The sequence below is a fragment of the Lampris incognitus genome, chromosome 18 (genome assembly GCF_029633865.1).
Source record: "Lampris incognitus isolate fLamInc1 chromosome 18, fLamInc1.hap2, whole genome shotgun sequence".
Classification (NCBI taxonomy): domain Eukaryota; kingdom Metazoa; phylum Chordata; class Actinopteri; order Lampriformes; family Lampridae; genus Lampris; species Lampris incognitus.
The window spans coordinates 29,150,749-29,207,183 of NC_079228.1; the positions used below are offsets into that span (position 1 = coordinate 29,150,749).

At 45.1% G+C, this 56,435-nt stretch overlaps 3 protein-coding genes across 7 annotated transcripts; 2 read left to right on the forward strand and 1 right to left on the reverse strand.

Moving 5' to 3' along the window:
- Positions 1-20,459: 20,459 nt before the first annotated feature.
- cks1b (CDC28 protein kinase regulatory subunit 1B) lies at positions 20,460-23,811 on the reverse strand. The gene is made up of 4 exons (XM_056298712.1): positions 23,722-23,811; positions 23,447-23,517; positions 23,129-23,256; positions 20,460-21,552 (listed from the first exon to the last, which is right to left on the reverse strand). Exons 2-4 carry the CDS (start codon positions 23,506-23,508, stop codon positions 21,506-21,508), a joined length of 237 nt encoding a protein of 78 aa, XP_056154687.1. The 5' UTR covers positions 23,509-23,517; positions 23,722-23,811; the 3' UTR covers positions 20,460-21,505.
- Positions 23,812-24,890: 1,079 nt separating this feature from the next.
- Positions 24,891-49,301, forward strand: pbxip1a (pre-B-cell leukemia homeobox interacting protein 1a). Of its 4 annotated transcripts, none has more exons than XM_056298118.1 (11): positions 24,891-24,989; positions 25,805-25,894; positions 27,641-27,725; positions 30,044-30,111; positions 30,271-30,898; positions 32,731-32,979; positions 35,345-35,388; positions 35,601-35,672; positions 35,848-36,028; positions 36,257-37,309; positions 49,206-49,301. In XM_056298118.1, exons 2-10 carry the CDS (start codon positions 25,823-25,825, stop codon positions 37,303-37,305), a joined length of 2,448 nt encoding a protein of 815 aa, XP_056154093.1. In that variant the 5' UTR covers positions 24,891-24,989; positions 25,805-25,822; the 3' UTR covers positions 37,306-37,309; positions 49,206-49,301. The 4 variants fall into 4 exon arrangements, with proteins under 4 accessions (XP_056154093.1, XP_056154091.1, XP_056154090.1 ...); XM_056298116.1 differs by lacking the exon at positions 49,206-49,301 and adding an exon at positions 40,368-40,657; XM_056298115.1 differs by lacking the exon at positions 49,206-49,301 and having other exon boundaries at positions 36,257-40,152.
- Positions 49,281-50,666, forward strand: s100a11 (S100 calcium binding protein A11). Of its 2 annotated transcripts, none has more exons than XM_056298119.1 (3): positions 49,281-49,392; positions 49,507-49,660; positions 50,342-50,666. In XM_056298119.1, exons 2-3 carry the CDS (start codon positions 49,532-49,534, stop codon positions 50,474-50,476), a joined length of 264 nt encoding a protein of 87 aa, XP_056154094.1. In that variant the 5' UTR covers positions 49,281-49,392; positions 49,507-49,531; the 3' UTR covers positions 50,477-50,666. The 2 variants fall into 2 exon arrangements, with proteins under 2 accessions (XP_056154094.1, XP_056154095.1); XM_056298120.1 differs by having other exon boundaries at positions 49,288-49,392; positions 49,511-49,660.
- Positions 50,667-56,435: the final 5,769 nt, after the last annotated feature.

The window sequence follows — 56,435 nt, forward strand, 5'->3', positions numbered from 1 at the left end:
ACTATCTATTAATCACTGCTAGAGAGAAGTCATTTATATAACACTGTCGGGTTTGTTACTTTTCCATTATGTCCCCAGTTTCTCCAGCTGTATCTATTTACTTTTGAAAACGTGAATAACTCACCTTTCGTGCATCTGCCTGTATGCCCAAGGTAACTAAACAAAGTCCAATGGTTTTATAATTGTTGTGCCCAGTGACGGCTGGTGGGCTAACAAATGCAGTAGTACCCATCAATAGCTCACGCTGCAGCAACAGCAACTTCACATCCGAGATACGAAGTTACAGCGTCGACACTCTATGCCTTGTTATGTCAAGTGCTCTACAACAACACTATAGAGAAGTACCCACAAGAATGGCCTGATGCCAAAAAACTCTCTGTATCTGTCTTTCTCCCTCACACACACACACACACACACACACGTTTCCCAATTTTGTTAGATAAATGTTTCAAATGCACTGTTGGGTCCAAGCCGTGTCTCCTCCAAAAAGCAAGCATAGGAAAGAGAAAAGTGAATTCTTAGCTACACTTGCCATTAGCCAGTCCTTTCATTGAAATCAAGTAACACAAAACTTATGATTTTGTCGTTTTTCCTTTTATGTTATTTGAACAACGTTTGGACGATGTGTCCCTCCCCAGTCTCTTGACTTCAAATTTTTTCTCCAAACACATCGTAGAAAATTGATGATAAAGTAAATAATCCATCTCACTCATGCTAACGCCCAGTCTCGCACAAGTAGCGCCTCACTGTACATACTGTTACTCTGTACGCCCGCTGTCATCTCATCTCATCTTATCATCAGCCGCTTCTCTGGGGTTGGATCACGGTGGCAGCAAGCTAAGTAGGGCACTCCTCTCCCCAGCAATACCCTCCAGCTCCTCCTGGGGGATCCCAAGGTGTTCCCAGGCCAGATTGGACATGTAGTCCCTCCAGCAAGTTCTGCGTCTACCCCGGGGTCTCCTCCCAGCTGGACGTGCCCCGAAAACCTCCAAAGGAAGACGCCCTGGAGGCATCCTAATCAGATGCCCGAACCACCTCAACTGGCTCCTTCCGACACAAAGGAGCAGCGGCTCTACTCCAAGCTCCCTCTGGATGTCAGAGCTCCTCACCCTATCTCTAAGGCTGAGCCCAGACACCCTACGGAGGAAACTAATTTCAGCCACTTGTATCCGCGATCTCACCCTTTCGGTCACTACCCAAAGCTCATGACCATAGGTGAGGGTTGGAATGAAGATGGACTGGTAAATTGAGAGCTTTGCCTTCCAGCTCAGCTCCCTCTTCACCACAATGGTCTGGTACCACGTCTGCAGTACTGCTGATGCTGCACCAAGCCGCCTGTCAATCTGCAGCTCCATCCTACCCTCACTCATAAACAAGACCCTGAGATACTTGAACTCCTTCACTTGAGGCAACAACTCATCCCCAACCCACAGGGAGCAATCCACCATTTTCCGGTAGAGAACCATGACCTCAGACTTGGAGGTGCTGACTCTCATCCCGGCCATTTCACACTCTGCTGCAAACCACTCCAGTGCATGCTGGAGGTCGTGTTCTGATGAAGCCAGCAAACCCACATCATCTGTGAAGAGCAGAGATGCAATTCTGTGGTTCCCAAAATGGACACACTCTTCACCTTGGCTGCAACTTGAGATCGTGTCCATGAATATCACAAACAGAATCAGAGACAAGGGACAACCTTGGCGGAGTCCAACACTCACCAAAAACGTGTTTGAATTTGTTCCGAGAATGCGGACACAGCTCTCACTTTGGTTATACAAGGACCGGAAGCCTTGTAGCAACTGCCCTGGTGCCCCATACTCTTGCAGTACCCCCCACAGAGTGCCCCAGGGTGCACGGTCGTAAGCCTTCTCCAAGTCCACAAAACACATGTAGACTGGCTGATCAAACTCCCATACCTCCCTCAGCACTTCCGCAAGGGTAAATAGTTGGCCCATTGTTCCACAACCAGGATGGAATCTGCATTGTTCCTCCTGGATCCGAGGTTCGACAATCGGTCAGAGCCTCCTTTCCAACACCTGAGAGTAGAATTTCCCATGGAGGCTGAGCAATGTGATGCCCCAACAATTGGAGCACACCCTCCAGTCCGTTGTCATTGTCAAAACACAGTGACCTGAGGACTGAATGAATTTAGCCCAAATGATCGGCAAATCAAGGGGGCGTGTCACAACACCTGTCACTCACTCACTACGAAGATGAACAGAAGCTGATGCTACTGTGTTTGGGCTGTAAAAAAAAAAATCACCCTGTTTAGATATAGCCTGTGTTTTTCTTGTGACTATTTGGTGCTGTTGCTGCTCTAGGTTCCACCAAAATTGAAAAGAAATCTGATGTTTTAACAAGGATTTTCTCATCTTTATTGTAAAACACAGGGAGGGCTTAGCCCTGTTAGCACATTTATACCAGCCGTCCCTGGTTGTGCCTGATGAAATGGTGGAAATACCTCCTTCTGGAGAAATTAAACATCACTGTCGTAAAGAGTTTGCCTGAAGTTTGTGCCAAAAACGTTTGGCTTGGGCTCAGTGTATACCTGAATAACAGCAAATGAAAAACATTTAATGACCCAAAATTTTTTTTTTAAATCAGTAAATGGGGATAATCCATATTTATTTGCAATGCAACTTCAGTAAGACATTTAAAAGGCAGACTAAATAAAGTGCCACTTATTTTTAACATGGTTGCTGGATGATCATTGCTGAGATCACAGACAATTACTGGTAAATCTAATATAAACAGTAAAGTTTTAACTTAAAAGTAACATTTTATCAATTTGCCTGTTGCAAACCAAATTTAATTTGCCTCTTGTATGCTTCATTTTCATGCATGAAAAGAACATATCTGCAAATTTGAGCACCCTTTATACCAATCTTTGACAATGAAAACCACAACTCTTACATGAGCTGTGTTTTAGCCTCATCTACTGACCGAACTGTTTGTTCTCTGAATTTAATGTTAAAGCTGAGAGCCATGATTTTCCCCCATAGATAAGTCATTATTTTATCCATTTGAAACCCGATGATCATGTGACAATTCTGTTATTATTACAGTGGAACAATGTCCCGATGTAGCCCAATGTAGGAGGCAGAGAGAAATAGACCTGTTACAACTGATTTTCCCAGACTACAAAGAAGGCATAGCAGCTAACATTGCTCGTGCGCTGTCAGCTCAGCAGCAAACAGTTTCCATACTTGTAAAAATGGCATCCTTGGACCTACTGGAGCTAACAATGGCAGTCTAATTACAAACTTCATCTAAATAGATGGCAATACTGATCGTCTGTCCATCTGAAGCATCTCCACATCACGTTTCAATCATCTTTTCCTGCTGGAACTGTTACCAATACATAAGACTTTGCCGCTGCAGCAGAGTTCGTCCTACCTGTTCAAGATATCCCAACAGCAGTGTACTGATACTGGAGAGTGTCACCAACCATGATAAATACAAGCCAGTTAATGTTATGCAACCGAAATCCATGGTCAAGACAGAAGGAATAACAACTAAAGAGAGATGCTGAGTACTTGCTGTGTACTAGTTTCCGGCTTCGTGAGTTTCGACTTCATGAGATCGATAACTGCTGTTGATTCTCTTACTCTCCCTCTTCTCTTCTATATTCTGCTCTAACCTGTTCAGTTGTCCTACAAGCTTTATTGCATGTCAGGACCAATAACGCTAGGATGAAGCAATCAGAGATCACAAAAGCCAGCCTAGTCAGGACACTTGAGTTGACCAGAAAGATGTGTCGACACCAATTAATTGTCTCTGGTCCCTTACCTGTGAGGGGTAATGATGAGATGTACAGTAGGCTCACCTCAATGAACTGCTGGCTGGCTCATTGCTGTAATGAGCAGGGATTCGGCTTTGTTGATAACCGGCTTCTTTCTGGGGCCACCCTTACCTGCTGAAAGTAGACAGCATTCACCCTACTGGGGACAGCACCGCTGTTTTGTCTAGCATTATAGATAGCTGTCTACATTTAGTTTGACACTAGGGGCTAATCATTCAGCAAGCTGGGGGTGTTGCCTTAATATATGTCTATTTTCAATTTAACTTCTAAACTTGAATCTAAACTCCAATCTTTTGAGGCTTTTGTTCTTGGTCCCCCTCCCTCAGCCATGAATAGACTCGGCTCAGTCCAGACTGTGATACTCTATCGACCTCCTGGCTCTTACTCACTATTTCTTGAAGAATTTGGAGAATTTGTCTCAGGTCTTGTTATTCATTCTAATGAGATTATAATTCTTGGTGATTTCAATATTCACCTGAATAAGGCTGTTGATCCTTTAAGTAAAGCCTTTCTTGCACTTGTTGATGCTTTTGGGTTCGCTCAGTTTGTTCAAGAGTCGACTCATTGCAGTGGTAACACCCTTGATTTGGTTTTATCTAAAGGGATAGCTGTTTCTGATCTGAATGTCTTGCCAACCACATCTGCTATGTCAGATCATTTTCTCGTTAAATTTGAAGCATCATGGGCCTGTCCTGTTAATGTCGGCACAGATGTACTTGCCACTCGCCACATTGGTACATCCACTGTAGCTGTTTGGCCAGCAGGTCGGTTTCTGTCTCAATGAATTTACCGAGCACTGTTCTGCCGAAGAGATCATCGAGTATAGATTATTGCAACTGTTCTCTTCTTTCTCAAATGTCTTTACTCTCTCTCTCTGAATGTCTTCTTTTTTCTCTTCCCCTGTGTGTGTGAATGGTGTGACGTGAATCTCCCCCATGTGCATGTGCAGTCTGTCCTCCGCCCAGATCTCCATAGTGACGGTGGTCACCACCTGGACACTGTTTGCATCATCCCCATCACATTCTTTATCTAATAAATCCAAATAATTTTGCCGCTCTGATGGCCGAGCGGAATAAACTGCCGTTCTTGCAATCCGCTCATCATGTGGCTGGGAGGTTCGTATCTCAGACTCGCCGTAACCGGTCATGGCCAGAGCGTCCACGGGGTAAGGCATTCATTAGGCCACCCTTACCCGAGGGATAGTGGGTGTAGATCGGTGTAGTGTTCGGGGGACTCGTCTTTCTCCAGCGACCCCTCTGGCCCATCCGGGCGCCTGCAGCCAAGCAACCGAAAGCATTCTCCCTACGTCTCCTTCTCCTGGAGGTAATGCAATCCATGCGAGGCTTCAGCGTGTAAAATAGCGAGAGCAGCCGACACGCGTTTGAAGGACGCTGGTGTTACGACTATCTCCTTCCTGTGGAAACGTGAGCCAGGGGAGTTATTCGACAAGAGATCCGGCCACATGCCATTGGGTTAATCGGGTGGGATAAGGGGAAAAACTAGAAATAAATTTAAAATAAAATAAATCCAAATAACTTTGTTATCCTGTTTCAATGTTGTATCCTTCTCTCTCGCCGATGTGTGATTAATATATTTTCTTGCCTCTCCTCCCATGTATGTGAATGGTGTGATGTGAGTCTCCCCTGTGTGCATGTGTAGTCTGTCCTCCTGTCAGGTCTACATGGTGACGCGTGGCTCAGGTCCTGGGCTGTACCGGTGGCATCTGGACACTGCTTGGCATCCTCCTCATCATATTCTTCATATAACTTATAATTCCATTATAATTCTGTCATCCTCTTTCAATGTTGTGTTCTGTAAATTGTGTTTTATTCTGTAAACACAACATCCATTGCACGCCTATCCGTCTTGGGAGAGAGATCCCGCCTCTGTTGCACTCCCTGAGGTTCCTTCCTATTTATTCTCCCTGTTAAAGGTTTTTGTTTTTGTTTTTTGTTTTTTAGGGAGTTGAGCCAATGTGAGGCTGTAAGGACAGGATGTTGTATTGCTGTAAAGCCCCCTGAGGCAAATTGGTAGTTTGCGATAATGGGCTATACAAATAAAACTGACTTGACTTGAGACCTGACAACTAATTAACAAAGAGAAATTGCGGATTTCAGCTTTAACCGTTTCAACCCAGACACTCTTGACGTTTTCTCCCCAGTTTGACAACCCCTTGAAACAAGGGATGAGACCCCACCATCCAAAACTGTTGCATTTTAGCTTTGCCTGAAGACAGCATCCTGATGCCTCCGTCTGCTTTCATACCTGCAGAGTCTTCTATGTAAATCCTCTTTTTCTATTGTCTTTATAATTGCATCTGTCATTGTTTCGGGAACGGTGGAGGAAACTAAAGTGATGTGAGTCATCACGAAGCAGGCATTCTTACTCTGCCCTTGAGCTCACAGTACAGTATACTGGCAATTCGAGTGAAAACCATCACATTTTTGTCTGACACTTTCCAGTGTTGTGCTACAATAGATGCTCACTGTATTGGTGACAGCTGTACAATCGTATACAACACTATCTGATGTCTGTCTAATTCTGTGCTGTATGACTTTTTTCTCATTTCAACAGCAGTGCCGCTGTGCAGCCTGACAATAATCAACAGAGTGATAGCCAGACATAATAATCACAACCATTGCAACATATTGTGATGCATTATTCATTTTTTTTTTTCCAGTGTGATTACCTGGCACCATTTGACAACCATCACACTCCAATGTGTTTGAATTACAGGCAGTCAGGAGTGAAAAGGGGAAAATGGCTCATGTAGTTGCCCATCAATCATGTAAAGAGGGGTTTTTTGTGGTGGAAAGTAAAGAGTGGTAAACAGATTCACTCACCCAGTGTTGGGCCAGTTCGTCAATTGTGAGCTTTAGCTCGACACAGAGTCTGTCCTGGGGGAGGAAAAGTAGCCACGCAAGACGTCGATACGACAGACAGTGCACCTTAATGCACAAAGATAAATACAGAGTGCCGAGGCAATTCATATTGTTTGAGTTGTGTGGAGGTCATTTACCCATTTTCATTGATTACTGTCATTTTGGAAGTGTGTTGCCGTCAAGGATTCTGAATGGAGAGGCTACTTAAGACTCCCCATCTGATCAATAGAGCAGTCTCCAAGCCCAGACTGTATCTTGCACATCAAGGCCATGTAGAAGTCCTTCTGAGCCCCACTCCACAAGGATCAATAGTCCACAAATACACGCACGCACACACACACACTCACTCACATTAACTCGATTAACACATCCTTCTCTATCAACAGGTGCAGTTTTACATGCCTGAATTATACATGTGCATTGGGTGCGTCTTGTTCTGCATAAAGAGAGCAGTCAGATTCTTCGACTGCCACCCGCCAGCGCGAGAAATACACTAATGTTTGAAAGACCCCTAAAGGACCTGCCAAGGTCGAAAATCAAGATGAAGTGCTTCGATCCTAAAATTGATTCATGAGCTACCCCTCACGAAGAGCCTGTTGAAAATACATGAGAAAGTGCCCTGCTATTTAAGGGTGATTTCATTTCGAGGTGTATGCCTTTTGAGTAGTGTCTCAGGACATGATAAAAAATTTGGTCAGATGATGGTTTTGTCAGACTCAAAGCTAGCTCAGGGGAATGAAGGACAGAGAACTAAGAGACAGAATCACTGCCTGGTGTACCAATAGGTACAGTCAAAAAAAGTTGAATCGCACGTCCAGGTAGCATAGCAGTCTATTCCATTGCCTACCAACACGGGGATCGGCGGTTTGAATCACCAAGTTACCTCCGGCTTGGTCGGGCGTCCCTACAGACACAATTGGCTGTGTCTGCAGGTGGGAAGCCAGATGAGGGTATGTATCCTGATCACACTAGCTGCACTAGCACCTCCTCTGTTCGGTCAAGGCACCTGTTCGGGGGGGGGGGGCTGGGAGGAATAGCGTGATCCTCCCACGCGCTACATCCCCCTGGTGAAACTCGTCTTTGTCGTGTGAAAAGAAGCAGCTGGCGACTCCATATGTATCGGAGGAGGCATGTGGTAGTCTGCAGCCCTCCCCGGATCGGCAGAGGTGGTGGAGCAGCGACCAGCACAGCTCAGAAGAGGGGTAATTAGCCAAGTACAATTAGGGAGAAAAACCCAACAACAAAAAAAAGAAGGAGGTGAATCAGTTCATCTGGATACAACGTTTATTGACAGAACTGATGAACTGATTCAACCTTCTTTGATTTTCTTACCTGGATTGTTGAGCATGCATCAAGACATATATGGTACAGTGTAATGTGGATGGGCAGCTTGACCCCTACTACTCAAATCGACAGACATCACTTATTTCTCCACTGGAGGACACTACGGGATGCTACTATTCCCTATGGGCCAACTCAGGCAAGAACCCTCACCTCCAATCTCTATGGCCTGCTCAATAAGCCAACTGATAGAACAGCACCAATACAAACACAACATGAAGTTCAATATGGAGAGACTACGGGTGAAATCAATATGGCTAATCTGTGAGCTGCAGTGGTGTAAACATCTCAGGTCAGCAGGATTGCAGTTGCTTGAGCCACTCTTCACTCCAGATCAATGCCTAGCTGGGTGTCTCCCTTAGAGGACCTTTACATCAAGCGGAGTGAATGGTGAAGAACTGGAATTGGTCTTGACTAAAGGCTATAATCTCCCAAGGTGCATTTGAATCAGGCATAAATGTGTAAAATGATTTGCTGGACTTGAGATTTTGTAACGACATCACTTGCATCGAAGCAGTCGAAGATCAGCACTGGGAAAAGCAAGACTTAGAAGCATTTGTAGAACTATTCAGAGATGTTGAACTATGCACAAGAAGAAATCGGGACTGGGTCACATAATATTTGCATGTAATTTTTCAAGTGTGGTTTAAAATAATTGGATTGCTAATGGATTATATTAGTGGTGAATACCACCAGATGGGTGGTGTAGAGTTTGGACAGTTCAGATAGCATCAGGTGGGTTTAAGTAGCTAATCAAAAAGGAGTATTCCAGAATGACCTGCAAATAAGTAATTTTCAAATAACTTTTGATTTTCTAATACCTTTCTATTCTGATTGTACTGCTTTGCATAACCCGATCCCTGACAATACAAGGTTAAACCAAACCATTTAAAGTATCTGCAAATACTCCTGCTGGGTGGTTCTGTCTGGCCCTGCATAACTGAAATAAATGGTAAATGGACTGCATTTATATAACGATTTTTCCAAAGTGCTTTATAATGAATGCATCACATATTTATCCATGTACTCACATGCTTACAATGCTGTCAAAAAGTGTTGGCCCCCTTCCTGATTTCTTCTATTTTTGCATATTTGTCACACTGAATGGTTTCGGATCATCATACAAAATATAAGACAAGGAGAACCCGAGTAAAGACAAACTACAGTATTGAAATGATCATTTCATTTATTGAAGGAAAAAGGTTATCCAACACCTATATCACCCATGTGACAAAGTAATTGCCCCCCTGTGCTTAATAACTGGTTGAGCCACCTTTAGCAGCAACAACTGTAACCAAATGCTTCTTATAATTGGAGACCAGTCTTTCACATCGCTGTGGAGGAATTTTAGCCCACTCTTCTTTGCAGAATTGCTGTAATTCGGCGACATTGGAGAGTTTTCGAGCACAAACTACTCGTTTAAGGTCCTGCCACAGCATCTCGATGGGGTTCAAGTTAGGACTTTGACTAGGCCACTCCAAAACCTTCATTTTGTTTGTTTTGGGCCTTCCTGAGGTGGACTTACTCTTGTGTTTTGGATCATTGTCCTGCTACATAACCCAGTTACACTTCAGCTTCAGATCACAGACATTCTCCTTCTAGATGTTCTGGTAGAGAGCAGAATTCATGGTTCTTTCAGTCTTCCAGGTCCTGAGGCAGCAAAGCACCCCCACACCATCATACTACCTCCACCATGTTTCACTGTTGGTATGATGTTCTTATTGTGAAATGTTGTGTTGCTTCACGTCAGACATAACAGGACCCGTGTCTTCTAAAAGGTTCCACTTTCGACTTGTCCGTCCACAGATCATTTTCCCAAAAAGCTTGGGGGTCATCAATGTGCTTTTTTCCAAATGTGAAATGAGCACTAATGTTTCTCTTAGTTGGCAGTGGTTTATGCCTTGCAACTTTCCCATGAATTCCATTTTTGCCCAGTCTCTTTCTTATTGTCAAATCATGAACGATGACCGTAGTTGAGACTAGGGAGGTCTGCAGTTCTTTAGATGTCCTTGTTTTTTTTGTGACTTCCTGGATGAGTCGTCGCTGCACCCTTGGAGGAATTTCGGTAGGCCGGCCACTCCTGGGAAGATTCGCCACTGTTCCAAGTTTTCTCCATTAAGAAACAATGGCTCTCACTGTGGTTCGCTGGAGTCCCAGAGCCTTAGAAATGACTTTGTAACCCTTTCCAAACTGATATATTGCCGCAACTTTTTTTCTCATCTCTTTTGGAATGTCTGATAGTGTTCTGCTTGTTGAGCCCCTTCAGCCTACTTCACACTGATGGTAAGGTTCTATATGAATCATGCTTAGATTCAACAAGGCTGGCAGTAATCAGGCCTAGGTGTGGCTGCTCTAATTGAATCCAATGATCAATGGAATTTGGTTAATTGGTGGATTGAGTAACTAAGAAGGTTAGTTAATTATTCACATGGTTGGTGTTAGATACATTTTTTCCTTAAATAAATAAACTCATTTAAAAACTGAATTTTGTGTTTACTCGGGTTCTCTTTGTCTTATATTCTGTATGAAGATCTGAAACAATTAAATGTGACAAATATACAAAAATAGAGGAAATCAGAAAGGTGGCAAATACTTTTTCACGTCACCGTACACCAATGGTAGTGTCAACCATGCAAGTAACAACCAGCTCATTTGAGATCAGTTAAGGGTTAGGTGTCTTGCTCAAGCACACCTCGACATTTATGCCAGGAGGACCCGAGGATCGAACCGGCAAGCCCCTCGCCATTACCAAATGACCTGCTCTACCTCCTGAGCCACTGCCACCACTTGAATCGAAATACTTAAATCCATACTAGTCTAAATTTACAGCTATTTTTGAACTAAGTTTCATCTTGAAAGCTTTCCTCAAAGGGTTTGACAAGATTTTGGTGAACCTTACTTGATACATCGAAGATGGATTAGAAAATCGTCTGTTGGGGGGCGTCCGGGTGGCGTGGCGGTCTATTCCGTTGCCTACCAACACGGGGATAGGCGGTTCGAATCCCCGTGTTACCTCCGGCTTGGTCGGGCGTCCCTACAGACACAATTGGCCGTGTCTGTGGGTGGGAAGCCAGATGTGGGTCCGTGTCCTGGTCGCTGCACTAGCGCCTCCTCTGGTCGGTCGGGGCACCTGTTCGGGGGGGAGGGGGAACTGAGGGGAATAGCGTTACCCTTCCACACGCTACGTCCCCCTGGCGAAACTCCTTACTGTCAGGTGAAAAGAAGTGGCTAGCGACTCCACATGTATCGGAGGAGGCATGTGGTAGTGTGCAGCCCTCCCCAGATCAGCAGAGGGGATGGAGCAGCGACCAGGACGGCTCAGAAGAGTGGGGTAATTGGCCAAGTACAATTGGGGAGAAAAAGGGGCAAAAAATCCCCGCCTCCCCCAAAAAAAGAAAGTCATCTGTTAATGTATGAATTAATAAAAGCTCCACACACTTACAACTTGTCGCTAATTGTCGTTAAATATATACTGGAAACTTTAATGATGCAATTTATGATTTAGACTGGGTATTCACATAGGACGTAGTGACCTATTATGACCTTCTTGGCTACATGTATTCTACATTTTAAGACCTTAAGCCCTTCTTCCAGAAACTTAAGTAAATTGTGAATAAGTTTGCAGGATGGGCCTCTAAACTTTACACCTGGTTAGTATGAAGTTGGATTTTTGATTTTTGTTGGATTTTTTTACTTTTCTCTCCTGCAAAATTAGTCTTCAAATAATTTTGCACTGGTGTGTGAACATCAAGCAAGTCTTTCCATTTTTGTGATGACCTGAGCTGTGTACTCTTAGAGAGAGCTCATCCATCCATCCATTATCTGTGCCGCTTATCCTGCTCTTAGGGTTGCGGGGATGCTGGAGTCTATCCAGCAGAGCTCTAATTCAATGTACAATTTTTACACAATTTCTCTCTCCTGGCCCCAAGGGCGTCATGCTGAGAAGAAACTGATGTGTCTTTGGGTGCCGGTGCTCATTTCACACTTTCATTTCCACTGGCGGAAACGCCTTCTTAGGCAAATCAGCAAATCATGCTAACTAAATTATACATTTTATGAAATGTATTATTCAAAGACCGATTTATCACAGGCAGTTTGTTGTTTCTCCGAATATTAACCTTAGAACGAGGCGCCGTTTCTGTGTGCTTTGACGGATTATTCTTATGAATTATTTCGTGCTCTTCAAAATTTCGTTTTTTGGAACAGAAATCTCTGGACAGTCTTTTGGAGCAGCGTTCAGTCTCTTCTCTTCCATCAGTCAACTTTCCAACAGCAGCTCTCTCTGTCCATATCAAACTTGGCTTCCTTTTAGAAGGCACCCCGCTGTGCCAACGACACCCAGACATATATACCCCTTCACACTACAGCACCTCTCATCTCTCTGTCCTGCGCTCCCTCGCTCTCTCCTGCCCTCTCTCTCTCTCGCCTGCCCCTATCCCTTGCATACCCACTCTCTCCTGCCCTCGCTATCTCCCCTGCCCCCCCCTCTCTCGCTCACTCCTGCCCTCTCTCTCGCTCTCCTGCTCTCTCTCTCTCTCTAAGTATCCTTTTTGTAATTCTTCCCCATTCAGGTTGTCCTCACCTCCATAGACTTATCTTTTGCCCACTTGAAAATGTCTCTTTGTGTCTCACCTCCTGTGCGTTCTTTCTTCTCCATCCTTAACAGCGAATATCTTCACACCCTGTGTTCATCCATGACACTTTCCATGTGCTACTTTTTTCATTTGGGTTTAAATTATTCATATGCCGCCGAATCCTTTAACACCTTGTTGCTCTTTTTGAGGTTGGAAACAAAGTATGGGTGTAGGCTACAAAGCCAGATCCCAAGACTGAAAAAGACCAGTGTCAGAGAAAGAGATTATCATTGTGCCATGCTGTATATATTTTATAATGGTGATTCTCAATCTTACAAGCAAACAACCCTTAAGATGAATGGGATGTCTTATGTAGCTTCCCGAATTGGACTGACACTCACAAACTGGTGGAATGTGAAAACCAAACATAGAATATGACGCTCTTCGTTTTTTTTCTCCTCTTTTCAGGCCGTTTTACTTGATGAAGTAATGGTGAGAGCCCAGTGGCATAAAATTTTTATTAATCATTTCGTGAGGAGCTGCATTTATCACAATTATTGTAAATATGATAATGTATGTACATACTAGATAGTGTATTTTTTCCTCATTCTTCATATCTACGCACAACCTCCTTGATGGCTCCACCCCAAGGTGGAGGACTGCTGGTGCAAAGCGACATCAATGGCACGCCTAGTCTCACAGACAAAATGTTGGTGTACAACTTATTTGCACTTCCCAAAATACACTGATTGCCTACGTTGTCGATGAATGATGATGTAGTTAAAAGACATCCGCTGGGACTTAATTCTAACCCTGATTCACACTCAGCGTGGATTATCACATTTAACTGGTGTCACACCAACATCTGTGATCCTTGAGATTATGAGAGCACACTTCTAAAACAGGATATGGTAGTTAGATACCATTAAGTTTAGGGATAAAGTTAGATATGGCGGGTGTCTGGGTAGTGTAGCGGTCTATTCCGCTGCCTACCAACACAGGGATTGCTGGTTCAAATCCCCGTGTTACCTCCAGCTTCGCCGGGCGTCTCTATAGAAACAATTAGCCGTGTCTGCGGGTGGGTAGCCGGATATGGGTACGTATCCTGGTCGCTGCACTAGCACGTTCTCTGGTCGGTCGGGATGCCTGTACGGGGGGTAGGGGGAACTGGGGGGAATAGTGTGACCCTCCCACTTGCTACATTCCCCTGGCGAACCTTTTCACTATCAGGTGAAAGGAAGTGGCTGGTGACTCCACATGTATTGGAGGAGGCATGTAGTAGTCTGCAGCCCTCCCTGGATCGGCAGAGGGGGTGGAGCAGCGACCAGGACGGCTCGAAAGAGTGGGGTAAGAAATGGCTCAATGTAGGTATTAGAGGTTGTAGATGGTTAAATTTAGACTTGGGTTGGGTGAGGTTGAGATTAGCATCTGGGGGGTGGCCGAAAAAGGCAGGGTCATATAAACTTATTTAACACCAGCTTCTCACATCCTTAACCTGACCTAACTACAACCAGCCCAAAGCTAAACTTAACCATCTCTAATCTAATACCTTAACATAACCATTTACTTATAATCTGATACTAAACTTAACTATCTCAAAAGCAATACTTAAACATACATATGTGTAACTTTTTACTTAAATTTAACCATCTCCAAACTAATAGTCCTAAAGAGGATGATCTGAGCGGATGTCCTCAACATCCTCATTGAGGAGTTGTCTCGTGAGGCTTAACATAAATATATACATCCATGCATTCTTGGGAAATAAGTGCAAACAAATTGCAGAAATTGCATGTCTGTGAGACTGGATTGGGCAAGCACCTTTCCCATTTCTCAAATGTGCGCACTTTTAACTTTGGGTTATCGCTCTCTTTTAAGCTTTGGACAGAAACCTATTCCAGGATGATTCAGAGATACCCCCTGAGCGGACACACAACTTTTCTCTCTCTGTGTCTACCTTAGGGAGTCAAAGCATCTCATTCTGCCTATCAACACATCTCTAGATTTCAGCAGGGGACTGAAATTGCTGACCATCTCAACCCGGTGATTACCACCGCAACATTTTCCAGCAACTGTCGGAAATCTCCCTGTGATTCCCGAAATATTTTATTTCCTTCCCATTATCCATATCTTACAAAGTCACATAGTTACTACCCACGGCGTCTAACTGTTGTCACAGCAAACTTCCAGGTGGGAGGCTCAGTGCCTGTGGGACAGTATTTGCTTGCGTTAGCTTGAAGGAAGAAAAAAAAATTAAACTAGGCAAACACTGAGATGGTTTTAGATGTGTATAAATAAATAGAAGAGGTGGAGCCTCTTTAGGCGCAATGTCAGCCTTAGGGAATACAAATTTTTATGTTTTACTTTTGTATTCTGAGCAGCTTGAATCCAACAGGATCCTGAGCAGAGCTAGAAGATGGAAGTGTTGGTCTGTCCTCACCAGCGCCGTGTGGTCCTCACTATGTTATGCTGCCCTCCACAGTCCAAAGCATAAAACATACATAAAGTAGTTGGGTTTTTTGGGGGGGAGGGTGGTTAATATGAACTGCTATTACTTTTTTTGAACCAATATACCATTTGGGGGGGGGGATTTCGATTAATACTAATTAGCCCCTGTGATGGCCTTGGCGGCCTGTCCAGTGTCTCCCCGCCTGCCGCCCAATGACTGCTGGGATAGGCTCCAGCATCCCCGCGACCCTGAGAGCAGGATAAGCGGTTGGATAAAGGATGGATGGACTAACTTTTAAAGGGACAGTTCACACACACGCGCGCGCGCGCGCGCACACACACACACACACACACAATCAAAACTACATGGTTTTCCTCTTACCTGTAGTGCTATTTATCCAGCTAGGTCATTTTGGTGCAAGTTGCCGAGTTATGGCGATATCGGCCGTAGAGATGTCTGCCTTCTCTCGAATGCAACGGACCTGGATGGCGCTCGGCTTGTGTTGATTAAAGCGCTAAAAACAATACATTTGAAAAACTCAACAGCAATATCTCTTTCCAGAGAGACCCTACTCGAAATAATCCGCAGACCTTGTGAGCAGTTTCATGTCGGAGCTATTTTCTTAGATCGAAGTACACCTACACCTTTATACAATATGAGAAATCCTGTGTCAGCTGACTACTGGCAATCGACTATTGGCTCTAAAAGCGCAGTGACTGATGGGTAATTTATTTTGCTTGTCAACTTCCGGCGAACCGACGACCGTTGCTCAACGCAACGCTATTTCTTTGGACAATTTGAAAAAGACGACTGAAGACCTGCCTTTTTACTAAGGCCTATGGTCCGTAGTCTTTTGATCTTTGTTTTAATCCCTTTTTTTCTTATCTAGTGTAAAGCGTCCTTTGGGTTCCTTGAAAGGCGCTATACAAGACTAAGTTGTTGTTCAGTTCTTCCCAACACAGTTCACAGTTCCCTTTTGAGTATCTTTTTATTCCCTACGGTTTGGAATCTTACTTAACATGGCTGTATGCCCCGTGCAGTCCAATTTGCAGGGAACTACTAGGCGATCGGAACCTGATCACTTTTTTTCGCCATTGTTTTTTTTTTAACCGAGAGCACCCTCGATTCCACCGGATACGCCTCTATGACGTCACGTGTGACGTAGTTTTGTTCCGTCTTCCGCACGGCTTCATACCCCACTGGGAGTTTCAGAAGAGGAGCATTTTGCCTGCCCGTTTAGTTGACTTATTGATTTGGTCGTTTTGGCTTGATTTTTGTGCTTCGGCCATGGATATAGCAACGTAGTTAAATTGTTTCTTTCTTTTTTTATCTGGTTTAATCATGTTTATTGTTATTTACTACTTTGTTGTGCCTACAAAATTAATATAGTTAAAAGTCCAGTTATGAACGACATTGGTCAAAGCTTCATGGTTGTGTTTTGGTTGTTAAAAATACATTCATCCTCATAATTATTTTGTATCCATATTCCACATAGTGCCTGCCTGTTTTTAATTGGTTTGCAAGATGGATAGCCACTGAATGGCTCTTTGACTGTACAAGTCGCATTCATTAAATTGGGCAAAATCACTTATTCATATGATAGCTAATTACTAGGTTATACTCACCTTCCACTTCAAAAATGCCTGTAATCTAATTCCACGCTTTGTCCTTTCTGGTCTAGTCCTTATAATACGAATCTGTGGTGTCATAACACCTTGTCTTTTTCTAAGATGAATCCCTCGTCGTCCATAATGCCAAAAGTCCTCCGGTTGACTTCTGGCCTGGTGCCACAGGTTATGAGGTAATGTTTGACGTAGTGATGTGATATACGACGGGGAGACTGCACAGGGCGTTTTATTTTGAAAATTTGACCGGATGCTCCATGCCGTTCCTGTGTTTGACTTCCTGCCCGGCTCGATCTGCTCTGTGCGACTCGACGAGGCTTCTGTCAAAAATAGACTAGACACGTATTTTTCGTGGAGCAGAGCGGAGAGCCGCTCCCAGGACCCGCTGCGGCGCGTCTGGTGGAATCACACGCATTATCTAGACTGGCCTCCGGCGCCGCAGCTGTGCCCAGTGCACTCAAGCTTTTTAAGATGATATCTGACAGACATTGGCGGTTGGTGGGCTGCCCTTCTAACCAATCGCGTAACAGGTGACGTAGTTGGGCACCTGATCCAGTGGCCCAATCCTGTCAAACATGATCACTCAGCCAGTCAGTCTAAACATGATAACTCAGCGACTTTTGCAGTTGCAGGGCTGGTCCAGCCAAATAGTACATCGCACACACACGCAATTATTGATATGTCAGTTCTTGCCAACCCTAGTCACCCCTTGTTCAGTGAGTTCAGGATGCTTCCATCTGGTCACAGATATAATCTTCCAAGATGCAGGACCAATAGATTTAAGAATTCATTTGTCCCTGCTGTTATTGGTCTGTTGAATATTACGTAATTCTATTTCTTTGTATGAATTGTTTGTGTATTGATCGGTGTGTGTTGATCATTGAGGTTGATTGTTTTTACTGCTGGTAGAACAACAAATTGCCCCGCAGGGATAATAAAGATTACCTTGACCTTGATACTTCTACACTTGTAAGGACCCTCAATGCCTACATAGCCCCTAACCCCAGCCATCAGAACTAGAGGCCTAATCTTAACCCTTACCTTTAACCTAATCCTAATGCTAACCTTAACCCTAAACCCAAATCCTAAAACAGGTGACTGGCCAATATGTCCTTAAAAAAACAAGTTTATCCTCACAAAAGGTGGGCTGTCAGACTTCACAAGTACAGCAATACGTGCTGTATTTGTACAAGCACACGTGCACACATACACACACACGATTGTACTGTAGGAGTGTCTTAAAACAAGATCCCTATTTACTCACTCGATGTAAACTAATCTGGGGATAAGTATTATAATTGCCTAAAATAAATGTAAAAACAAAGAGTAACATAATGGAACAATGAAGAAATAACCATAAATTAGTCGTGCACAAGTGAACAAAGTACATTACGCTAATGAAATTTCAGTTTCATTGTTGTAAAAAGAATTTGGGGATACATTATGATCAGGCATTACATCTTTGGTTTCAGCAAATGTATTCCATCCAGGCCTTGGCTATATCAAGCTTATCACAAAACTCAGAAAGCTAAATTTATTTAAAGTCTAATCCGTTCAAAAGGAGGAACCCTTGAGAGTCAGCATGGCAGAGAAAAATCTGATTCCACTGCTAATTTCCTGATGTGGACATCATCTATTTATCGGATCCCAGCTTTGGCAATAACACATAACCTTTTATACAAAGAATATCGTGTATTTTTGACAGCATCAGTGAAGCAAAGCCATGGAAGTTACTGCGCCTGACTACTCATACTATGGAATCATGTCAGTATATTTGACCGATGTACAGCTAACTGGTGACGGCTCGACACAACAAAAAAAAGCAGTAAAACGTTTGCTCGAGTCAGGAAACTGACGTTTCCGCCCACCGTAGGTAGCCCTTGGTGAATTTGTATCAGACGCATTTCACAACATTCTTGGCATTTCGCTGAACACTTGTGTGCAGTGCAACCTTCAGCGACTGCAACAGCAGGTGAGGGTCAAATTCTTGGATCGTCAACGTTACAGACAACTGATGGTGGGGGGCGCTGGGGTCAGTGTCAGCGCCCAGACAACAGGTGCAGTGCAGTATTCCTGTTCCGCTGGTTGAACACAGACTGTGTATTGTAATATCACACATTCACGATGTGCGGCACACGACACACCTTCACCCCAGCCGTGCTCGTTGCAGGACGGCGTGACAGGAAAGGTGACACGCCACAGCACCTGATTATCTTGTGCCATGACATCTTAACAAAGCAGTTCATGACAACAAGGACACATACCAGCAATTCAGACACTTAATCCATTGTATCTATGTCAAATCTTGTGGCCTAAATCAACCGTTTGCACTTTGGCTGAGTGAAAACAGCTGTACGAATTCAATACAGGATCATATACTACTACTGCTTTCGGCTGCTCCCGTTAGGGGTCGCCACAGCAGATCACCCGTTTCCATCTCTTCCTGTCCTCTGCATCTTCCTCTGTCACACCAGCCACCTGCATGTCCTCCCTCACCACATCCATAAACCTCCTCTTTGGCCTTCCTCTTTTCCTCTTCCCTGGCAGCTCCATATTCAGCATCCTTCTCCCGATATACCCAGAATCTCTCCTCCACACATGTCCAATACAGGATCATGCAACATACAATTGTTGGCTAGTTTTTGAATTAATGACAGCCATGATCTCAAAATAGTTTCTTTTTTCAGTACAATTCTTTTCTTTCTTTGTCTTTTTTTTTTTAGAAAGGCTATTCCCCCTCCCCCCTGAGCCGGCACCCCGACCGACCAGAGAACGCACTAGTGCAGCGACCAGGACACATACCCACATCCGGCTCCCCACCCGCAGACACAGGCAACTGTGTGTAGGGACGCCCGACCAAGCCGGAGGTAACAGAGGGATTCGAACCGGTGATCCCCGTGTTGGTAGGTAACGGAATAGACCGTCACACTACCCAGACGCCCCCTCAATACCGAGATCAGCTACCTATGTTAAACACGGCAAAGAGTGAAGGCCGTGGCTTGCTGCCCATAATATTTTGAGAAAACCTGCTACATTCTGTGCACATAATCTCACATTTTGCCCATGTTGAAACCTATAGAAATTTTCAAAACCTGTCCTAGCATCTCTCTTAAATGTTATTCCAGAAAACAAAGTCATCTCGGGTAACAGGTTGTGTTCACTCTGAAAAGTGTAAGGTCTTTTATTAAAGAAAAAGAGATACAGGGACCTGGACAAAATTGATTACGTGGCCAGCATTCAAACAAGCAGGTTAACATCCATCGTCTGTTCCCACTTCACCCAATTCAGGATGGTGGGAAGCAGGTTATTCAGTGTAGAGTTTGCATGTTCTCCCCGTGTCTACAGTGAATTTTCTCTGGATGCTCCAGTTTCCCCCACCATCAAAAAAGACGTGCACGTTAGGGTTTACACTCCTGTCTGTGCCCTTTACCGAGGCATGGCAAGACGAACTGGAGTTGGTGCCCAGGTGCTGCACGGTGGCTGCCCACTGCTCCTAGCTACACAGCTTGGATGGGTTAAATTCCGAGTGTAAGGGGATCAGTAAAGTATCTCCAAAAAAAAAAAAAAAAAAAAAAAAAAATCAATGCTGAAGTAGGACATAACCAACTCAGCCATTCCTTGCCACAGGAAATGCCTTTGGTTTGGGGACACTTTTGCCAAGCGCAATAAAATAGCATTCAATACTTCCAAATTCAACCAGTTACACTTAACCACATTCATATGCCGTTATAGAATTACCTAGGACATGATCAGTTGTGAGTCTATGTTAAATTAATGACAAATTCCTTGTCTACAAGATGAAACTAGTCTGAAGATTTATTTACCAAGACACAGAATATGTTAGACTCCATGTGCCATACTCAGAGCATTCATTCTGTGAACCAAATCAGACAAGGTATTAATCCCATTTCCTGACCAGATGTACTAACCAGTCAATAGTTATCACTACTTTAATAAAAACAGGCCATGAAGGACACCTCAAGGTGGGGCAAACGCCCTCAAAGTTTTTACTCAAAAAGTAGGTTTGAAAAGGAAACTTTAATTCTTCAGAAAAGGGTATGTTTATAAATATGAGCAGCTGATCAAACCAATGAATTCATAACCATGCATATCAGGGAAAAAAAAAAGAAGCCAAGTAACATTCCTGATAGGGGTCCAAAACTTACAGTGTATTGGGAGGTGGACTACCATTACAGATGCAGATCATTTCATGTGCATGATTAAAGTTGTTAAATGTCATGTTATGTCATTTAAACAGAGCAGCGCCATGCCACATGCAAAAACCGCAGTTGATGTTGAGTTCGGTCAGAACATAAGGCCATGTAGTTTAACACCAGATGGATCAACCCATCTTGTGTTCTGACCAGAGCACTGGAACAAAAGACATTGGTTCTACACCATTATATAGTTTAATAAACATTTCTCTCCACAGATCGTAATACCATGTTCCTCTAGGTGAACATTTACAGAAACTGGAAGAGACTGACATAAGAAATTAGTAATGGACAATGGCGAGGACTCGAAATGCTGCATCAGTCGACACACGCACAAGTCTTCTTTCAAGGCAAGTCTCATGATCCCCTTCAAGACTCCCATTTTGAACAGTTCTCTCATTACCGGCTTTGTCCTTTCCCAGGTCCAAGGCTATCGGGCCAACCACTGAGGTTCATGAGAACAATTTACAAAACCACCCTCAACACAGCCAAAAAAAGGAAGAAGAAAAAAAGAAGCTTGTCCATCTGCAAGGGTGTGATCCTTCTGATGAGCCATTAGGTGGGGCACCTCAGCAAGACTGACCTTCTTGGAACCCAGAGAATCATCCATCTTGTAGCTCACTTGGGGTTAGGCAGGGGGCGTCGGAAGAGCAGAATGTGTGGCTCTGGCATGAGAAAAAACAGAGGCAGAGGGTGACTGACTGCATGAGAGAAATCAAAATGAGTGCAAAACAAACTACTGATCCCCGAGGAAACCTCACTCCTACTGGACTGTCAGGATCCATGAAAAAAAAAAAATCCCAAGGTCTGGTGGGGAATGGGACAGATGTTTGAATCCATATTGTATAGTAGTACTAAGGCAAATGCCAACACTCACTATACTGCCGTGCCCTCCTCCTGCTGCTTTGCCTTGATAAATCAAGCAAATTCAACTAACAAGCAAACAATAACTGTTGAATCCCTGGGTGTTTGAACACTTTGAATGAGGGCAAATTGCGTTTCTGGGTGCTCTGTGACCATATGCTGGTAACCTTTTCAAAGAATTTCATCAAAAAGGGTTGTAACAGGATACACGGCCATATTGTGTTTTCTCTCATTGGAGCAATGATACTTAAAACTGAATATGTCCTTAAGATAGTTGAGGGCTTGTCTGGAACAAAGCTATTAGAAATGAGATGGGACAAGTCCAAACATAACGGTTCATCTACTGTATCAGATGTTAAGTGCAACTCATCTTCATGATTTTGGGCATATCGGTTGGTCCAGCTTCCAATCTTTAATGTTCTCTTTTAGAGAATGCAATTAATACTCTGCACTGTTTCAACTGTACTTTTTAAAAACAGATGTGTTCCAAACAGTGAACACCTAGCTACCAACAATACAAATAATCTCTATGAGGCCTTATGAAACAGTTGATAAACATTGAAATTGAGTGTCATCTATTACTTCAATCAGGAAGACCTGCATCTCAAGAATAACATATCCAAATTTTCCCCTACCTTGCACCTACACTAAAAAATGGCAGAGATGTGACAAGGACTACATTCATTGGATCCAACCATCCCTCCATTCAGGTCTTATACACCTCCAGACTCAAGAAATGGGTAGGCAACATCCCTGCAGACCCATCACCACCCTGCTCCAACTCCCCTCTGGTAGGTGCTGTACCCCAAAACAACCAGATATTCTTTCCACAGGCTGTCATTCAAATGAACGCTTAGCACTGTCAACAAAGCCAACCATTTTGTATATACTGTACATTGTACATATACTGGTACGCTCTGTCATGTCCATCTACCTCAGGCATGTATGCAAGTAACCTGTTAACATCTATTTCAGCATCTCCGATATATTCTCTGCACCATATCACCTCTTATTTCACCTGTATGGTCAATCCTCGTATATCCAGATATATACATTTGAAGACTATTGTGTTGTAATTCTATGCTAAGTACCCTGAGAAAGCTATGGAACCCAAGTCAAATTCCATGTGTGTGCAAACCTACATGGCCAATAAACACGATTCTGATACATGAAACAAATGTGCAATTGAAAAATGGCAGTTAAACGGGACATTAATGAAAAACAAGATTTTGATTTTGGTATCCAAAAATCACTGGGGGGGGGGGTAATGACTCGATTGCCCTGGGGCTACTTTCCAATCAAGTCTATTTGTGTTCCTGACAAACGAGTCAGGAACACGATACGAGTGTTCAACAATAAATGGTTAATAATGGTTACCTGGCTGGTGGATCATGTAATGTACCCATCCTTGGCTCTGCTGGACACCCAGATTCCTCCACTCAGTCTCAGACATCAGATGGGTCTTGGGCACACGCTTGGCAATATCCTTGGGCAACATCACGTGCCTATTTAGACAAGGGGCGGAAATGAGGGGGGGGGGGGGCAAGTTTAAGAAAAAAAGAATTGGGACATGACGACGACATCGCGGCAAGATAGGTTTGGGCAAGAGGGACGCGGACCACCATGCCACGTTGTCGACTTGCATTTCAAACAAAACTTAGTTTATATACGAGGTTAAAAGCCGTAGATGCCTACCTGTATTCGTACTTGTCGTCGTCGTATTTATCGGAGTAGTAGATTTGCTTTTGAGACGACATGATTACAGTCTGTAATACGAAAGAAAACACCCATAATGTCAACAGACAACCAAAGCAGATCGTTTTGTTGCATGTGAACATTACAGGTCATGCATCGCCACACTACTGGGTGCGGACTGCCATCTTGGTTATGCCATTTAACAACTAGGGTCAACGCTAAACTTAAAAATTATTTACTTTCACCCGTTAAATATATAGAGTGTCAACACTTACGTTTTATAAGCGTGATAGCCGGACGCTTTATGGGCAAATATCCCCGTTTTAGCGTACTCCACTTGTTTAAACGTCCAACTCCTCGGATGCTTCCCTCTCAAATGAGGCTGGTGCCCGCCTTTCGTCGTTCAAAAAGCCCTTATTGACTCCTATTGGTCAGGAATTCGAATACGTCCTCAGCTATTGGCTGGCTCACACTATCACATGATCCCTGTACGATCCCCTGACTGGCCAGCAAGTCGGGTGACGTAATTATGGCACTGCATCAATTTGACATTTTGTCTAATCATGACATACTTTCATTTGTTATGTAACCAATGACCCACATGGCGCTGTTATGATGTCACATATGATCACTACGTGCAAATTATGCATTTTTTACTGATGGAATCGTGGACGTTTACAGTTTATCATGTAAATTGTGTTGGTATGTCACCATAAGTCAACGGATGTGTGTTTCTGCTAAAAGTAAACAATATATTTTTATTCTGAAATCAACCTTTAAAAAAGCCAGATGTAATAAAAAAAAAACAAGAATGTTAAGATAGACTGTTTACAGTCATCGGTTCACAAAAACAAATTTCACGAAATGTCTTAAAAATCAGAATCACATTATAAATAACTACAAAAATGCCTTTCAGGAATGATGCGAGCAGCACAATTTAATTGCACTGGGGTTTATTTTCCTATTATTCCAAGGATTTCTGCAACATTTTCTCTCGAAGAGTGTCAAAGCGGTGTTTTATTACAGACAATGTATTTCCAACTGCAATCTTATTATGGAAGAAAATAGGCCCGATGATGAAATTAACAACCATAGTCACGCAGCTGGACTCGAGGGGTTGTCCACACTGGTAAGTCCCCGCACAAATATAGCTCTGCAGACGTGTCAATGTACGGCTGGTCGTGGTTGTCTCTTCCCTGCAGTATATATGGATGCATGGACGTATCTTTAGAGTTGGGTTCACACTCCCAAGCAATCAAAGAGGAAGCTCTTTAAATTCTTCACCTGCCACTTTCACCTGTGAGCGTCAATCAAGTTGAGACGCACGTCGGTTTCCTGACACGACACTCAAACCTGATTGGCTTTCCTTTGGTTTAGGGCGGTAGCAAAGTTGCCTGTGTTTAGATCCCATTGGAAAAGACGCGTCTCTGTTGGTGTGACGCAGCTTGGAATTCCCAAAGTTCCCAAGTTCACGGGAGGAGCGTTGTGCTTTAGAAAACGTATAGAAGAAAAAAACCGTGGAATTGAGGTGTAAGACAGTGAGGTAAAAGAAATCTCGTTTGTTACCATTTAAATGGATCAGAAAGAATTGATTATGGCAAAGTTGTGCAGGCTTGAGAATGCGGAAGAGTGGGAGTGTGGGAATATTGAGCTACCATCCTTTGTTTACCATCATGAGTGGACGTTGAATTTCGTTTCTACAGCAGTCATTGCTCTTTAATGTTAGTTCGCATCGGTGCAAAGATACACTTCCATTATATAGTAGGGTTGATAAGTGAGTATGAGTCTCTTTTGCTCGTATTAAGGCTAACGGACTCTTTGCTTGGCCATTTTTGGTCGTTTAACCGCTGCACAGATTCCGCAGATGAGTCTGAATGAATGGTTGCCCGAATAGAACACTGCTGAGTGATATAATGAAGGGATGTCTGTTTCTCATTAGGAACTCCTCGTTTCGGTGCGCTGCATCATGTTATGGATGTCACCGGACCGTTATATAACTTGTGGCAATTAAAATATGGTCTTTATTCCCTGTTTTATGAATTTTCTCAAACCATGCAGCGTCATATTTTCCATGCACAACATTACTGACGCGATCATCATTACAGAATTGTTGAAACTAAGCTTCGGGTCGTCATTTTATGATGCAACATTTGCACGCGCTGCATTTTGGTTGATGTGCATGTTTCCTTGTTGTAGACGTGTATGTGTTAATTCCGATTATAAATAGGCTACTGTCCAAAAGTCGGACAACTCTGAACGGCTACATGTCCTTAAACAATGATTGATTTATGAGAAAACGTTGTTTCTGTCGTCGTGTGCAGAAAGCAAGGTTGAAAATTTGTCCCGTGCTGTGTTTAGCTGAGCCTGCAGGGGGCGATGTCTGACAACAGCAACAGCACAGGCAGCAGTGGCTCCTCGACAAACAGTTGGACCCTCCTCTCTCCTGAGGTTAGAAAACAATATTTCCTGCGTTGTCGAAATGTGCTACCGTATCCAAAACCCTAACCCTAACCCCGGAACTGCGCGTGCGCACTAATACTGGGTAGAACCATTTAAAGAGAGGTTGAAATGTCTCAATAATCCAGGGAAGGAAATCAAAGAAGGTTGAATTAGTTCATCTGGATGCAACATTTATTGACAGATACGTTGAAGAGGAAAATTGACTTCTAAGAAACACTGTGTTTGTACCACTGGCAAAAGTATGTGTATTTCAAATTGTGGGGTAAGTTTGTGGAATGGTTTAGATGAAGAACTTACGGAAAGCAAACAAATCGAAAATCATAAATCAATCCAAAAAGAGGTACGAAATGTTTTAAAGAGGTACAAGGATGAAGAGGAGGTTTTGCTCCTCTCATGACAGTGACACCCATGGTGGATGCTGTGAATGTTGTTGTTGTTTTTTTATATCATTGTGAGATAGAGATTGAGAACGACATTCTGATGTGTGAATAACTAAGTTTATTATTTAGGTTTATTAGTTGAGCATTAGAGAGGGGACAGACAATTATAAGTAGTAACTTCCTCCTGCTCCTTTTCGAACACAAGATTTGTTGGATTCTTTTGATGATTCTCATTTAATTCTTCTGGTTTTATTATCAACGTGTTGTTTTTTTTGTTTTTGTTCTGTTTTATTTATGCTTGGTCATTTTTTTCTTTTATTTTGCATGTTCGAAATAAAGACATTTGATTAGAGTGTCAATGGCCATGTGTATTATTGTGTAGGTGTACATCGGTCGCCATCTTACAATGCTGTGATTGCAAACACTTCCTAATCATCTGTGAATAGTACACATGGCCATTGAAACTGTAGTTAGTGGTCACACCCATATTTGCATATGAAATTGGTAGTTGGTTTCCGTCATTGTGTAACTTTATTGTTTATAAGGGTGGGGATACCTGCAGTCAGTTGAGACTGAAGAGGTCACTTATGCCCCTTTTCCACTACATGGTACCGGCTCAACTCGACTCAACTTTTTCGTTTTCCATTGCTGGAAAGTACCGGCATTTTGGTAACTGTTACCCCTTTTCTGGTACCACCTTATCCGAGGTTAAAAAAAAAACTGGAGCTGGTACCAAAATCAATGCAGACCAGCTACACAGGGGGTCCTGTTACGGTAATGGAAAACGACACTTTGCGAGTCGAGTTGAGCTGAGCCGGTACCATGTAGTGGAAAAGGGGTATTAGTTGAGTGATGAAACGTATCTGTCAATAAAGTATCCAGATGAACTGATTCATCTTTCTTTGATAGGTTGAAATGTAGAACACTGGTTTATGGGTCTGTACCTGAAGCCTTACAAACCAACATAATTGCAAGTTATCTTAATTTTGTACCTTTTAAAATTTAGGCTCAAAGTAGTGCAATAACATAAAACTCTTTGATTGTTAACGTTGCAATGTTCTGCAACTGGGTTCTAGCAGAGGTGTGGCAGTCACTAAGGACTGCAAGAAACACATCAGTTCCCACCCAAAATACACTTTTGCCTCGGTGGTATGCATAACGGCTGCTCTGTTTGTTTCACAATACGTATGTGTGTGTGTGTGTGTGTGTGTGAGTGAGTGAGAGAAACGTCCATGTGTAAAAGCCAAGGTGAAAGATGCCGATGAGAGAGGTATGAGTGTGTTCAGGTGAATTTAGGAGCCCCTGGTTTAGCTGCACATAATCCCCTTCTCTTTACCCATTCTCTTGCAAACAGGAGGCTGCTGTTGAGACTGTAGGCCCAGTAGACGATGGAACCGAGAGCCTGGGCGATGTCCCCAGTCTCTCTGAGGAAGTGGCAGGTACTGCTAAGAGTACAACGACATAAAAGTTCTATGTGTGTGTTTTTTTCAAAGGTACAATCCTAATGATTCACATGCAAACAAATGTCCTTTCTGATACTTGAAATTGCTGGTGTATTTAAGACTATAGCTAATCCACAAATCACAGAAAGTTGAATCAGTTCTTCTGGATATAATGTTTATTGACAGATATGTTTCACCACTCAACTAAGTGACCTCTTCAGTGTAAACTGACTGCAGGTATCCCCACCCTTATAAACAATACATTTGCATAACGACTGAAACCAACCATCAGTTTGCTATGCCAATATGGGTGTGACCATTAACTAGAGTTTCAGTGCAATCACACTTGCAACTCATCATCATCATCAGCTGCTTCTCCAGGGTCGGGTCACAGTGGCAGCAAGCGAAGTAGGGCATTCTAGATGTCCCTCTCCCCAGCAACGCCCTCTAACTCCTGGGGGATCCCAAGACGTTCCCAGGCCAGATTGGACACGTAGTCCCTCCAGAGAGTTCTGGGTCTATCCCAGTCTCCCCCCAGTTGGATGTGCCTGGAAAACCTCCAAAGGAAGGCGCCCAGGAGGCATCCTAATCAGATGCCCGAACCACCTCAACTGCCTCACTTCGACACGAAGGAGCAGCGGCTGTACTCCGAGCTCCCTGCGGATGTCCGAGCACCTCACCCTATCTCTAAGGCTGAGCCCAGACACCCTACGAAGGAAACTAATGTAATTGCATGTAGCTGTGCCTCACCCTTTCAGTCACTACGTAAAGCTCATTACCATAGGTGAGGGTTGGAATGAAGATTTACTGGTAAATTGAGAGCTTTGCCTTCCGGCTCAGTTCTCTCATCATCAAAATGGCCCAGTACAACGTCCGCATTACTGCTGATGTTGCACCAATCCGCCTGTCAATCTCCCGCTCCACCCTACCCTCACTCGTGAACAAGACCCCGAGATACTTGAACTCCTTCACTTAAGGCAACAACTCATCCCCAACCTGGAGGAAGCAATCCACCATTTCCCAATAGGGAACTATGGCCTCAGACTTGGAGGTGCTGACTCTAATCCTGGCCATTTCACACTCAGCAGGCCATTTCACACTCCGCTGCAAACCGCCCCAGTGCATGCTGAAGGTCACATTCTGGTGAAGCCAACAAAACCACATCATCTGTGAAGAGCAGAGATGCAAATCTGAGGTTCCCGAAATGGACAGACTCCTCACCTTGAAATCCTGTCCATGAATATCACAAACAGAATAGGAGACAAGGGACAACCTTGGTGGAGTCCGACACCCACCGAAAACGTGTTTGACTTTGTGCTGAGAATGCAGGCACAGCTCTCACTTTGGTTATACAAGGACCGGATGGCTTGTAGCAACTGCCCCGGTATCCCATACTCCTGCAGTATCCCCCACAGAGTGCCCCGGGATACATGGTCGTAAGCCTTTTCCAAGTCCACAAAACACATGTAGACTGGCTAGTCAAACTCCCATACCTCCTCAGCACTTCTGCAAGGGTAAAGAGTTGGTCCGTTGTTCCATGGCCAGGATGGAATCCACATTGTTCCTGCTGGATCTGAGGTTCGACAATCGGTCAGAGCCTCCTTTCCAGCTCACTAAAGTAGACTTTCCCAGGGAGGCTGAGCAGTGTGATGCCCCGATAATTGGAGCACACCCTTCAATCACAAACATTGTAAACATTCCCAAATCCTCTGTGACCAGTACACATGGCCATTAATGGTCATGCCATGGTCCCAGCCATATTTGCATATGAAACTGGTCATTGGTTTCGGTCATTATGCAACTGAATTGTTAATAAGGTCGGGGATACCTGCGGTCAGTTGAGACTGAAGAGGTCGCTTAGATGAGTGATGAAATGTATAAATGTTGTATCCAGATGAACTGATTCAACCTTCTTTGATTTTCTTAACCTGGATTGTTGAGCATTCGTCAAGACAGCTTTACCAATAGATATTAGACAAAATAGACAAAACATAGGTTGAATCACATTTTATCTGTTTGGTGCTGATGTAATAACACTAGTGGCTGATTTTGAATTTACCTCTGGCATTTGGTTTGCTCACACACCACTGCAGTTAATGCACAGTTGTTGTCCGAATGAAAATGATGATCTTAAGGATTGTAGCTTTGTAGTTGGTAGATTTGAAAAACTGCATCAAAACCTGCTGCAAAGTATACATAGAAGGTTTATATCAGTATATTTTAGTTTTGTCACACTTGAGTTGTAAAATGTAACTGTTGTTTGATATTGTTGTTTTGATCAGGTGAATAAATTGATTTTGTCCATGCTGTTGCAGGAGCCACCATGGAATTCAAGCCCAGTGAGATTCTAGCTGAACCTAGCCTATCTGAAGAGGGCCATCAGGTCAGTACAGTGTACTATATTGGTCTGCACAGTACAATGGATCTGCCACGGCAATAATAGCCTACACTGACTGTCAATTTCTGTGTGTTTGTCAGTAGGAGGCCAATAAAAGGTCCATTTGAATTGATCAGTGTTGTTATAAATACCTTTTATTTCCAGGTGTGTCAAGAGACATCCCCTGAGGCCAGCAAAGGTCCCATCCCCTCTAGTCCCACTCGGTCAAGCCCACTTCCTCCGCAAACCTTTATCCCACCCGACCCTGACCTGGAGAGTCAGCCTCCGGTTATCCATGACATTGTAACCAGCTCCCCCAGTGACAACGAGCAACTTGGTGCCATACCATTTGTCACCAACCTCGACTTGGAGGCTCCACTTGACATTCCTGTCACCGAACTCCTTCCAGCTGAGCCTGAGTCAAGGCCTGTCCTTCCCATCCCCGAGATAGACATCCCTGCAGAACTTGTGCCAGATACACCAGCTGATATCGGGCCTGTTCCTGAGAGCCCTGTTGAGTGTCCCACCCCTGCTGATGAACCAGATGCTGTCATCCCCACAGAGACCCTTTCAGCCAGCGATCTATCTTCCCATGTTGATACTATTATCAGCCCCTCTCCAGAGATTACTGAAACTCCAAGCTCAGTCCCCGAGAGCCATGTGTCTGAAAGCACCATCCATGATAGCCCTCTGATAGAGACTGTTGGACCCTATGAGGCAGAAGAAGAGCCATCTATGGAGAAGGAGCAGGCAGAATTGTCTGAGGAGGTGTCCCACTATGAGAAGGAAGAAGGTACGAGATCATCCGCAAGGATAGTTCAATATGATGCACACAAAACTCAGAAACAACATTTTGTGACAAACATTTTTCCTACATTTCAAACAAACTGCACAAATGTTGGTCACTAAAAACATGTCTCCGCAATTTGCAAGATCGCTGATTATGCTCTTCAGGGGGGGGGGGCAGAGCTCAGGGCGCTGAATGACCAAAAATCCTGATCAATCCTTGAACTTAGGATAGATTTCAAGAAATGTCTGTTAATGTACTTTGCAGATACCAAAAAAAATGGTAGGAGAACAAGGCGTAGACTCTGCTGAAAATGTGAAAACTCTCTCCATGCATGAAATTACTATCTTGTGAATTTTTTAGTGAGAGGCCGTATGTTAACCTGAGTTATTTTGATTATCTGCAAGCCATTTGTTTTCTTAATGTTTTGTTTTTCTAGACTTGCTATTCTCTGTACATTCCTTTTTGAGTTTTTGAGTTTATAGTGGGCTGCCACTAAATGATTTGTGAACCCTGGGTTATAGGGGCCATCTACAGTCCACACAAGGCTTCCTTCCAAAATGATGATTCGTTTGGGTTTTAGCTGAATTAAGGCAACAGTTTGAAATACATGCTTCTAGACTCAGCTCAGAATTATCATGCATTTCATACAAATGGATAATTTCACGAGTGTCAGGGTGGCATGGTGGTCTATTCCATTGCCTACCAACATGGAGATCGCCAGATCGAATCTCCATGTTACCTCTGGCTTGGTCAGGCGTCTCTACAGACACAATTGGCCCTGTCTGCGGGTGGGAAGCCGGATGTAGGTGTGTGTCCTGGTCGCTGCACTAGCGCCTCCTCTGGTTGGTCAGGGCACCTGTTCAGGGGGAGGGGGAACTGGGGGGAATAGCGTGATCCTCCCACGCGCTACGTCCCCCTGGTGAAACTCCTCATTGTCAGGTGAAAAGAAGCGGCTGGCGACTCCACATGTATCGGAGGAGGCATGTGGTAGTCTGCAGCCCTCCCTAGATCAGCAGAGGGGTGAAGTAGCAACCGGGACGGCTCGGAAGAGTTGGCTAATCGGCTCTGTGCATAACTGTAGTCCACTGACTTCTGTTTTCATGTGCTATTGACAATGGCATATTTTTCACGATGCCTGCAAGATTTACCATGGATACATGTCAACGACATGCACAGAATTGTCGTCAAACTTTCACCTGCACCTACCAACAAATGGGTGAAAAGTTTCAAGTTGTACATATCAAGTTATGTCCACAATTTACGTCCACAATTATGAGGATGATCATCCTCATAATTGTGGACGTACCTTGATGTGTACAACTTAAAACTTTTCCCCCGTTTGCTGGTAGGTGCAGGTGAAAGTTTGATGACAATTCTGTGCACATCAAGGTACGTCCACAATTATGAGGATGATCATCCTCATAATTGTGGACATAAATTGTGGACATAACTTGATATGTACAACTTGAAACTTTTCACCCGTTTGTTGGTAGGTGCAGATGAAAGTTTGAAGACAAATCTGTGCATGTCATTCACATTTATTCATGGTAAATCTTGCAGGCATCGTGAAAAATGTGCCATTGTCAAAAGCACATGCCAACAAACAGGAAACTGGTATGACCGCTGCAGGAGAACCAGAAGTCAGTGGATTACAGTTATGCACAGAGTCGATTGGCCAGATACAATTGGGGGGGGGGATCCCCCCCCAAAAAAAAGATAATTTCACTATGCTCCATGAAAATTATTCTGCTGTTTTTGTATTTCACATCCTAAAGCTAATTTCGTTCCACAGTTGTGAAGATTTGTCTTTGTCTTATCACTTCTCATATTTGTAGCTCCAACAGACCCATCTAGCAGTTTTGACTTTGCAAGAGATGAGACGAGCAGTGATGATGATGGCCTGAGGAGAAGGAGCGTGCCTTCCTTCGAGACACAGAGACCAAGAACCTCAGATGAGGAAGATGATGATGAGGAGTTGGAGTTTAAGCTGGCAGAGAAGAAAGAGGAGAAGCGTGGGTTCTCACTTAACAAGTGCATTGTGGGTGCTCTGGTCCTACTCTGCCTTGGTTCCCTCTTCTTCTCAGGTGAGTTCAACTTGGTGCTAACTTAATCTACCACATCTGCCTTTAGGTTTTTAGAGTTAGAGATTGAGTTACTCTTTGTTCAGCTAGAGTCAAAATGTTCTGTATCAGCCGTCAAAGGCCTTCCCCTACGTATATATTTCCATCCATCTATCCATTATTCAAACCGATTATCCTGCCCTCAGGGTTGCGGGGATGCTGGAGCATATCCCAGCAGTCATTGGGCGGCAGGCGAGGAGACACAGACACACACACACACACACACACACACACACATATATATATATATATATATATATATATATATATATATATATAAATAACTTTATTAAAAGATACAGTCAATGGTAGGGAAAGTGCTCAACAAATAAGGAGCAAAATAATCCAGTGATTCAAGTAAATTCTTTATGAGAATTTACTTGAAATTTACCAGGATTTGAGAATTTACCAGCTTGTACTGTCTCTTAAAGAATTTACTTGAATCACTGGATTTTATATATATGTGTGTGTGTGTGTGTGCGTGTGCGTGTGCGTGTGTGTGTCTCCCCGCCATCGTACTGCCATATATATGGTGCATTGGTTAGCGCAGTTGCCTCACAACAAGAAGGTCCTGGGTTCAAGCCCCAGGGTAGTCCAACCTTGGGGGTCGTCCCGGGTCAGCCTCTGTGTGGAGTTTGCATGTCTCCCCGTGTCTGCGTGGGTTTCCTCCGGGTGCTCCGGTTTCCTCCCACAGTCCAAAGCCATGCAGGTCAGGTGAATTGGCTGTACAAAATTGTCCCTAGGTGTGTGTGTGTGTGTGTATGTGTGGGCCCTGCGAAGGAATGGTGGCCTGTCCAGGGTGTCTCCCCGCCTGCCGCCCAATGACTGCTGGGATAGGCTCCAGCATCCCCACGACCCTGAAATCAGGATAAGCATATACTGCATTCATTAGTTGGTGCTTTTAGATGTGATTTTTCATGTTATCTACTACTACTTTGGATGTAATATCTGTGCTTAAATTATAACACTGCTTTAAAGAACATAATCAATCAATGTTAATTTGTAAAGCTGTATCGGCCATTTTGGTTGACAGTTCCATTTCCTTGACTGAAAAAAAAAGATTTAGCATCACTAACAATAACTTGTTTCCTTAATTTCATCATCATGCATATTCAAGACTTATAGAATTTTCAAAGCAACTCTCGGTTGAAGACGTGTGCTGTTAGACTTTGCTGACTGAGCTGCGCTATATCAACAGGTCTCTTCTCTGAGCTGGGCAATGGTAGGTCCAGTGGCAAGACTAAAATGGCAGCTTTAGCTTCTGTGCTAGCCGGATAACTCATCATAACTTGTTTAAGCGCTAATCTGGTCTGACTCTGCAGGCACTAGTGGCTGAAAATGGCAGTTTATACACACACACACACACACACACACACACGGTGTGGTGCATTGTGGTATTCACCTCAATACATATACTGTGCACTCTGGATAATAGTGTAATTGAATGGTAAGGTAACATGACATTATGCTTGTTTGATTTATATAGAGAGAGAGAGAGAGAGAGAGAGAGAGAGAGAGAGAGAGAGAGAGAGAGAGAGAGAGAGAGAGAGTAAAAACTCTGACCCACTAAGCAATCCCCCATACTACGCATGTAGCAACAGAGCTCAAGTGTATTCATAAACTTCAGTTGGTCCAGCATTCAGTTGCCCGTATCATTACCAGAACCCCTCCCATAGATCATATCACTCCTGTTCTTCAGCAACTCCATTGGCTCCGTGTTAAATATTGTAATGACGTCAAGATCCTGTTTCTCACCTTTAAGGCCCTTAATAACCTAGCTCCTTCATATGAACTCCTTCATATCCACACGCCCTCCCGCACTCTCAGATCCTCTTCTGCTCTCCAACTCGTTACACCATTGGCCCGCTTGACTACCATGAGGTCTAGAGCCTTCAGTCATTCTGCCCCCCCCTGCCTATGGAACTCTCCCACAAGAAATTCGCAACATTGACTCTCTTTCAACGTTCAAATCTCATCTCAAAACGCACCTTTTCAAACTGGCATATTCAGTCTGGTCCACGCTTCTTTGAGTTTTGTGCAGATGATGATTTTATACTTATCTGGTGTATTAACTTTTTATTGTCTACCCTGCTTTGTTTTGATTTTGTGCTGTTTGATACAGTGCTGCTTGTTGTTTTTAACTGTGTTCTGTAAGGTGTCATTGAGTGCTCTGAAAGGCACCCACAAATAAAATGTATTATTATTATAAAATAACATTGCTATATTTCATCACTAAAGCATCCTTTGCTATTCTGGCAGGTGTGTGGAGCTAAAAGTGTGTATGGTGACACATGTAACAAAAGTGTTTTGTTGTTTTCTTAACTAACAGATGACTTTGACTCCTCTGAACTGAATGATGGAGACCAAACCAAGGTCTGTCTCTGTATTTCTTGTCATCTGTCATCACTCTCTCATTTTGAGTTGTTTAAATTTGAACCTTTCAAAATAGCTGTATGTAAATGAAGTTTGCAATTGCAACACCCTCGGGAAGGATTAACTAAAATGATGAGACGCCGGAATGAATATGTTAATTTGCCAGTGGTTTTTGATCCATATAACAGGACTGGCTTAATTGTGATCCATAGGATATGAATGAGCTGTTGGATAAACTGGCACAGGAAAACCAGCAGATCTCCCAACTGGAAGCACAACTACAGGTCAGCCTACAAATGTTGATTTGAGAAACTATTTCCTGCAGCTTGATGGTCATAATACAGTTTATTGATGTAAAAACAGCACTTCTTTTTTTACCACAATACTCAGTAATATCTAATGCATAACATGTAAGCTGTATTGTACATAAATTTGTTAACTTTTTGCTTTCTATATCAGACCCAGAAAGAAGAACTAGACTCTGCACTAAAGGCAGCAACAGAAAAAGGTGACGAAAAGGGTAAAGAGGATTTGGAAAAAGAAAATGCCAAGATGAAAGAAGAACTGTCATTTCTACCTGGCCTGAGGGAAGAGCTGGAGACTCTGAGGGCCAGGGTGACCGAACTCACCCAAATTACAGGTAAGGATGTGGAAAATCAAAAAGTTAATTGAACCAGTCATCGTTAAGGACTGCAGTTGCATCCCTTCTATCCTGCTCTCATTTTAAGCTTACTCAAATGATAATACAAATGTAAGGCCACTGTGATATAGAAATTAATGTGTTTTCAGAAAAATTAATCCTCTGATTCTATTGCCATCACATGATTTCTGACAATGCTAATGGGATACTTTGATACTTCCTCTACAGCTAATCAGGATACGGCCGCAACTACTCCCAGCTCAGCACCTACCCCTGGCGGCCAAACTGGGGAGAGCAAGCAGAGTGCACCCGGTCCTGAGAGAAGGAAAGATGGAGAACGGATGAAAGAAGAACTTCATAGGCAGAAGGTTCTCCTGGATGAGAGCAAGAAGAGGCTGGAGGGGATGAAGAGAAGTGGTGGCAACCGGAAAGGTGTGACAGACAGCCTGAAGGAGATCCAGAGGAGGCTCTCTGAACAGGTGGAGAAGTTGGGGAAAAAGAAGCCATGGGAGGGCAAGTGGAGCGGGAACAAAGGCAAAGACAATGGCCGGGACCACTGGAAGAAAGAGGACAAGAAGGAATGGAAGGGCGAGAAAGACCGGAAACACGGCAAGGACAGAGGACAGTGGGAGAAAGAGGAGCGAAAAGGCAAGGACTGGATGCTGCACAAGCAAAATTCCCACAAAGAGGCGTGGAGGAAATACCAGGAGGAGTGGGAGAGAAAGAAGGATGAGCGCAGGATGGACAGAGAGGAAAGAAGGAAGGAGAAACCGTGGCACAGTCAGCCAGCCAAGACCTCTCACAGCCACAAGCATCAACATCATCATCATCAGCAACACCAGTCCCAACAGCCTCATCAGTACAACCACAATGACTTCTGGAGTCATCAGGAGGAGAAGCTGAGGCACAATGTCCGCCCCCTGGTGGGCTGCGGCACTATGGAGGACTGCGCTGCGAAGGAGGGGCTCTACCCAGTGGAGCTGTCTGAGTTTGAGGAGCTGCTTGAAGGCTACCTGAGCAAACTAGACGGCTCTCCATCCGAGAGCAAGGACCAGATCCGGAAGCTGACCGCCAAGTTCTTCGAGGATGGTGTGTTCATCCACAACAAGTTCCTGTTCAGCGACTTTGCTGAGGATGTGGCAGACATTCTGGAGGACATGGCAGATGTTTTGGAGGATGACGGGCCGGACAACAATGACGACGACAATGACGCACTGGAAGAGGAGATGGAGGAGTTCGAGCGGGAGGCCCTGTGGAAGTTTTCCGCCACGGCTTGAAATGGTAATGGGAGAGGGCAACGGAGTAGAAATAAAAACACCGTTGACACATGGTGGTTTCACAGCAGGACATGTGTTTCCAACCCTCTCTTATGAAGAGCTGTAATTGTAGTAGAAAAGTTCCTGGTATAAAGAGTGATCGTGCCTCGTAAATGTGTCTCTCCCGGTCTTTAATTATAAGCTAGAGTAGTCTTTTGGGACTTAGTTGTTGTTACCTACCTCTGTCAGGTCACATCTCCCAATGCAAAGTCCTACAGTTACGTTGTGTTGTGTGGATTTATGCTGTTTAGTACTTTCTCAACACCTAATGCATGTTGCAGTTCATTAGATAAATTCAATATTTTCTATTTCAGATTCAGATTACAGAGACAAAGCATAGGGATAGCACAAAGCAGTGTTAATCCAACCTGGATTTAAATATCATTGACAAATAATTATACTTTTCACCTGCTTGGGATACCAGCACAGTTGGGTTCACTGCATCAGAACATTTCACATGTTATCAGGTTAGATGTCAAAAAGAGGAATGTACTTTAAACTGGCTGGTCTTTTCTCTATTTAACTAAAATGCTCTGGTACTTATTTTCATGTGTGGCAGACTTCACATATCTGGTACTCCAGGCAGGTTAAAACAAATGCTGGGAACTATTTGCTAACATCTTTACCCCAAGTCCGATGTACTCTTCCAATCCCAGAAGATCTCCAGATCTATCTCCAGAGTACACAGTAATGAGAATCGGATCAGGTCAAACGAGTTCTGTCTGCAGCTCTTTATTAGATTAAGGCAAACACACCGTGTGCTGTTTGAGAGGCCTCAACGTTGGGTTTAGAGACCAGACTGGTGTTTCACCCTACCAAGTCCAGCTGTCAGTTGGCAACAACATGCAGAACAACCAGGAACCAGTTTAGACATGACACATTCATGTTAAAGCTGCTGAAAAGGCGATAGTACAAACTGATAGCCATAGTTTAGATGGGGGAAAAAACCACTTTGGCACTTTGTCTCACACACACACATCGACCAAGCCAAATTATTTCTCAGTTGTTTTGAACGCTGTCGTCGAGATTCTCTTGACCAGTAGTTCTTGGTAAGTTTTGTAATGTAGTAGTGGGGGCAGCCAACACATGACCACACGTCACTGCATATTCCAGTATATTTCTTTCTGTAGCATGGGGAAAAAAAGTGTTTACCAAGCTACAGTAGTCTCTATCGAGAACCGAAAAGTGTTAATTTCACAATATTTTTATCATTCACCAGAAGAGATTGACTACCAAGCCATGGTTTCTCTGTGCAAGGCGATGGATGACATGAGTTATTGAAGGTGGGACCTCCAGCCCAGTACAGTGTCATACAATTTGTTTAATATATGTACAATTTTTTTGGGGGGGGGGGCGTTCCCCCTTTTTCTCCCCAATTGTATTCAGCCAATTAGTCCACTCTTCCGAGCTGTCCCGGTCACTGCTCCACCCCCTCTACCGTTCCGGGGAGGGCTGCAGACTACCACATGCCTCCTCCGATACATGTGGAGTCGCCAGCCGCTTTTCACCTGACAGTGAGGAGTTTTGCCAAGGGGACGTAGCGCGTGGGAGGATCACGCTATTCCCCTTCCCCCCTGAACAGGCGCCCACACCGACGAGAGAAGGCGCTAATGCAGCGACCAGGACACATACCCATATCCGGCTTCCCACCTGCAGACACGGCCAATTGTGTCTCTAGAGACGCCCGACCAAGCCGGAGATAACATGGGGATTCGATCCGGTGATCCCCGTGTTAGTAGGCAACGGAATAGACCGCTACACTACCCGGACACCCGTGTCATACAAATTAACATGCACACAGATGGTTGGTAGCTTGATTTCTGTATTGAAATGGATGAATAGGTACTGAATTCATCCAAAGGAGGTATATTGGGGACGGGTTTTCTTTTGGTCATTGGGTTAAACAAAAGTCAAGACTGCACCATGTGGCGCTGTTGATTTGCACCGTTGCCACAAAGTGGGAAGCCTCTACATTTTGTGATTAGATTTTTTTCTTCTCTTGTATGGTTTCTGTTATTCATGATGTCAGCACCTGTGCGATGAACCCCACCCACAACTCTTTCATGTTCGAGGTTCAAGGCGCGGATCAAGAGGTCTTGGTTTTGGTTCATAAATGTCGCTGAAGGCTGCGCTTTCATGCATTTCAAGTTTTTTGTTTTTTTCCTGTCACAGCACTGCATTACTTTTTTGTTCCCTAATGTCTAGTCAGAAGAAACCGTGCACATCGCAGACAGTGTACAATGAATGTGGAACAAGTTAGTAATTTTTGTCTTCAAAAAAGCTTATTTTGCCAGCTACTGCTTATGTGCCTTTGCTTTTCCCTGACGGATTGGACAAAAAATGCTCGATATGTTGGATTGATTTGCTTCTGCAAGCGCAAAAGACCTTAGTTTACAAACTTTTTTTTTTTTTTGCTGATTTAAGGGCCGAGATTGAATGTAAGAGAGTTTACACATCAAGTGTTCAGTTGATTTTGTTTGTCTTCACCGGTGTGTGCAGAAATAACTGGGATTATTTCTTTTAATGCTAAGGCCAAAGCTTAACATTTAGACAATAACCGAACAGATGAGTCCTGTCATGAAACACATTTGTGAGACTTAAAATACCTTCTCTTTTTTTTCCCCCTCCTCTTGCTCTGGACAACAAAAGGGCTGTGTGCGTCAGACCCGTCTCTGATGTGCATGACACTGATCCTAGATAAATATCCCTGCTAAAATGAAATTTGAGTTATTTATTTTCCCCACTCGTCACTCATGTCTCCTTGTAGCAGGACAGTAACTAAGCTTAATAAAGTTTTCAGTTTTCACCATCAAACCTGTGAGTGTTTCTACCTTTGTCTGGGAGTTTTAAACTTCAGTATGTATATATCAAAAAGTAATTTAAAGTAGCTGTTAGCACAGCTTAGTATCTGAAAGCAAGCACTTACGTCCTCTTGATATTATTGAATTGATTTTGTGTGTGTGTGTGTGTGTGTGTGTGTGTGTGTGTGTGTGTGTGTGTGTGGCGTTCTAAATGATACTCAGACTCAGCTTTAGTCACCACGGCAAACAATGCAGAAAAGGGAAGTGGTGAAAATGACAGGTACCCGTATCCACCGACAAGACACAGTGAAGATGTTGGTGAATCCTATTACACTTTCTTAATTTGTTTGTCCTATATTGTGTTCTTCTGTCTGGGTGGGAAGAGCAGTGTATTGTGATTAGTCACCACGGCAAACACTAGAAAAAGGAAGTGGTGGAAATGAAGATGCTGTGGAATTCTATTAAACTTTCTCAGTTTGTTTGTCATACGTTGTGTTCTTCTGTCAGGGTGGGAAGAGCAGTGTGTTGTGGTTCAGTGCACTTGTGTTAACAGTTCTCTGTTGCCTTCCGTTATCTACGCTCTTCCTGGAGCTGTCTGTGATTATTAAATGGAAATCTGATCGATGCAAATTGTCTGAAGCGATTATAATGCTTTCTTTGTTTTGTTTGTTTGTTTTCTTGCCCTTTTGTATCTGTCGAAGTCGGAGAGTACTGCTGGCGTCGTGTGTGGCTGCCGCTTCTTCCTCTCGTAGCCCCCCCCCCCCCATCCGCCCCTGTATGTTTGTGCTTTGTTTATCTGTTGTCTTGTTTCACCCTGTTTATTGTAAAGCGACTTTGAGTGTTAGAAGAGCCCTATATAAGATTGATTCATTATTATTATTTAGAATGAAAGTATTTAGGTTCTGGTGAAAAAGAATATGAGAGGGATATAAAAAAAAAACCCACACACACACCACACACACAAGTGAGCCAACCAGTGTGAAAGAGCCTGTTTGTCCTGATTAGATAACGCTGGCAAGTGGCGATGTGTTTAATGACATCTATATGACACTTCAAACCACAGAGACGCCTTGTCATTCCTCGCATACCTGCAATGCAGAGATGGAGTCACGGGCGTCCGGGAGGCGCGGCGGCCTGCTCCGTTGCCTACCAGCACGAGTTACCTCCGGCTTGGCCGGATGTCCCTACAGACACAACTGACCTTTCGCAAAGTACCGCCCCAGAGCGGTGCTTGTCCAATCCTACCTTAGCAACGGTTTCTATGTGGGGGAGGTCCGTCAAGCTTTCGAACAGACAGCAAAATGCTGAAACGGTGTGCCTATTGTAATGATCTGTGCCCTCTGGCTATGTTAACTTATAACATTAATAAAGCAAGGACGACTTCTCTCGTGCTGGGTGTTTATTCACCGACCGGATTCCCACTGACGTTGTTACGTACATCACGTGACTTTGTTGTGGCGCTACGGAAAGCCGTAAGGGACATTAGCAAATCAAATATTACTAGCAAATATTACATCTCCCTTTTCCTGAAAAGTGCTGCTTTCTCTGCAGAGATACAGACCACGTTGAGCAAGTTTATAAGCGAATACAATCTTAATAAGAAAGAATATGAAAGTGGAACTCTTATATAACTGGACTGCAACAAAATAGTGTAAAACATTTCCTTCACTGTCTAAATGTGACACCGTAATAACATTTCATCTTTTTTTTTTCCATTTCATTACTGGTAACTGCAAACAGCAGGTAGGTACACAAGGTAAGTGAACGCTGTAAATATTTCTTTTCAAAACATAGCAGGTATAGTACAGGTTGGTGTAAAATTCTCTCTCTTTTTTAACATTCATAAGTCAAGGATTTGTCTTGGTTTGATCGTGCGACCTGACCTCGTGGTGTAACCAGGCTGTGTGTCTGGTTGTCGCTGATTGTTCGTGTCTGGAGGTTCAGCATGCTCTTGCTGATGGGCTTGTGTGTTGTTGTTAGCGCTGGTAACAGTCTGCTGTGAAGTGTGTGTGTGTGTAGTGTGAGTGTTCACTCTGCTTTGTCGCAGGTGTTGAAGGTTGCGTTGGTAGATCTAACCTTCTTTGGTTTGGATGTGGTAGCTCCTGTCTGTGTTCGCTGGTCTTTCCACAGTTGCAGGTCTCCAGGATCCATCCTCCTGCCGGAAGCGGATTGGTGTGCCTGCGGGCAGGTGGGGCAGAGGTTTGGCTGTTCGGTTGTAGTATGCCTGCTGGCGCTGTTGACATACCTCTCTCCTTTTGTGAACATCCTCCTGACTGGCGATCTGTGGCTGCAGGTGTTTTGCTGTTGATGGGAGAATGGACCGCAGCCTCCGACTCATCAGTAGCTGTGCCGGTGATTTCAGGTTGTCCACCGGTGTGTTGCGATACTCCAGTAAGCTCATGTAGGGGTCTTTGTTCTAGGCTTTGGCTTTGTCCAGGATGCGTTTGGCCGTCTGGACAGTCTTCTCGGAGAGGCCGTTGCTCTGTGGGTAGTGGGGGCTTGGGGTGGTGTGTGAGAAACCCCATGTCTGTGAGAAGTTGCGGAACTCACCAGAGCTGTAGCACGGACCGTTGTCGCTGATGATAGTCTCGGGGATTCCGTGTCGAGCCATTGCTGCTTTCAGCTTCATGATGACGGCAGATGAGGTGCAGCTGTAAAGTCTCTCTAGCTCGAAGAATCTGGAGTAGTAGTCGACAGTGACTATGAAGTCCTGTGAGTTCCATGTGAATAGGTCTGTGCCTATCACTTGCCACGGCCGCTCGGGTATGGCGTGTGACATCATTAGTTCCTTTGCATTTGCGCTGCACCGTTCTTGGCATATGCTGCAGTCTGCTACCGCATCCTCGATCTGTTTCCCCATGCCAGGCCAGAACAGTAAGTCTCTTGCTCGGCATTTGCTTTTTTCCACGCCAAGGTGGCTGGCATGGATGCGCTGTATCATGTCCTTGCGAAGCTTTTGGGGGACAATGATTCTCTCACCTTTGAACAGGATACCGTCCATTTCTGAGATTTCTGCTCTGTGGTTCCAGTATTCCTGGATGCTGGGCGGGCACTTTTTCTTTGTGTCTGGCCAGCCAGTGAGTGTGGCTCGTCTGAGTGCGGTGAGCTGTGGATCTTGCGCTGTTTCCTGCTTGATTTCTGTGAGTCTTGTGTCGCTCACAGGGATGTTGCTGAGGACTGTGTGCACTTGGGCCTCCATCCCTTCCTGTAGGTCACTGTCGTGGTGTTCTATTGACTTGCGTGACAGTGTGTCGGCCACCGGTATGTCCTTACCGGGGCGGTGGATGATTTGGATGTCGTATTTTTGGAGCGCCAGGATCATCCGTTGCAGCCGGGGTGGTGCTGCTGCCAGTGGCTTTTTTAGTATTGCCTCCAGAGGCTTGTGGTCTGACTCCACAATCACTTTTCGTCCGTACATGTACTCGTGGAACCTCTTGCAGCCGAAGACCACAGCGTAGAGCTCCTTCTCTATCTGTTCGTAGTTTTCTTCAGTGCTGTTGAGTGACTTGGACGCATAGGCAATTGGTTTGCCATCTTGGAGCATGACAGCCCCAAGGCCACTTTTGGATGCATCCACTTGGAGTCGCAGCTCTTTCTGCGGGTCGAAATATGAGAGTACTGGACCTGGGTGCTGTGTAATGAGATTCTTCATCTCTTGGAATGCCTTGTCGTGGACTGCATCCCACACAAACTCACTGTCCTGTTTCAGAAGCTGTCTGAGGGGTGAGTTTATCTGTGAGAGGTGTGGAGCGAATCTGGCGAGGTAGTTGATCATGCCGAGGACTGTCTCCAGCTCTGCTTTGTTCTGTGGGGGTTGCATGTCCTTGACCGCCTTCACCTTGTGTGGGTCTGGTTTGATGCCTTCATGTGAGAGCGTGTGGCCGAAGTAGCTTACCTCGGACACGCATATGTGACACTTGTCGGGGTTGAGCCTCACCCCTCGCTCCCTTGTGCGCTTCAGCATCGCTCTGAGACGCTGGTCATGTTCCTCTTTAGTCTTGCCGAACACTAGTATGTCGTCCACTATGGCCGTCACACCGTCCAATCCTTCATATGTTTCATCCACGCGTCTCTGGAACTCGTCTTGAGCGGACACGATTCCGAATGGCAGTCTGAGGAAACGATACCTGCCAAACACTGTGTTAAATGTCGTCAACATTGAGGATTCAGTGCTCAGTTTGATGGCCCAATAGCCTGACCGCGTGTCTAACACGCTAAAGTACTCAGCTCCAGCGAGCTTTGTGGTGGCATCCTCCAGCGTGGGGAGGGGGTAGTGAGGTCGTTGTATCACTTTGTTAAGAGCTCTGGGGTCTAAACACACTCTAAGTTTGCCTGTCTTTGGCTTCTCAACAATGACGAGTGCGTTCACCCATTCTGTGGGTTGTTACCTTACAGATTATGCCGCCTTTCTCCATGCTGTCAAGCTCGTCCCTCAGTTTGCTGCGTAGGGCGATGGGGATTCTGCGTGGCGGGCAGACGACCGGCGTTGCATCTGGTGTGACGCGGAAGGTGCACTCGCCTGGGAACTCTCCTATTCCTTGGAAGACATCTGCATACTCATCCATTATGCTCTGTGATGTGACATTGTTTTCCTCGCTCACAGCCATCACTATTTTTACCAAGTTTAGGTCACGGCATGTTTTCATTGCCATGACTGGTGGGGCGTTTGTGTCAATGACGTAAAAGTCCAGCATCATTGCATTGTCTCTGTACTTACATTTGAGTTTGCATGTGCCTTTCACGCTCAGCGCGCCTCCTCCATATTCAGAGAGTCTGTGTATTGCTGGTTTCAGTGTCACATTTTTGAACAGCGCCTGGAACAGGTTGGTGGGAATAGTATTGGCCTGTGCCCCAGTGTCTAGTTTAAACTTTACCTTCTGTGGAGGTGTGCCAATTCCAACCTCTACGTAAGCCTGCTCGTTGCTTTTTCCGTTGTTCTCTATTGAGATGCAGTCTATGTACAGCTCTGTCTGTTCTCCCACAGCGGTGCTCTCCACTGTAATGTTGTCGAAGTACAGTTCTTCCTGCTCTCTGTCAGTGGTGTACTCTTCTGGGTTCTCTCCGACGGCATGTACTGTGCCGCGGTAGTACTTTGTCTGTCCCTGGGAGCTAGACTTGCATACTTTAGCAAAATGATTGAGCTTCTTGCATTTAATGCATTGTTTACCCTTAGCTGGGCAAGTGGCTTTAGCGCCGTGTAGCCCTCCACAATAGCTACACGCCCTAGCGGCGGTGCTAACGTTACCTTCCCTTTGTCTGAAGTTAGCGTTAGCTGCTTTGGGTGCGTTCGGTTTGTAAGTCTTTCTGCCTATTGCGTGCACCGTTTCATGTGTGCTGCCCTGGCCCATAAACTTTAGCTGTTGCTTTGCTAGCTCGTGTGAGCGGGCTACGTCCATGGCTTTTTCTAGCGTTAGCTCAGCTCCCTGGCTAAGTAGCTTTTCTCTCACTCTGGGTGAGTTGGTGGCAAACACGATGCGGTCCCTGACCATCTCGTCGGCATTTGGGTAGCCACAGTCTTTGACTAGGAGCTTTAGCTCAGTTATAAATTGTTCGAAGGATTCACTCTCTCCCTGCATCTTTTCATGAAATTTATATCTGGCATAAATCGGGTTTGCTTTGGGGGTGATGTACTCAGTGTACTTATCGTAGTACGTTTCTAGCTTCTTGGCTTGTTCTCCGCTGAGTGTCCAAGTGTTGTGCACATCGCGCCCTTTTTCCCCTATCCAGAGCAAGAGGTAGCTGCATTTCTCCTCTTCATTCTTCCCGCGCAGGGGGCCCTTGAACATTAGCTCCGTTGTTTGTCGAAATCGTCTCCATGCTTCAGGTAAGTTCGCCGATTCCCAGTCCATCCGTGGAGCTGGAACGCCGTACGAATCCATATTGGGTATTTAAATCCCGCTACTCTGACACCATGTAATGATCTGTGCCCTCTGGCTATGTTAACTTATAACATTAATAAAGCAAGGACGACTTCTCTTGTGCTGGGTGTTTATTCACCGACCGGATTCCCACTGACGTTGTTATGTACATCACGTGACTTTATTGTGGCGCTACGGAAAGCCGTAAGGGACATTAGCAAATCAACTATTACTAGAAAATATTACACCTATGGGATCTGCAAAGCGGATACTAGATACTACCTGAAAAGTCTGGAGGGGGTGTAAGTTTCTTTCCCTTCCCGAAACGCAAGGAGTGCAATGTCTCCAATGGATTTCGCAGTATAGCAGACCCCATGGCCAGCTTAGTCCACCCAAAATACCTAGCTGCTCCAAGCTAAGCTTGCTACTAGCTATTATTGATAGCTAATATAGCTAACGTATTATTACTGTAGCGAATTCGGGGGACAACGCAACCACAGGAACTGCCGCGGCCGGGAAGCGAACCCGTATCGCCCGCACCGCAGGAGACATCGCTAACCGCTCGACTAAAAGGTCAGACCCGCGAGCTAGCGGCCAGCGTGTCTACTTATCAATGCACGTTACACTACCCCCCCTCCTTCGGGAAGTGCGTCTCCGCGCTTAAGCATATCAGCGCCTTCACGCCTCAGGGCGCATACGCTTCCCGATGGCCTTACGGTCGCCCCATCCCACTTATGACACCAATGTAGCGAATTGATGAACCGCTCTGATGGCCGAGCGGAATAAACCGCCGTTCTTGCAACCTGCTCGTCATGTGGCTGGGAGGTTCGTATCCCGGACTCGCTGTAGCCGGTCGCGTCCACGGGGTAAGGCATTCATTAGGCTAGGCCACCCTTACCCGAGGGATAGTGGGTGTAGATCGGTGTACTTAGTGTTGGGGAACCTGTCGTTCTCCAGCGATCCTTCTGGCCCATCCGGCCGCCTGCAGCTAAGCAACCGAAAGCAATTCTCCCTACGTGGCCTGAGAGTAATGCAATCCATGCGAGGCTTCAGCGTGTAAAATAGCGAGAGCAGCTGACACGAGTTTGAAGAAAACTGGTGTTACGACTATCTCCTTCCTGTGGAAACGTGAGCCAGGGGAGTTATTTGACAAGAGGCCATTGGGTTAATCGGGTGGGATAAGGGGGAAAACTAGAAATAAATTTATTAAAAAAAATATACCTGATGAACGTAACCAGCTTAGTCTGTGGCCAGAGATACCTAATTTAATATTAGCTAATGATAGCTAGCCCACTAACATAACTTTGTTATGCTACTCACACTTTAGCCAGGTTTAGGGTTGCCAACCATTCCTTGAAATAAGGAATCGTTCCTTAGTATGTGTGTGTGTGTGTGTGTGTGTGTGTGTGTGTGTGTGTGTGTGTGTGTGTGTGTGTGTGTGTGTGTGTGTGTGAGTGTGAGTGTGTGTGTGTGTGTGTGTATAGTGTAAGGCACATTATATTTGTTATGCCCGCACCGCCCCTTCCATCCGACCCCCATCCCTGGCCCCTGTTCCTTATTTCCATTTCAAGGAGCAGGCAACCCTAGCCCAGTGCCACCTTTCAGTTCAGTGCATCCCGGGGAGGGTCGGCTGGGATGGTCTCTGGCCAGTCTGACCTCCCCATATCCGGACTATTTTAAACGTTTCTCCCCCTCTGTGAGCTCCAAATGGGGACCCGCCATTCGGAAAAGTCATCCCGCCCGCGGAGGGATCTTCTTTGCCTTATTGTGTTGAAAATACCGGTTCTGGTCTGAAGGTAAAAAAAAATCCCCAAAAAAACCATGGGGCTGTTCCCCCGGCCCCGGGGCATGTCGCTGGCTGCCCTGCGACCCCCGGGAGCCCATACAGAACCCCGAAAAAGCCTGGATAAAAGAACACCATGGGGAACCTTGGCAAAAATCAACACTATAAGACGGTGATTTGACAATGGATTATTAAAAATATACCAATAATAGCTGAAATATTTAACTTACCCTACAGTGCAAGAGCACAATTGGTGCACAATGTGTATCCGACTTGGTTGATGGGGTTTCTCGTTCTTTGATTGAGACCGGTAAGCTTTACCCTCAATTACAGTCACACCGGCAGCCCGGAGTCCACACAAGTCAGTTTTACTTTTAATATTCTGAATGTATCCCTCCTGCGTACTGTAACCCCTTCTGCCTTTCACGGGATGATATTAAGGATGAATTACTCCAAATACATCACTTCTTTTCTCTGGGAATGCGCTGATTTCTTTCTTCATGTTTTGGGGTTTTCCGGCTGCTTCCTGGATGGTTCTGAAAAGCTTGATGGGCATAGCAACAGTAACTAAAGGGGGGCGGGACTCTGCGAAGGTCAATTGGCCGTGTCTGTGGGTAGGAAGCCGGATGTGTCCTGGTCGCTGCACTAGCGCCTCCTCTGGTCAGTCGGGGCGTCTGTTCGGGGGGAAGGGGGAACTGGGGGAATAGCGTGATCCTCCCACGTGCTACATCTCCCTGGCGAAACTCCTCACTGTCAGGTGAAAAGAAGCGGCTGTGACTCTACATGTATCGGAGGAGGCATGTCTGCAGCCCTCCCCGGATCGGCAGAGGGGGTGAAGCAGTGACCAGGACGGCTCGGAAGAGTGAGGTAGTTGGCCAAACTCAATTGAGGAGAAAAAAAAAAGGGGGGGTAAAGAAAAAAGAAAAAGAAACGGAGAGTCACAGCCACAAAATCTCTGCAGGTATTCCTTTCAGACTGTGCAGGCCTGGTTCGTGCATGGTGACACGAAGGTCTCCCAAATGGAAATTATGTCACCAAGCCACTGGAGTATACCTGAACGAAAAAGAAAAGGAATATACACTTTAATCTTTGTCTATTTCATGGGGGATGTAAATGAAACCTTTTTTTTCACATGTTGTGTATAAACGAATTCCTGCTTAGTCATGTTTGATTTTGTCGCTTGAATGGAACAGCCTGACAAAGATCATATCTGTAAAACCCTTGACCAACTAAAGTGGATTTTGTCCTGTCATCAGTACAAAATTGCCCTTTGTAGGACAGAATGGCAGTTTGTTTGCGTGTGTGTGTGTGTGTGTGTGTGTGTGTGTGTGTGTGTGTGTGTGTGTGTGTGTGTACACATGTATTTGTGTATAGTATACATGCATTTGAATTTGTTGCCTGTATGTGTTAAACCCTCAGTAATGGAAATCAGCTTAAGATAAGAGTACCATGCTGGATGGGGGAGAAGAAGGTTGGTTAAGCATTTTCCGCTGATGTCTGCATCGGTGAATGGAGATGGAGAGTATAAATGGTGGGAGGCCAGCTACAAACTGGAGACGAGGTCCTTCATACCTGCTGCTAGGGCATCTTACCTCCAACACAACAGGTGAGACACAATTCTGCGGTCTGTAGCCGCGCATCCCCGGCATCTTAATTATACGTGCCGTACAATTGTTCTTGCTGTTGAGCTACTTCTCTCTGTTTCTGTGTTTCTTCAAAGGCAGCGTTAAGCCACTCAAACCACAATGGAAGCTGCCATCAAAGTCCTTGTCTCTCAGTTTGAGACCTACGCCGGGAAGGACGGATCCTCCAGCACCCTGAGCAAAGAGGAGTTCCGCAGTCTGGTGATCTCTCAGCTACCCAACCTTGTCAAGGCAAGTCATAACCACAACTTCCCCTACCATTTCACTGCTTCTACTGCTTTTCCACCTGTTAAATCAACCCTCCCCCCAGTCCGGAAGATGTAATGTGGTTTAGATGCACTGTTAAGTATCGACATACCAATGAACTGTGGCTAAGAAAAATAAATCTCTGCATTGGATTTTGGTGTCTTGGATTGTACTGACTGTGTGAGGGCTTTAATGTAGAGGGCAGCTTGTCATCCTAGTCGGAAGACCATCCCTGCTTCCATTTATCTAATTGCCTTAGTGGCTCTACACTGAGGACATTATCCCAGACTCAGTCCTGTATTAGCTCAACAGGTAAATCACGGCACTAGAAATGACAGCGTTAGGGATACGACAGCCACGACTGCCTGCCTGCCTGTACTACACATGTATGAAGTCATGGATTTGTTGTGTGGGAACCGTGCAGAAATCAGTGGTTTTAAAGATCTTGGTTAAATGCATCTAAGTGAGCCACACACAAAGTAAGATTCCTGTGTTGTGTTGTGAAAGCTCACTTGGTAAATAAACCTGATTCTGGTTCTGATTCAGTGGTCTTTAGTACAAGCCTTGACCATTAGATGGCAGGGCTGACTTGTGATGCAGTCCAGTATGGAAACCGGTGTTGGCTTGGAAAGGTCACCGTCTCCTTTTTTTTGTTGTTGCCTGCAGAACGCCAGTGATCCAGGGGTGATCGACCAGCTCATGGGCTCACTGGATCAAAACAACGACGGGGAGCTGACTTTCCTCGAGTTTTGGCAGCTGATCGGAAAACTGGCCGGCAAACAGGGAGGATTCAACATGTAGAATATCTCGTCCTCTTCGCCTGTCAACCTTTGTGCAGTCATCCAGCTGAATTATGCCATCTATAGATGTACCTTCAAGTGCAATTTAAGTCTTTTGTCCATGTGCCAGTGCCACATGTAAAACCCTTGGTTAATCATTTGCTCAAAGCAGGAAACTTGGAATTAAAGGCTCCGTTGTCTTGAACTCTTCTCCACTGAACCGTTGTCTTCCTTTTGTTCATCCACCGCAGCATATGACATCCAGCCACCCACGTTTGAGCGGGAGTGTATGTCGGCCTTGATTTAATGGGACAATTGGCCTGTAATACTATATGCATTGCTGCTCCCACAACTAACTACACCCTCCAGACTGATCTTGTTCCATAGGGCTTCATAATGCCTATACAAAGCTGCCTGTCAAACCGTTAAGCCGCAGTGAGGCAACATTATGGTCTGCTATTCGAAGTCTGTCAGTGAGGCCTGAGTAGGATATGAAATAGGGCTACGTAGAGCCGTTCACCAAACGCAGCCCATTGTGTATGCAAGAGCTGGTTTTGTTTTTGCACTGGTTAGTACTTTGCAGTTTAATTACGTTGTGCATGTTTAGTTAGTGGATGTATTCTTGGTATCATGGTCACTCCGTCTCAGTTTAAATGTCTAGACAGAGTTATTTGTGCTGGTGTGCACACCAGCTGTTTTATAGCCTACTTAGTTTTTTCTTTGCTTTTTGTCTTTTTTTTCTGAGAGGGGCATTTTTATTTGAGTTTGAAAATCCAATTTTTATTTCTCGGTCTGCAGGCAAGTAAACGTGGACTTTGTATCCAAATTAAACACGGTGAAGTGCCACAGTGGGTGTGACAATACAGACGAATGAGTCACTATAGCAAACAGAAACACAAACTGACACAGCATGGCACCAAACTAGAATAGGCTATAGCATCAAATGGCACGGCATGAGTCAGGAGGTAGAGCGGGTCGTTTAGTAATCAGAAGGTCACTGGTTTGATCCTCGACTCCTCCAGAGAGCATGTCGACGTGTCCTTGAGCAAGACACAGAACCCCTAAATGCTCCTGATGAAGGGTTGGTGCCTTACATGGCAGCCTCCCCCGTCCGTGTATGAATGGGTGAATGTGAGGCATCCATTGTAAAGCGCTTTGAGTGGTCGGTAGCCTAGAAAAGTGCTTTATATAAATGCAGTCCATTGACCAAAGCGTGTGTGTATAAATCCTTTATTATTCAAAATATAAGTGATTTACCAAGTAAACCACGTATGTAATGAGATTTGGGGGTAATTACCACATGTTTATTTTATCTTCAGAGGTTACATAGGCTGATTCACATGAGGGCCCAATCTCATGTTCAAGCAGACTACAGCACCTCCATATACACCAGCACATCCATAAACCTCCTCTTTGGCCTTCCTCTTTTCCTCTCCCCTGGCAGCTCCATATTCAGCATCCTTCTCCCAATATACCCAGCATCTCTCCTCCACACATGTCCAAGCCATCTCAATCTTGCCTCTCTTGCTTTGTCTCCAAACCGTCCAGCCTGAGCTGTCCCTCTAATATACTCGTTCCTAATCCTGTCCTCACTCCCAGTGCGCTGCCACTTATGGCTCGCCACTTCATGTGGGTGAAGCTGCCCCCCCTGGCTAGACAGAACTCTGAAGAAGGGCTATGTACTACAGCTCTGCCGTCAACCTCCTCATTTCAGCAGCGTTTTTGACACCTCCCTCTCCGAACCAGAGGAAATAAATAAATGGAGCACGTAATGTAAACTACTAAAAAGACTCACTGGCCAATTGGCAAGGGGGGGTCGGCCCCTTTGGTCAAGCGGTCAGCAATGTCGTTCTCATGGTGCAGTACAACGCTGGCTCGAATCCCCCAGCGGGCGGAAATAGCTGGGTTACAGTCATTTCCCTACGGGGATCATTAAAGTATATCTAAATAGAAGTAACCACACTTCTCCGCAAGGGAGTCATAATGACTGTTCCCCAGTCAGAGGTGCGGAAGGGTTTCTTTCCTCTTATTTCCTGGTGTCCAAGAAATCAGGGGGCGTGAGACCGATTTTGGATCTGTGCATCCTAAACGGCTATATTGCTCAGAGACCATTTCGTATGCTGTTGGAGTGCGGCCGGATGCACTCCACAGATCTCTCAACTGACGCGTATTTCCACTTCCCCGTTCTGCCGCATCACAGGATGTTCCTGCATTTCGCGGCGGGAGGACAGATCTAGCAATACACCCGTCTCCCGTTCCTTTACTCCCTGGCTCCATGCACATTCTGCAAATGTGTGGCGATGGCGCTGGGGTAGCTCAGGGTGAAAGGGGTGAGACTATTGTCTACACGAATAAGTAGACACGTTAGCCCTTGGCTAACGGGTCGGAGCCTTTAGTCGACTGGTGAACGTTGTCGCCCGCGGTGCAGGAAATACGGGTTCGCGTCCCGGCTGAGGCGACGGTTCCCGGACTGCCCCCCCCCCCAATTGCTACATTGGTGTCAGAAGTGGGATGCGCGCGGACGCGCTTCCCGAAGGAGGGGTGTAGTGTAACGTATACGAATAAGAAGACACGATAGCCCTTGGCTAATGGGTCGGAGCCTTTAGTCGACTGGTTAACGTTGTCGCCCGCGGTGTGAAATACACGAGTTCGCGTCCCGGCTGTGACGGTCCGGCCGGGCTGCCCCCCGAATTCGCTACAATATTTACCTATATCGACGACTGGCTGATTCTCGCCGCGTCACAGCAGTAAGCGGACGCCCATATAGCCCTGGTCATCCGTCATATCATGCAGCTGGGCTTCACTATCAACCCCACCAAGAGGCCCCCTACTCGATGCTTTGTTCCTCAGTGGGACCTGTCCTGCAGAAGGTTCTGGGTGGGTTGGCTGGCCCACCGTTTGAGCCGCTTGCCAGGGTGGATTTGGAGTTATCAAGTTAGCTATTCTCTTGGCTCTTATCTCAGTCAAGTGGGTGAGGGATCTGTGTGCCTTGTTGGTATATCCCTCCTTCATGACTGTCAGTGACAACAAAGGGTCGATGGAATTGCCCCTTCCAGCTGAAGGTCATCACCTCCTCATTTAGGTCGAGGATCCTCCATCTGGGAGCGTTCTTTACTCCTCCTCCTGACGCTGACAAGGAGGAGGTGTGTATCCACACCCTGTGTCTGGTTTAGGGTACTTTGTTGCTATGTGGAGCACTCGGCGATGGTCAGGAAATCCAACCAACTGTTCGTCTGCCATGGCGGTCAGGCTCAGGGGGTTCCTCTGTCGGCACAATGGCTCGCCCACTGGATTTGTGATGCAATCCGCAAGAGTTACAAAGCTATGGGCTGCCCCGTCCCTGTGGCCCTCAGGGCGCACTCTACTTGGGGCATTGCATTCTTGATGGCACTTTTCAGGGGAGTGTTAGTGGAAGACATCTGCTTGGCAGCTTACTAGTCCTCCACTTCCACCTTCATGCAGTCATATGTAAGGACCTCTAAAACCTAGGCCCCTAGGATGTAAATGGAGGCCTAGTATAACACTGTTTATTGTAATGCATATGTTATGACATTGTACTGTTTAGCATACTGCTTACTGTACATACTTTGTGGTACTTCATTTACCAGCATGCTTTGTTTCTTAAGCATTTCCTATGTGCTTATAAGTTTCTAAACATGAAAACCAATTAAATGTATTTGCTCTTTGTAATTTTATTTGAATTTTGTTATCATCCAATGATATTGTGTAAAGTTATTATGCCCGCGAAATCGCGAGGATGTCAACATTCTATCTCCTCACGGAGAGAGAGGAGGCTGAGTCCAAGCCGGTACTCCCTGGAGAGAAGTCCATTTTCTGATGCTCCATCTCAGTACCAGTTTCATGGAGACTTTATACACAGCCCGTGTACTAGGCCCGCATTTGATTTCAGGAGTTTTGCGATTGGCCCGCGGTGGTATGCTTGCTTGTGTGGTTGTTTTTGTAGTATTACGATTATTTTGTCTATGCCCTATAGCCAGTGTAGCCGCTAGCTAGCTAAGTAGATTTAGCATCCAGTGCTAGTGTGTTAGCCGACTTGAGTTGTGGAGGCTAGCAAGAAGTCATCGGGCTGCGCTGGACTGTGAGCTAACTAGGTGAGCTGCTCTGCTCCATTCCTGGGACCTGTCTGCTGTCCAAAGAGGACTCGCTTCATCTGCTCTCCTGTGCTGGGCCCACCGGAGGATTACCATCTTCGCCAGGGTTTTTCTGATCATTGCAACCTGTGGCCATCTTGCGGCTGAGGACGCTAACGGGGAGCCGACACCTGCCAGCTGCTAGGCTAGGACTACGCCTTCCATCCTCTGGACTGCACACAGCCTCCTGGTCGAGGGAGCGATGGGTTGTGAATGACCTGAAATTGCATTTATACTCACACACACACACACACACACACACACACACACACACACACACACACACACACACACACACACACACACACACACACACACACACACACACACACACACTTTTATCTCGTTGCCTGGGCATCGTAGCGGTTGCTGCCTTGCCCTCAGCTCAGAGAGCTGTTTTATGTGCACCAACGGGCCCCAACGGAAAGCGCTGGGTAGTTTTGTGTTCTTTTGATACTTTTCTTCCTGTTTATTGTGACCGGTTGTCACACCCTGTGTAATTTCAATTAATGTACCGATGTCAATAATCTGTTATCGATTTAAGCATATTGCTTTTGTTCATTGGATGTTAAGCTGTGCGATTCACAGCTAGTGCTACTAACACTGGTCTGTAACGCTACTTAGGCTAAAAGCTACAGCTAGCTTGAACCTAGGTTTCAGGTAGCTCTTTGGGTTTGTTTATTTAATCAACAATACTACACTCGTGTGGTACTCTCTCTCTCTCTCTCTCTCTCTCTCTCTCTCTCTCTCTCTCTCTCTCTCTCTCTCTCTCTCTCTCTCTCTCTCTCTCTCTCATTATTATCAAATAAATCCTATTATTATTAATTATATTCCGGTGTACTGGCAGCTCATTTCCGCTTATGCAAAGCCTAGGTTACTTTCAGAGTGCTGGTAATAAGCTTGTACAGCACACAGCAGGGTTATAAGATCTGCATTCACCACTATTATAACTGATTCACATGTTTATTTAATTCTGGGATGATACACCATTCACTAGCCTTGGGTAAGTGTAATATTTTCACAGTGGAGGCACCGCGCTACTAAATTTATTATTATATTGGTTACTTATTTCTATGATCATTTATCACTAATATTGTCATTAGTGGCACTAGCCTACTAGTACACAGGAGGTTCAGCCAGCTCACCATTCCACCGCTGAGAATTCAGGATCCTGTTGCGCCATTGGATTGTATTATAACACTTTAGTAACTGGTAGCATTAGGCTTTTGTCTTGTTTAAATGTGCTTGGCATTGCCTGCCAGTGAAAAAGGGGTTACACATATCTCAGGGATATGAGTGCTGACTCAATAACCCATGCGGTGCTCGTTGCACAATCTAGGGAGGCCTCGCCTTCAGTTGACTGACAAGTTGGCTGTGCCAAGCCCTTGGCAGGTTGTTGCAGTACGTACAGGTGGGGCAGTGCTCGACCGTTGGACTGCTGCACCATTGTGGGGCAGTATGGTACGAGACCCTCAGAGGGGACAGTACTGGACGGGGACTGCTGCTGCGTAGGGTGTTATGTTGGCTGGTATCTGACTAGTGTCAGTCAGGCCCAGCTGGGAGTACATTCATCCCTAACGGCCTTCGCCTTAGATGTGAACCAGTAGCGAAGCACCTTAGAGGGTGGAGCACGTGAGACATAGAAATAGTTGTTACCCTTGGTGTAACTCCGGTTCTATGAGTACGTGCGTAGCCCTGTAACCTCTAGCCCAGCTGGCCCCAGTCTTGGTTGTTGAGTTCAGAGCGACACGAGCTGCAGAGACACTGGGGTTTCATAGGTGGTGGGGGGGCTGTGTGGCTCCCACCACTTGATTGGATGATGAGGGAAAA

Coding starts and splice junctions, on each gene's coding strand:
- cks1b (XM_056298712.1), bottom strand. CDS start 23,508: ATGTCGTCTCAAAAGCAAATCTACTACTCCGATAAATACGACGACGAC. Junction 23,257..23,446: donor GACGACAAGTACGAATACAG/GTAGGCATCTAC, acceptor TTGTCTAAATAG/GCACGTGATGTTGCCCAAGG. Junction 21,553..23,128: donor TTACATGATCCACCAGCCAG/GTAACCATTATT, acceptor TTCTCATGCCAG/AGCCACACATTCTGCTCTTC.
- pbxip1a (XM_056298118.1), top strand. CDS start 25,823: ATGTCTGACAACAGCAACAGCACAGGCAGCAGTGGCTCCTCGACAAAC. Junction 30,112..30,270: donor TATCTGAAGAGGGCCATCAG/GTCAGTACAGTG, acceptor TTTTATTTCCAG/GTGTGTCAAGAGACATCCCC. Junction 36,029..36,256: donor CGAACTCACCCAAATTACAG/GTAAGGATGTGG, acceptor CTTCCTCTACAG/CTAATCAGGATACGGCCGCA.
- s100a11 (XM_056298119.1), top strand. CDS start 49,532: ATGGAAGCTGCCATCAAAGTCCTTGTCTCTCAGTTTGAGACCTACGCC. Junction 49,661..50,341: donor AGCTACCCAACCTTGTCAAG/GCAAGTCATAAC, acceptor TGTTGCCTGCAG/AACGCCAGTGATCCAGGGGT.